We start from the raw sequence: 72089 nt of genomic DNA, 5'->3' as shown, positions 1-72089 counted from the left end.
GCGGCAGGGAGGACGACCAGGTACCTCGAGACGAGGCTCCAGGTGGCCGAAGAGCGGGTACTCGGCTTCGCCGCCCTCGAGAGGCAACTGTTGGAGACTCAGGAGCAACTCAAGGTTGCCTCGGGTCTCGAAGGCGAGATCAGGAAGGCGGAGGAGCGGGCCGAAGAGCAGTCCCGGAAGGCTGCCGACTTCCGGGAGAGGTGGGAGAAGGCCCAGCAGTCAGCCGACAACGCCCGCAACCGAGCCCGATCTCTTGAAGCCAAGCTGGCCGAATTGGAATCGGCCTTGGAGGAGTCTCGCGCGAGCAACCAGGAGCTTCATTCGCGCCTGGAGGAGGCTGAGGCTGCTCGCGTTGCTGCCGAGGCGAAGCACATGGAGGCTCGGGCCGATCTGCTGAGGGTCTCCTCCGAGGCGGACGACCGGATTGTGGCGAAGGTCATGGAGGCGAAAGCTCAGATTACGGAGCGAGCGGAGGCGGCGCTGGCCGAGAAGAGCGCGGAAATCGGGCGTCAGGCGGTACAGGCCTATCGTCAGTCCGCCGAGTTCATCCGTGACATATCGGACGCGGGGTCCGACTCCTTTGTCTTAGGCTTCGATGAAGGCCTGGCGAGGGTGTCCGCTAGATACCCCGAAATTGACCTGAGTGGGGTCTCCCTCCTCGACTCCCCTTCGATGCCATTGCCTGCTGATTCTCCAACTGTCTCCCTACCCCTTGCGGGTGTGCTCGCCGTTCCCGACCCAGGGGTTCCTCCAAGCTGACCCTCTGTATTTTTCTTTGTTCTTTTCTTTGTATGTTGGCGTTTTGCCATGTTGTATGGGTCTCGGCCCTGGTGCAACGAAAGTTAATGCAAACAGAGTGTTTCCTCATTTCACTTTCATCCTTCCTCTTTTTAACTCTCGGTAGCGCCTCGCCGACTCCTGACTCTTGAAGTTCCTCCGGCGCTAGGCCAGGCATCCGAGGGTTAGGCCTCAGGAAATTCATCCGGCGCTAGGCCAGGCATCCGAGGGTTAGGCCTCAGGAAATTCATCCGGCGCTAGGCCAGGCATCCGAGAGTTAGGCCTCAGGAAATTCTTCCGGCGCTAGGCCAGGCATCCGAGGGTTAGGCCTCAGGAAATTCATCCGGCGCTAGGCCAGGCATCCGAGGGTTAGGCCTCAGGAAATTCTTCCGGCGCTAGGCCAGGCATCCGAGGGTTAGGCCTCAGGAAATTCTTCCGGCGCTAGGCCAGGCATCCGAGGGTTAGGCCTCAGGAAATTCTTCAGGCACTAGGTCAGGCATCCGAGGGTTAGGCCTCAGAAAATTCTTCCGGCGCTAGGCCAGGCATCCGAGGGTTAGGCCTCAGGAAATCCTTCCGGCGCTAGGCCAGGCATCCGAGGGTTAGGCCTCAGGAAATTCTTCCGGCGCTAGGCCAGGCATCCGAGGGTTAGGCCTCAGGAAGTTCTTCCGGCGCTAAGCCAGGCATCCGAGGGTTAGGCCCCAGGAACTTCTTCCGGCGCTAGGCCAGGCATCCGAGGGTTAGGCCCCAGGAAATTCATCCGGCGCTAGGCCAGGCATCCGAGGGTTAGGCCTCAGGAAATTCATCCGGCGCTAGGCCAGGCATCCGAGGGTTAGGCCTCAGGAAATTCTTCCGGCGCTAGGCCAGGCATCCGAGGGTTAGGCCTCAGGAAATTCATCCGGCGCTAGGCCAGGCATCCGAGGGTTAGGCCTCAGGAAATTCATCCGGCGCTAGGCCAGGCATCCGAGGGTTAGGCCTCAGAAAATTCTTCCGGCGCTAGGCCAGGCATCCGAGGGTTAGGCCTCAGGAAATTCATCCGGCGCTAGGCCAGGCATCCGAGGGTTAGGCCTCAGGAAATTCTTCCGGCGCTAGGCCAGGCATCCGAGGGTTAGGCCTCAGGAAATTCTTCCGGCGCTAGGCCAGGCATCCGAGGACTGAGCCTTGGAGAATTCCGCTCGTTGGTCGGCCAAGGCTGGCGCAAGCCGAGGCGACCGGTCGGGGCTTCAGGCTAGTCTGCTCCCGGGATGATCATCGGGTTAGCCTGGCATCCGAGGGCCGAGCCTTGGGAAATTCCGCTCGTTGGTCGGCCAAGGCTGGCGCAAGCCGAGGCGACCGGTCGGGGCTTCAGGCTAGTCTGCTCTCGGGATGATCATCGGGTTAGCCTGGCATCCGAGGGCCGAGTCTCGGGGAATTCCGCTCGTTGGTCGGCCAAGGCTGGCGCAAGCCGAGGCGACCGGTCGGGGCTTCAGGCTAGTCTGCTCCCGGGATGATCATCGGGTTAGCCTGGCATCCGAGGGCCGAGCCTCGGGGAATTCCGCTCGTTGGTCGCGCGCCTATCACTTGCCGCTCGACGGGGTTTCTCCGTGGCCAGCTGCGATCGTATTTCTCCTCCTCTCGACACGTCGCCTGGGGAACACCAGAAGGCTATTAAATGCTAATTGAGGCGTTACCTGGGAAATCGGATCGGCCAGTTGCTGCTTGCGAGGAGTGCCAGTTAAGCGGCCGCGATACGTGCGTTCTTCGAGGCGGATGCGGCCTGGGCGCGTGCGGAGATACGTGTGCCGTGGGATACACGCCGCCCGGAGTGTCCTGCATAAAGAATGCAATTAAGGAGAACGACGCTTAGGAGGTCGTGGGAGGATACGCCTCGAGAGCCGGAACGGCTCCGGATTCGATGCGCCCGCATTTATTGGAGCCACCCGCATCGGAACGACCGGGGGGCCACAGTTTGGCTATAAATATAAGCGCAGGTGCGGTGGAGCCTGCCAAGCCGGAGCTGTTCAGGTTGCCATGGATCGTGGACCTCCTCTCCGGTGCGTGGCTGGGAAGCCCCTGCCGGAAGAACGGGAGGTGCGCCCCTCGCGACTTCCGCCAACTAGCCGTTTCATCTGGGATCAACGGAGAGGTTCTCCCCGGTGGAACTCCGCCCTAGGCGTTTCATCCGGGATCACACCCCCCCTCTTTTCCGTCCCACCTCCCGATTGAGCTTTGCGCCAGACGCTTCATCCGGGATCGCGCCTCCTCGCGCTCTTCTCCCTTGTATTCCTTCCCTCCCCTTCTCTTGGGGAGGGCCGGAATATCCTTTGGAGGTGGCGTTCCTCTAGGAGCAGTGTGAACTCCTTCTTCGTCCACTTCTTCTTCGTCTGCGCCGGCTCTTCGTCTTTTGCGTGAGGCGTCGATGGCGCCTCCGGGGAGAAGCACCCACGCCCGGTGGGATTGCAGCTGCTTCGATGGGTTCGGGATCCCAGATCTTCAGCTCCACGGAGTCTCCACCTCTTTCTTGTTTTCTTTACTCCCCAATTCCCCTCTGGGAATTCTTTGTAATCACACGAACACACCGTTGTAACCAAGAATTATTGAAATGAAAAGAATTGTACATTTTTCGAACTGTCTTCCTGGCTTTGTCGTTCTACTGGTAATACGCCCGCAGGTTAGCGGAATTCCAGCTCCTCGGAATTTCTCGACCATCTAGGGCCTCCAACTGGTAGGAGCCAGGTCGGTTTACCCAGCGAACCCTATACGGGCCTTCCCAATTTGGCGCCAGCTTTCCACCTTCCACGGGTTGAGATGCTTTGGCTCGCCTTAGCACCAGATCTCCGATTCTGAAAAGTTTCGGTCGGACCTTGGAGTTATAATATCGGGCCACCCTCCGCTGATACATCGCCATCCGAACCTGTACCATTTCTCTTGCTTCTTCCAAGAGGTCCAGGTTCCCTCGGAGTTGCTCCGAATTGGCCTCGGGTCGGTGCGCGGCCACCCGGGGCGAGGGGAGTCCGAGCTCCACGGGAACAACCGCTTCCGTGCCATAGGTTAGGCTGAAAGGTGTCTCCCCGGTAGGGGTCCGATGCGTGGTCCGATACGCCCAAAGGACATTCTTGAGTTCTTCGACCCAAGCTTGCCCCGTCCGACCGATTCGCGCCTTAATTCCTTGGAGGATTGTCCGATTTGTGACCTCGGCCTCACCGTTGGTTTGGGGATGCGACACAGATGTGAACCGATGCTCGATTCCGAACTCCTCGCAGAAATCACGGAAATGCTGGTTGTCGAACTGTCGACCATTATCCGAGATGAGGACTCGAAGTACCCCAAATCGGACAATGATGTTTTTCTTCACGAACTTCCGGACTTGCGCCTCCGTGATAGTGGCCAGCGGCTCTGCCTCCACCCACTTGGTGAAGTAGTCGATTGCAACAATCAAGAATTTCCGCTGGGCTGAAGCGACGGGGAATGGTCCGAGGATATCCATTCCCCACTGTGCGAAGGGCCAGGGTGCGGTGATTGGTGCCAAGGGGACAGAAGGGACTCTCTGGACGTTGGCGTGGCGCTGGCAGGCGTCGCATTTCCGTACATGATCCTTTGAGTCCTCCAACAAGGTAGGCCAATAATAGCCTTGCCTCATGATCTTGTGCGCCAAGGACCTAGTCCCCAAGTGCGATCCGCAAACGCCCTCGTGGACTTCGCCGAGGACGTAGGCCGCCTCCGAGGGGCGGAGGCACCTTAAGAGGGGGGCGGTAAACGAGGTCCGATACAGCCTCCCTTCATAGAGTACGTAGTCGGCGGACTTCTTGACAAGTCGCCGAGCCTGATCTTCGTCTTCAGGGAGGATCCCTTCGGCGAGGTAGGCGACGAGCGGGTCCATCCAAGACGGCTCCGGATCAATCGCCATCACCGCTCCAGCCTCGCCGATGCTCGGGGCCTCCAGGGTCTCCAGGTAGATTGCCCTCGACAAGTTGTGCGCCTCTGCGCTCACCAAGCGGGACAACCTGTCGGCCCTAGCATTTTCGCTTCTGGGGACCTGCTGGATGTCGACACTGCCGAGATCGGGAATGAGTGCTTGCACCTTCCGGACGTAGTTCTGCATGGTCGGGCTCCGGGCCTCGAACTCCCCACGGACCTGCCCGACCACCAGCTGGGAGTCGGTGAAGACCTTCAAACGCCGGATGTCGAGCTCCCTGGTGAGTTTGAGTCCCGTGACTAGGGCCTCGTACTCCGCCTCGTTGTTGGTCACTGAAAATCCAAATCTCAAGGCATACTCGGCTATCACTCCATCAGGACTGGTAAGGACCAGCCCGGCTCCTCCACCCTCGGGGTTCGACGACCCATCGATGTGAAGCGTCCAGGTCGGGAGGTCGAGGCTGGGCGTTTCTGGCGGTCTAGGTTCCGCCTCCTGCACCGTGCACTCAGCGAGGAAATCCGCGAGCACCTGGGCCTTGATGGCGGGTCGAGGCTGGTAGCGGATGTCGAACTCACCGAGTTCTATTGCCCACTTCACCAGCCGTCCCGCATTCCCGGGGTTGCTGAGGATCTGTCGTAGTGGTTGATCAGTTAAGAGGGTGACAGAATGGGCCTGGAAATAGGGGCGGAGTCTCCTGGTCGCGGTCAGCAGCGCGAAGGCGATCTTCTCAGCCTTCGTATACCGCGTCTCGGCATCCCGTAGGACCCGGCTGATGTAGTACACGGGCTTTTGGAGCTTTGCCTCTTTCCGAACCAGCACCGCACTGACCGCGGTTGGGGAGACCGCCAGATAGAGGTAGAGCATCTCCCCTTCTTGCGGCTTGGACAGTAGGGGAGGAGACGCCAGGTATTCCTTGAGCTGGTCAAATGCTGCTTGACATTCGGCCGTCCAGAGGAAGTCTTTCGGGCGTTTTAACACCTTGAAGAATGGTTGGCAGCGTTCGGCCGATTTTGCCACAAATCGTCCAAGCGCGGCGACCCTTCCAGCGAGCTCCTGAACCTCCTTTACTTTGGTCGGAGGGGACATACCTTGGATGGCCTTGATTTTGTCCGGGTTGGCTTCGATACCCCGCTGGTTGACAATGAAACCGAGGAACCTCCCGGCCGAAGCGCCGAAGGCGCACTTCGCTGGGTTCAGCTTCATGCGAAACTTCCGCAAAGTGGTGAAAGTCTCCTCCAAATCCGCGATGTGCTGGTCTGCATGGCGGCTCTTCACCAGCATATCGTCCACGTACACCTCCATGTTCCGGCCGATTTGCTCTTTGAAGATTTTGTTGACGAGGCGCTGGTAAGTGGCGCCAGCATTCTTCAGACCGAAGGGCATTACCTTGTAGCAGTACAGCCCCCGGTCTGTTATAAAGGCAGTTTTCTCCTCGTCCTGTGGGGCCATCATTATCTGGTTGTAACCGGAGAAGGCGTCCATGAAAGACAGCAGCTGATATCCGGAAGTCGCGTCGACCAGTTGGTCTATTCGCGGAAGCGGAAAGCTATCCTTAGGGCACGCCTTGTTCAGGTCGGTATAGTCGACGCACATCCTCCACTTCCCGCTCGCCTTCCGGACAAGTACAACATTTGCCAGCCACTCGGGGTAGCTTACCTCCCTTATGAATCCTGCCTCCAAGAGCTTGTCTACCTCCTGGTCGACCACCCGGATCCGATCCGGGGCACAGTGTCTCTTCTTCTGCTTTATTGGTCGGTGGGTCGGGGCGACGTTGAGGGCGTGAGAAATGACCTCCGGGTCGATCCCAGGTACATCGGCCGCTGACCAGGCAAATACATCGGTATTGGCTCGGAGGAACTCCACCAACCGGGCCCGAGCTCCCGGATCGAGATTGGGGCCGACCCGGACCGCCCGGTCGGGGCGGCCTTCCTCGAGGGGGACTTCGACCACACCCTCGGCCGGCTCCCCCTGCCGCAAGGCCACCTCGTCTCTGGCATCAAGGGACTCGACGCTTAGGGCTTCCACGGGCTTCTTCCCTTTGAGGGTTGCTAGAAAACATTGCCGTGCGGTCGGTTGGTCACCTCGGACCTCTCCGATCCCGACCGCCGTGGGGAACCGCATGAGCAAGTGGTACGTGGAGACCACCGCGCGAAGGGCGTTCAGCCCGGGTCGCCCGAGGATAGCGTTGTAGACCGAGGGAACACGGACGACCAAGAACCCGAGTCGCACCGTGGCTTCTACGGGTGCGACGCCCGCAGTCACAGGCAGCTCAACGACACCTTCCGTCGGGACAGCGTCACCGGTGAATCCTACGAGGGGGTGGACATTTTGTGCAACAACTGTCTGGACAAGCTCATCTTTTGGAAGGCCTCGTAAAACAAAATATCAGCTGAGCTTCCACTATCCACAAGAACACGCCTTACATCATAGTTTGCCATAGTGAGGGAGATCACCATGGCGTCATCGTGGAGAGTCTGAACCCCCTTTACATCCTCATCAGAAAAGGTGATTACATTGCCGACCCTCTGCCTCTTTACGACGGCCGTCCCTGACGCTTCCGTCGAGCCCCCTGCGTTCCTCACGGGCCGAGAGCAGCCCCCAGTGATAGTGTGGATCACGCCCGCAACGGGTCGATTCTGCTCCCGAGGCTCCGGAGGAGCCGGGTCGGCCGGACGTGGGTCTGCGGGGGGACGTCGGTCGCTCACATATCGACCGAGACGCCCCCGACGGATAAGAGCCTCGATCTCGTCCCGAAGCTGGAAGCAGTCCTCTGTGTCGTGGCCGTGGTCTCGGTGGTACTCACAGTACGCCCGGGAGGGCCTCTTTCCAGGGATCCTTCGTATCTGTCTCGGGGCCGGGAGGTCCTCCCGCCCCTTGATCTCCATAAGGATCTGGGCCCGGGGAGTCAGGAGAGGGTTGTACCGGTTGAAACGTCGGGGCGGAGAACGAGGGCGCGGGGCGCCGTGGTTCTTCGCCGGCGACGGGCTTCTGCGCCGACGCTGGGGCGTCGGGCTCCTCCTCTGGCGTGCCTCTTTCCGCCTTTTCTTCCCAAGCTTTGGAGGGATCTCGGCAGCCTCCTTGCTCCGGTGGGCGGCCGCCTCCTCGGCGTCCGCATACTGGTTCGCCCGGGACAACAGCTCTGGGAAGCTCCGCGGCAGGCGTTTGTCCAGGGAGAAGGTGAGCCTGCCCTTCCGGAAGCCACGCTTCAGGGCTGAAAGAGCTACCTCCTGACTCAGGTTCCGGACCTCCAGCGTAGCCCTGTTGAAGCGGGTAAGATAATCCCGCAGGCTTTCTCCCTCGTTTTGCCGGACGTCAAAGAGGGAGTCGGAGACCAGTCGCCGCCGGCTACTGACGGCGAAATGAGTGATGAAGAGGCGAGTGAACTGGTCGAAAGACCGGATTGAGTCAGCCTCCAGCCCGGCGAACCACGCCCTCGCCGGGCCACGGAGGGTTGCCGGGAAGGCCTTGCAAAGAAAGGGATCTGATGCTCCGTGGAGGAGCATAAGGGTCCTGAAACTCTCGACGTGATCCCGCGGGTCTGCCGCCCCGTCATAGGGCTCGATCGCCGGCATTTTGAACCCCGGGGGATTCGGGGTCCGCAGGATCCTCGAGGCAAGCGCCGGCTGGGAGGAGATCTCTAAGTCGGCGAAGGGATCTTTGGAATGACCCTTCAGGACCTGGAGTTGTCGGTGGAGATCGTCCACCGCCGGTCCAGGGAGCGCGACCGGTGGGTGGGAGACAAGGAGCGGCGAGTGGGGGACCGACTGGAGCGCGGGTTCCTCGAGAACTGGGGGGTCTGGGAACGCGCCCGGGCCCGCCTCTCGTACCCCGCGCAGCTCCGATGGGAAGGTCCCGGCAGAATAGACCGTGCTCGAGAATCCTCCTCGCGCCGGCGCTCCTCCCCATGGGAGAGGAAGGAGCGCGGGTTGAGGAGGACAGGCGAGCGCTCAGGGAGCAGTGGCTCCTGAGCCCGCTGCGGCGCCCGGGACATCGCACCCTGTAGATTCTGCACCGCCTCCGCGAGGGTGCGAACCTGCTGGGCTAGCTGGTCGAACTGGGCGGCTTCGACCGTCTGAATGGGCGGTGGGGTGGTGGAGTGTTGCTGAGAGTGTGTTGGAGATGCAGCGGCCTCCCGGCCGGAGGCGCGAGAGGCCCCGCGACCAGAAGCATTGGAAGCTCCACGACCACCTCGCCGTGCCATTACGATCGCTCTGAGATCCGGCCCTTCCTCTAGCGCCAACTGTTGCTGGTAGTCCAAACCGAGAACGATTGGCACAGCGGTGTGAACGGGGTTCCCTTTGAGTTGCTTTGGTTGCGCTCCGCCCTCGTCGTGAAACCTGCAAGCAAGCCTCGCACCACCACCGGGGTAGTGGGGGCCCTCCGACGATCAAGTCAGAGGAGATCGAAGGAGAAGGTAGCAGGTGAGATGATACTCTGGAAGATATATCTTACCCTCCCCCTTCCCCCCCAGCCTCATATATATCAGGCTGGGGGGTTTTTCCGGAGATTCGTCATCGTGTGGCACGATGGGGCTGCCACTGACATGGCCGTTACAGGGCGTCGTGGGGCAGCGCTGGGTACAGCCATGGCAGGGCATAGTGGAGCTCCGCTTTGTACGGCTGTTACAGGGGATCGTGGGGCAGCGCCGGATACGGCCGTTGCAGGAAGTAGTGGAGCAGGGGGCCGCGGCGTGCCTCAGAGGAACAGTCTGTTGTTGTCGAGAGATTGTCGACTCGGGGTCGGATTGCTGGATCAAGGGGCAGCCGACTCGGGGTCGGGCTGCGGAGCCGAAGATATCCGACCCGAGGTCGGATTGCTGGATCAAGGGGCAGCCGACTCGGGGTCGGGCTGCGGAGCCGAAGATATCCGACCCGAGGTCGGATTGCTGGATCAAGGGGCAGCCGACTCGGGGTCGGGCTGCGGAGCCGAAGATATCCGACCCGAGGTCGGATTGCTGGATCAAGGGGCAGCCGTAGTCTTCCTGGGCGCGCGTGCCAGTCACGTGGGGCATGGTGGCTAAGTTCCCCCGTAACAGAAACCTAACTTGTTATGTCATCACATGAGTTGCTGATTATGTAAAACATGATTCTAAACCTTTGTAAACTCATTAACGATGCAATAGAATCATCAACTTAAACATATAAAAATCAGCATGCAAAAATCAGCAATCCTGAAAAATTCTGCATGCTAAAAATTTCAGCATACATAACCTTTTAAATTTCAGATCTAACATACCTGTTTATAATTAATTCTAACCTTAATCTACGAAGCCTAAGCTCTGATACCACTATTGGAAATCCACCCATGCCGCAGAAAATTAAAAAAAATTTCAGATGCAGCGGAAGTCGCATGCGCGAGATTGACGTTCATCACATGAACATTATTCAAAAACCGTTCGAAGATAGATTAGAATTAAAAATTTTAAAAACAAATATGAAGATTAGATCTTCACCTTGTGTGGGTAGATGATCACCACAAATTGTTGATCGTGGTTTAGGATGAAGGTTTGCTTGAAGATGCACAAGCGTCCGGCCTCTACAGGTATCCACACGACGTAGAGATCCGATCAAAGCTTCCTTGTCTCCCCGGGGTGTTAGCTCCCTTGCAGAGACTACTTTAGATGGCTAATGTCCTCCCTTTGAATCAACCCTTGATTGTACTTGGGAGGAGGAAGAAGATGGAACAACCAAGGAAGAAGATCACCTAACTTTGCAGCCTTTTTTTTTTTCCCTACGTTGGAACCTAAGAAGAGAGGAAGAAAGGGAGCACGCCTCTCTTCTTTTTCTTGGTGGCTTGCGGCTGAAAACCAAGGGGAGAGGAGAGGGGGGGTGTACGGCACAAGGAGAAGGGCTTCCAATGCCCTAGGTGCCGCCCCCCTTCTTCTTCTTTTAAAGCATGTAGGGCTCCTACAAGTTAGGAGCCCTTGATTTATTTCCAAGAGGGGCGCCGGCCCCTCTTGTGTTGCCGCACCAAGGAGGAAAAGGAGGAGGGGCGCAAGCCCCTCCCTCATGGTTAACCCTAATCCTCCTCTAAGGAGGATTGGGATGCCCTAATGTGGCTAAGCCCTAATCTAATTAGGCTTAGTCCAAGGGTGAACCAATTTTGGGTTTGATCCATGCAATGTCCTAATCCAATTAGAACACAATGAATCATGACTCGATTGAACCCTTCAATCCTAATCTAATTAGGAGTCATCTTGATTTATTATATTAATAATTAATTGGAACTTAAGAAATCCTAATCCTATTAGGACTTATTTAATTTTAGTCCTAATCCAATTAGGACTCTAATTTGAATCCGAAGTCCTAATCCAATTAGGACTTTTAGGAATCCTATTCTAAGTAGGAATCCCAATTGAATTCAAAATCCTAATTCAATTAGGATTATAGGAATCCTATTCTAAGTAGAACTCCCAATCCTACTCCAAATAGGACTTCCAGTCCTAATCTAATTAGGACTGCAGGAATCCTACTCTAAGTAGGATTTGTATTTAAGTCCAATTAATTAATTTTTTTTGTTCCTTCTTCTACTAATTATCAATCGAATTGATTACTCGTGATTCATAATCACTTTTCAACCATCGGATCGGTCAATACTTCTAGTGTGTGTGACCCCATAGGTTCTATTCTGACTGGTAGTGAGATATATTGCGATCTCTATCACAATATCATTGAAAACTCCTTTCAATGGGTTAGAACGATTCCAATTCTACTTATTAGGGTTTATCGATAATCGAGATAATCCCTGTGAGTCTCACCATCCACCAGTAATACCTAGCAGCATGTAGTGACCATCCAGCAGAATGGAATGATGAACCTCTAGGTACAGTTATAGTATGATACAGTCCTTCTATCGTAGATCCCTACAGGACGGAGGTCATGGACAACTCGTCAAACCCCATCGTCTGTCATATGTCAAGATTTATTCGACTTAAGTTCGAGAGTGGAAAACTCTTTCTCCACTATGCATACTTCTCCGGCCGAGATCTTACGAACTCGGTCTTATAAATCACATAGGATCTCTCCTTATCTATCAAGGTCGATATATTCCTTGTAGGTGCATACCCTACTCCTACAGTGAACTTACTGCAGCCAATCTACACTGCATGGACCCATATGTCTAGAGACCTTATATACGTACAGTCAAACTACAATAACCTCACTGTGAGTAGCCGAAGCACTGCAGATCAAAGGACCAGTCACACTACTGCAACATCAAGCAAGTCACTGACAAGTAGATAGACATCCAAGTAACTTCTTGTCTTGGTCACGCTCAGTACCCTTGTTCTCTAATAAGCACCTACACTATCACTTCAGTGTCCCTACACTATGGACTCGAGTCTTGTCCATCCATAAGGAAAGCGATGTGTGCACTGATCAGATCGATCACCGTCCTCGTGATGATCCATCGATCAGGAGCATTTAGAACTTAATCACCAATGATGCATGGCTCAAATTCTTAACTCTTAAGAATATGCATCATCATCTTATTAATTCTTGGACGACTCATAGACACATAAACAATATAAATGAAAAAAATGCATTTTATTTATTCAATAATAAATAGTCAAGTACAAAATTATGTCCTAGAATTAACAGCGTGTCAGTCAGATTGGCTTCTAGGGCATACATCTAACAGTCGGATCTTACGTGGGTCGAATCGGATCCGGTCACAGATCGATCCGACCCATTTGCAGCCCTAGCTACTACTATGCTTCGCCCTAACTATCGTTTAGTTTCTTTTTTTTGTCTATTGTTGCAGGATATTTTCAAGATTTATTAATGGTGACAATGAATAGTAAGTTCTTTTATATGTTTGTACGATGTACTAGTATTCTATTTCTCAATATTGCTATTATAAATTTTTCTGCATGTATCAAAGCCATAGATACTAGAAATAGGAACCTTGCAAATAATAATTTTAGCGAAACATATGATTGAATTTTGAAACAAAATATTGAGTTGTGTTTGTTGATGAAATGCTGAAACAATTTAGGGCTTTTATTCTTCTCATCAAGATGAGTTCATGGGACAAGAATCATGAAAAACAAATTTGTAGAACTCGAGAAATCAAGTTTCGAGGGAACGTCGTTGGCCCCACCAACCCTGAGTCCTATGCGCATGGCGGCTTGGCCTCGCCAGCCCCAAGTCCCATGTGCACATCAGCCCCAAGTTGTATACATATACTTTTACACATATATTTTCTGTAATTTTGCGGTGCTAGAAATATTCATTATGAATTTTAGATATATCAGCACAAATTGTGATGCACTTTTTTGTTTTCTTTAAGGCATGTTACTAGAAATTAATTTTATGCACCATAAATAATTTGGCACTGTGTACCCTCTTTGTTTGCGCATGTATTTTATATAATCTCGGTATGAACATTATAAGCATAAATCTAAATAATTTTTTTGTAAAATTTGCGTATATACAAAAATTTAGATTCTTAGTGATCAAAATTTTAGTCACAAAATTTTTTAGTTGTATTATTTTAACATTAATGTATAAGATTTTAGTGACAACATAATGTATCAGTACTAAAGACATAGATTTTTAATAACTACTCTATCGTATCATCAATAATGGTATAGACCTATAGTGACTATTTTAAAATTTTCATTAGTATGCTGACCAATATTAATTTTAGTTCCAAAAATTATGATGATATGCTATATTATCACTAAAGATAGAGTTTTCATGATTAATTTATTAGCTCGTCATTGAAAAGATATATACCTACAGTGACTATTTTAAAATATCATCACTAAAGATATATGTTTTTTAGTGATGAATTATAAAATTGTTAATAGTGATTTGATATTAAAATTATGATGACATAATATATCGTCACTAAAAGTGTAGACTTTTAATGACCACTGTATAAGTTTATCATTAATGGTATATATCTATAGTGATCGTGTTAAAATATCATTTCTAAAAACATAAGTTTTAGTGAGAAATCATAAAATCATCAATAGTGAGTTCACCAAAATTGATTTTGGCACCAAGATTTATTTTTCCACCTTAAAAAATCTCTATTTAATGATGATTTTTTGGTGAGAAAATGAAAATAGTCACAAAAGATATATATATTGTGACGGCATCTAATTGTGACATTGACGATGCTGACCAAAATAGTTTGGTGTGGCTGTTTTTTATTTTCATCACTAAATATGGAGCTTTTAGTAACTAAACTTGTGTTTCATTACTAAAAGTCTATCACTAAAGTTTTGAATTCTTATAGTGTTATATATGATGAAATTTTGTTATTTTTGTCTTAATTAATAAAGAATATAACTGCACAAAAAATTGTGGGCGGATTTATGCTTTAATTTTGGTACTAATTTATTGATTAATTATTTATTAATTAATGGTGAGCATAAACTTATATAGACGTACGATCCTGCCAAACTGGGCCTCTATAGAGATTTATGGGAGTCATTCTTGTTGCTGGAAATTGGACCTGGGGGTGGCCGTCGGTTGGGAAGGTGGAGCTCCGGCGAGGGTCGGTGAGTGGCGTTTCGTCTGCGGGCGACGTCCTCCGTGGGGCCTGCAAAAAGCTGATGGTCGGGGTTTCCAGCGCCGGCCCTCCAATGCCTAAGTCAGAGGGGAAAAGATATATCGAAGAAAAATGTGTCCAGAGTTTCGGTCCCCAGCCCCATTCAAGGTAGAGGGGTTTTCCTTTTAAAGAGGGGCGCTGGGTTACCTGTGATGCGACGGGACTAGGTTGCCGTACGACTGAGCACGTCGCATGAATTAGTGTACGATCATGTGAATTAATGCCTCGCCGTAGGAGATGAGGTCGGAATCAGAAAGTTGTCACGACTAACTGAACGCAGCCGAGCTGACTTGCCGTGGAGGACTGAAGATCCGTAGACAATAGGAGCCATGCGCATTAATTGTTGAATAAGCTGGAGGTCAGCAGAGTCCATGCACATTAATTGTTGAGTAAGCCGGAGATCTGCAGAGACCATGCACATTAATTGTTGAGTAAGTCGGAGGTCTGCAGAGACCATGCGCATTAATTGTTGAGTAAGCCGCTTAAGGCGTGGTCCCAAATCGGGCCGTAGGAGGATGTGACCGCAGCAGGCAGTCGGCGAGGTCTGACTTTCGGGATCAGATGCCTTCCGAAATTGGGTGCTTTCTAGGTCGGGCGTTTTGAGGTCGAGAGCTCCTAGGTCGGACGCCTGGTCGAGCGTCAGGTCGGGCATCCGAGGTCGGACGCCAGGTCGGTCGTCCGAGGTCGGCGCCAGGTCGGTCGTCCGAGGTCGGGCGCCAGGTCGGTCGTCCGAGGTCGGGCGCCAGGTCGGTCGTCTGAGGTCGGGCGCCAGGTCGGTCGTCCGAGGTCGGGTGCTTCCAATCACGTGTTTTGGGGGGGCTTGTATTTTTCTCAACACTACCCCCCGACTTTCGAGTCCGAGCTGCTTGCGAGCTCGGACGTGGGAAGTAATTGCTTTTATTGCAGTGGTGGGGGCTAGGGAGACATAAATTATGCCGGCGCTCTGCGCGCTTCGGGGTGTTTTTAATGAAGGGAGAGGGGGCGACGCCCTTTCGTCCTTCGAGGTCGTTTCGTGTAGTGGGCTCATGATGGGGCTCCGAGATCCGACGAGACGGCGCCTCGATTCTGTATTCGAGGCTCCCGCCTAGAATAAATGCGCCACTTCGGCTTTCGAAGCCGACACATGGCGCAATCCGGACGGTAGGTGGGTTTTAGCCCTGCCAATCTGGACCGTCGGGTGGGTCTATATAAATTCCTGACTTCGCCCTAGAAAGGTCTTGCCTGTTTGTCATTGCTGCCATCCTTTCTCTTTCTTTTTGGTTGCAACTGAGCTCTCCCGGCGGCGTTCAGAGGCGATTTCCGGCAGTGTTTAGAGGCGATTTTCGGTGACCCCATAGTAGGTCGTTTTTCTGCATTGGCTCAAAAGTCCTTTTTTTTTTCTTTAAATACCTGCTTTCTTCCCCTTCTTCGTTTTCGTTCTCGCTTTTTCCTTCATTTTCCTCTTTTTTCTTTTGGGATGGGTCTTGGTCCCGGTGAGGTTGGGTCTACTTTGACCGAGGAGGAACTTGAATTGGTCCGTTCTTAGTTTTTCTTCCGATCCAGATTTCGTCTCAAGCTTGCAGGGTCGGAAGACCGGGTAACTAGACCTCCGCCAGGTCAGATTGGGGTGTATATCGATGCGCTCTGGGCCGGCCTGCAGTTCCTCCTTCATGAGTTCGTGAATGACTTGCTGGTGGAGTACCAACTCGCCCTAGCACAGTTCACTCCGAACTCATAGAGGACCATTGTCGGGTTCGCGTCCCTCTGCCTTGCGCATGGGATCCCGACCTCGGTGAGCGTCTTCCACTGGTGTTTCATGTTAAAGACGAACCCGACGGATGTAGAGTGGCTGTATTTTGCCTGGAGGAGCGGTATGTCGCACTTTCGAAAAGCCCCTTCCTCGATTCATGAGTGAAAGGGGAGATTTTTCTTTCTTTCTTCCGAGCTCTCATGGGGGTTCGATCCGAGGTGGGGGCGTTCCGGGCTGAAGGCCCTGAATAGGCTTAGTGGTCTTTCGGTGGGTGAGCAGAGGGCTTTTGATGCTCTGCGAGGTCTCGGCAGGGACATCCTTCTGACCGAGTTTCTGACCGAGGAAGCTCTGGTGAACATCGGCCTGAGCTCGGCGCGCTCCGAGGGTAAGGGCAGTTGTACTGCTCCTTCATTTTTCAGTTTTTTGCCTTATCTGTTCCTTTCCTTTGTTCTTTTGATGTTGGTCTGATACTTAGCAAAATTTCTTCCTTTCTTTGTTTCAGACATTCCCCACATGCCGACCAGCAATGCATCTCTCTTCGCTCGACTGAAGAGGAGGGCGGCCGAGGCCGGTGGGGCTCTCGCGAAGCCCCGAAAGAAGGCTAAGCTGGCTACTACTTCTGCCCCTGCTGAGGCGAGGGACTCGGGGGCCGGAGCTTTAGGGTCTTCCCGGGGGAGAGCTCCAGTTACCGAGTGCGCAAGCTCGGGTTCCGGGGGAGCGTCGGGCTCGGCTTCTCCGACCTGCCTCGCTCCCATTCCCCAGCAGGAGGGCCGGCCAGTTATCCGTCTGCGGTGCTCAGGGCCAGAGCCAAGCAGGGGCCCCGGGGTCCCGAGTGCATCCTACCCCGTCGCCACGACCTCGAGGGGGGGGCCAAGTTCTTCGGGGGCCGAAGGGAGGGCGTCGGCCGAGCCGGAGTCCCCGATACGCGAGGGTAGCTCAGCCTTCCGAGATGGTGATGTTGCGCGCAAAGTATTCCGCCGCGCAATGCTCCCAACGGACCGGGCCGAGTTCAGAACCCTCTCATTGGAGGAAGTTGTCGATCAGACCTACCGTAATACTGTTCGGGTAAGTCACCTTTTCATTTTGCCCTTAGTCGTCGGTATTTTCTTCATTTTTACTTATCGTTGCTTTCTCTGCAACACATCCACAAAGTCGATACCCTGGTATTCATTGCCTTAGAATGCCAGGAGGAGTTCCGGCGGCTCTATAGGCAACTGGTGCCGGCCAAGAAGAGGGTTGCCGAGCTGGAGGCCGCGTTGGCAGAAGCCGTAGCGCGGAGGGAGGCCACCGAGGCGGGTCGGCAAGCTATTGTCGACGAACTCGAAGAGGAGAGGGCCGCGCACTCTTTGGCGAGATCAGCGTTGCGCGCCCCCGAGGCGCGTCTTGCTGAGGCCCGCTCTGAAGCCGCCGGCCATAAGTACGAGGGCGGGGTCCTCCGCCTGAAGGTCGAGCAGCTCGAGGCCCGAGAGAAGAAGGCACTCGAGCGAGCTGAAAATGCCATGGAGCTCTTCAAGGAGTCGGAAGAGTTCCGCGACATGCTGGAGGAGGAGACCGTGGACGGGTTCCTCCGGGGCTTCGAGAATTTTCGAAGGCAGATGGCTCAATACTGCCCCCAGCTCGACCTTTCGAGGATCCGTCCGAGGATGGGGATAGGCGCTGAGACCGAGGCCGACGTCCCTGCAATTTTTGCGGCCGAGGAGGAGCTTGCCGAGGCCGAAGCTGGTATGGTCGATCAGGCGATGTCGGAGGCTCCTCCCGAGGAGGTTGCCGAGGGCGCTCCCGAGGCCTCTAGCGAGGCCCCGGCTAAGGCCGCCGCGGAGGGTTCCGAGCCAGCGCCCGCCGAAGGCCCTCAGGTTATTGCTATAGATGACCCTAAAAGTGATACTGGTGCAGCCAATGCTCCCTAGGACTTAGCTTTTCTTTTTGTTTTCCCCTTTGTAAGTGAGATCGGCCTTCAAACTTGTTGTATGGCCGATCTTTGATTTTGTATTTCAGCCTTCGGGTTTTTATTAATAAAAGAACTTTCTTTATAAATTCATGTCTACTTTTCTCTTCTTTGCGTAACGGATAGGCCTTTACTTTAACTGTTCGAGTTGATTCCCTCCTGGTGAATTCCCCTAAGTGCTGGAGCTCGGCTAAACTCATGGACTTAGGTTCGGATTATGTTTGCCAAACTATCAAGCTTAGGTCCGATAAAGAACTTTTAGGCGCCGGGCTCAAACCTTAGGAAGATTCACTAAGTCTTTGAGCTCGGCCAGGGTCGTAGACTTGGATTCCGTAGACTTAGGTTTCAATTGCGTTTTCTAGGGAAGGCTCCGAGCTCAGGCTCTAGGAGAGTTCACCAAGTCTTCGAGCTCGGATTCGAAGTTTGCCAGGCCCTTGAGCCTGGCTCCCGAATTTCTAAGGCACCGAGCTCGGGCCTCGGACCCCAAAGGGGTTTTGCTAGGCTTCCAGATTCATCTTCTGGAATAATTGGCCAAGTTTTTGAGCTCTGCTTTTTCGGACGTGGGTTTACGAAAAGTTCTGGGGTCGGTCTCCGAGGAGACCGTGAACCAAAATTAAGTTGCCATTGGGGCCTTTGCGGCTGTTGGCCTTGGGCTTGGTCGAGGTTCCGACGAATAGAATCGGATCCTGCGGTGAGTGCCTTGGCCCTTTCGAGCCTGATCAGAGTATCAACGGTCGAGGTCGTCACTGCGGACTGGCGTCGACTTTTCGATGTTCGGGCTTGGCCGAGTCCTCATTTGGAGGGGTCTGTATAGGCTAAAATGGCGATCACGAATGGGGAGAGCGTGCATGGGGTTGACAGGCCCTTGGCCTATGGAAAACTCAGAAGAGTGTTCCGACCTTGGTCGGGGGAAATCCTGAGCCTAATCAGGGTTTTGTCGGCGATATAAGTAAATAGATGTAATGGAGCAGATGCTAAACGGGGTGTATCTCTTGCTTTGTTGGGGTTAGGTGCCTCGTGCCGAAGCAAGCCACTTCGTTCTTTGGCCAGCTTTCGGAGGCGTTCTTTGGCCTGTGGTCCGCTTCGGGGACACCGGCATATTGGGAGATATCGCCGTCGTTGGAGATTTGCGTGGGTGTTATTCCGTTGTCGTCGTCGAGCGTCATAGAGGGCCACAAAGGTACTATCCCATTCTCCCGGGGTCGAGGGAGCTTGGGCTCGCCGTCGATCTCGTGATGCCTTCCGAGATCGAGGGAGTTTGGGACTCTACGGTCGACACGTGGGGCATCCCGACCTTGGTCGAGATATGGAGCACGAGGTCGACGGAGCTTGGGCTCGCTATCGACCTGGTGACGCTTTCCAAGATCGAGGGAGTTTGGAACTCTACGGTCGACACACGGGGCATCCCGACCTTAGTCGAGAGATCGTGCGTAAGATCGAGGGGTTTGAAAATGCACTGTCGACCTGCGACGCTTTCCGAGGTCGAGGGAGTTTGAGACTTTACGGTTGACACACGGGGCATCCCGACCTTAGTCGAGGGATCGTGCGCAAGGTCGAGGGGTCTGGGAATGCACGGTCGACCTGCGACGCTTTCCGAGGTCGAGAGAGTTTGAGACACTACGGTCGACACACGGGGCATCCCGACCTTAGTCGAGAGATCGTGCGCAAGTTCGAGGGGTCTGGAAACGCAATGTCGACCTGCGACGCTTTCCGAGGTCGAGAAAGTTTGAGACTCTAAGGTCGACACACGGGGCATCCCGACCTTAGTCAAGGGATCGTGCGCAAGGTCGAGGAGTTTGGGAACGCACTGTCGACCTGTGATGCTTTCCGAGGTCGAGGGAGTTTGAGACTCTACGGTCGACACACGGGGCATCCCGAATTTAGTCGAGGTCTTTAAGGAAGATCGAGACCGAGCTCGATATCGACGCGGCGGGGCGTTCCAGGCTCTGCTGGGGCATTCGAACTTGGTCGGACATCCGAGCTTGGTCGGGTTTCCTGAGATTCATGGACGTCCCGTTATCAGGAAGAGTATCAAATAATTAATGGAGAACCGTAAGTGAATTATCATAAGTGGAGGGTGAGAGTTGTATTCCCATTTGTCGGCGACCCCCGAGGGGTTTATTGGTAGTACATCCGAAGATTCTCGAAGTTCCAGCTTCGAGGGATGAAAGTTTCCTCAAGAGACTCCAATTTGTACGCTCCGGGCCGCTGGACTCGCGCGACCCGGTAAGGTCCTTCCCAGTTTGGGGCTAGCTTCCCTTGCTCGGTTGGCTGAGAGGCTTCAGCTCTTCTGAGGACGAGATCCCCCACTTTGAAAAGCTTGGGCTTGACTTTGGAGTTGTAGTATTGGGCCATTTTCTGCTGGTATCTCGCCATGCGGACTCGGGCAGCTTCTCTTGTCTCTTCGACGAGGTCCAAGTTGTTCCTGAGCCGAGAAGAGTTGGAGTCGGCGTCATAATGCTCCACTCTCGAGGAGGGGAGACCGATTTCCAATGGGATGATAGTCACCGTTTCGTATGCCAGGTTGAAAGGGGTTTCGCCTGTGGATAGTCAGAACATAGTCCGGTAGGCCCAGAGAACGTTGTACAAGTCCTCGACCTACTGTCCTTTGGACCGATCGAGCCTGGCCTTGAGCTCATGCAAAATGGTGCGATTTGTTACTACGATTTCTCTATTTGTTTGGAGATGGGCGACCGAGGTGAATCGGTGGTCGATGCTGAGTTCAGAGCAAAATTCTCTAAAACAAATGTTGTCGAATTGGCAGCCGTTGTCAGATATGAGGATGCGAGGGAGTCCAAATCTACAGATGATCGACTTCCACACAAAGTTCCGCATTTTCTGCTCGGTGATCCAGGCTACTGGTTCAGCTTTGACCTACTTAGTAAAGTAGTCGATGGAGACAACCAGAAATTTTTTCTGCCCGGTTGCCAGGAAAAATGGTCCCAGGATGTCGATTCTCTACTGGGCGAATGGCCAGGAGGCACTAATCGAAGTTAGCGGGGCCGAAGGTCGGCACTGGATATTGGCGTTCCGCTGGCATCGGTCGCACCTTCGTACAAAGTCCGTTGCGTCCTTTTGGAGTGTGGGCCAAAAGTACCCTTGGCGCAAGATTTTATGAGCTAGTGCTCGGCCTCCCAGATGATTCCCGCATATCCCTTCATGGACCTCTCGCATAGCAAAGTCTGTCTCCGACGGGCGGAGGCATCTGAGGAGAGGAGAGGTGAAGGATTTTCGGTAGAGCTTGCCTTCATACAATATGAATCAAGAGGCTAGACGCCTGATTCGGCGAGCCTCGAGCTCATCATTGGGGAGGATTTCACTTTGTAGATAATTGACGAGCTCGTCCATCCAACTTGGCTCGGTGTCTACGCACATGGCCGGCTCAGGCTCTTCTATGCTGGATGTTTGGAGATATTCAAGCACCGTCGCCTGGGGGAGCTCGCTCATGCGGGAGGTCGCCAGCTTCGACAGTTGATCAGCTCTGAGGTTTTCCGTTTTGGAGATATGGTGAATGTTGAAGGAGCCTAGGGCGGATGTGAGGTCTCGCACCTTTTGGAGATATTTCTGCATTGACGGCTCCTTTGCTTCAAAATCTTCCAAAACCTAGCTCACGACCAGTTAGGAGTCACTGAAGACCTTCAGATTTCCGACTTTTAGCTCCTTCGCCAATTTGAGCTTGGCAATAAGCGCCTCATACTCCGCCTCATTGTTCGAAGTCGGAAACTCAAGGCGTAGGGCCTGCTCTGCCACCACCCCATCTGGGCTTGTAAGGATAAGACCGGCTCCGCTACCCCCCGAGGTCGAGGAGCCGTCCACATATAGGACTCATGATTGCCCCGGGGTCTCCTTTGTTGGCATGAGTGGGAGCTCGGGGTCGTCCGGCAAAATGCACTCCACGATGAAATCGGCGAGCGCCTGGGCTTTGATTGCCGGCCTTGGACGGTATTCGAGGTCAAACTCTCCGAGCTCGACTGCCCATTTGGCAATCCTCTTGGCGCGGTCCGACCTCTGCAAGATTTGCTTCATAGGCTGGTCAGTCAGTACGGCCACAGTGTGGGCCTGAAAGTAGGGCCGGAGTCTCCGAGCTGAAGTGATCAGGGTGAAGATTGTTTTCTTCAATTTAGAATATCGGTTCTCAGCATCCCTGAGGACCCGGCTGGTATAGTAGATAGGCTTCTGGAGCTTGTCCTCTTTCCGGACCAGGACCGAGCTTACTGCAACCGGGGAGACGACTAGGTACAAATAAAGAACTTCGCCTTGCTGAGGCTTGGTGAGTAGCGGAGGGGAGGCAAGAAGGCACCTAAGCTCTTCAAAGGCTCGCTGGCATTCCTCCGACCATTAGAAGTCCTTTGGTCGTTTGAAGATTTTGAAGAATGGGAGGCAGCGCTCGGCCGACCTGGAGACAAAACTCCCCAAAGCCGCGACCCGCCCGATAAGCCTCTGCACTTCCTTGACCGTCTTTGGAGGTACCATCTCTTGCAGCACTCGGATCTTCTCGAGATTAGCTTCGACTCCATGCTAGGTTACTACGAAGCCCAGGAATTTGTCCGAGGTGACTCCGAACACGCACTTTGCAGGATTGAGCTTCATTTGGTACTTTCTGAGCTTGGAGAATGTTTTATCGAGGTCAGCCACATGGTGCTCTGCTGTTCGGCTTTTCACTAGCATGTCATCCACGTAGACCTCCATATTTTGGCCTATCAGATCTTTGAAAATTTGGCTAACCAGTCTTTGGTATGTAGCTCCTGCATTCTTCAATCCGAACGGCATCACCTTGTAACAATAAGTGCCCTTGTCGGTGATGAAAGCCGTCTTCTCCTCATCTTCTGGCGCCATTCGGATTTGATTGTATCCCGAGAAGGCATCCATGAAGGTCAACAGCTGATGTCCCGAAGTAGAGTCGACGAGCTAGTCGATGCTGGGGAGGAAAAAACTATCCTTCGGGCAGGCTTTATTTAGGTCGGTGTAGTCCACACACATACGCCACTTTCCATTAGCTTTCTTCACGAGGACCACGTTGGCGAGCCAGTCTGGATAGGAGACCTCCCGGATAAAGCCGGCCTCGAGGAGTCTGTCTACCTCCTCGGTCGCCGCCCGTTGTCGTTCCGGGGCAGAGCCCCGTTTCTTTTGCCTCACGGGTCTGCAGGTCGGTTTCACCTGTAGTCGGTGAACCGTGACCTCGGGGTCGATTCTCGGCATGTTGGCGGGCGACCAGGCGAAGACATCCATGTTGGCCTGGAGGAATTCGATCAAGCGCTCCCTTTCGCCGGAGCTCAAGCCGGAGCCGACCTGCATGGTTAGCTCAGGGCAATTTTCTGTAAAGGGATTTGGGTAAGAAGCTCATCAGGCTCTACCCGCTTCTTCCAGAGGTCGTTCCACACGTTTAAGGTTTCAATGGGCAGCATGCGATCCATTGCTTGAGTTGGCGCCTCGGCTGATAGCTCCTGTGGGTTTGACGCTTCAGCCGGTGGTTTTGCTTTGTAGGTCGCCATGTAGCACTGCTTGGCCACCGTCTTGTCTCCCCAAGCTTCGCCTATCCCCTGATCGGTGGGGAACCGCACAACCAAGTGGTAGGTTGAGACCACAGCCCGGAGGGCATTAAGTCCCGGTCTTCCCAGAATGGCATTGTAGGCCGAAGGCAGGCGGACCACAAGGAAGTCCATCCTCACAGTGCTTTCTCGAGGGACGAGCCCGATCGTGACAAGAAGGTTGACCTCGCCCTCGACCGGGACCGAGTTTCCGGTGAATCCGACAAGTGGAGCATTCATCCTCCGAAGCTGGTTTTCTGTCAACCTCATTTTTTGATAGGTATGGTAGTACAAAATATTTGCCGAGCTTCCATTATCAATCAGGACGCGCTTTACATCAAATTTATTTACAATCATAGAGATGACCACAGCATCATCATGAGGAGTTTCAACTCCTTCCAAGTCCTTGTCCGAGAAGGAAATGGCTTCAGAAGTGCGCAGGTGCTTTGGGGGAACTCCTTCTTCGGCTGGCTCTTCAGCCGAGTTTCCTCCTCTAATGACGTTGATGGTGCCGGCGATAGGCCTGTTGTCATTTGGATTTTCAGGTGGTGCGGCATTTTCTGCGGGCATTCTTTCCTCGCGTCGGTTCCGCACAAACCGGTTTAGTACTCCGCGGCGGATGAGTGCCTCGATCTCGTCCTAGAGTTGGAAGCAATCCTCCGTGTCATGGCCATGGTCCCGGTGGAAGCGGCAATACTTCCTTGGATTGCGCCGAACTCCGGTGTCCCGCATTGGGAGGGGAGGTCGGAAGTAATCCCGACCTTCTATCTCCATAAGGACCTCTGCTCAGGGGGCGTTCAGCGGGGTGTAACTCTCATACCTCCCCGAGGACATTCGTGGCCGCGATGGAGATCTCGGTCGAGGCGGGGACCTTGATCGATGCCGTCCTTGCGGTTGGGGCGGGCTCCTTAGTCGAGGCAGGTTCTTGTCTCGGCGTGGAGACCGACTTCTCAAGCGGCCGCGCTCTTCGTTGCGCTTCCTCTGCTTTTTCGACGCCTGCTCGGTTGCGCCTTTTTCTAGAGGCGACGGCCTTCTCGGCCTTCGCGTACTTCCATGCTCGGGCTAGCATTTCGGTGAAATCAGCGGAAAAACTCTTCTCAATAGAGAAGAGGAATCTGTAGGAGCGGGCTCCAGTCTTTAGCGCCGACATGGCAATCGACTGGTCGAGCTCACGGACCTCCCAGGTCGCAGCGGTGAAGCAGTCAAGATATTCTTTGAAGGATTCCCCCTCCTTTTGTTTGACGTAGGAAATCCGATGTCCGCCGCTGGCGTCGGCTGGCAGCGAAGTTGGTGGCAAACTGCTGGCCGAACTGCTCGAAAGAAGATACCGAGCTTGGCTTCAGTCCAGAGAACCAAAGCCGAGCGGTCCCCCGAAGGGTAGCTGGGAAGGCCTTGCAGAGCACAGCCTTCGAGGACCCCTTGCAATGCCATGAGGGCTCGGTAGCTCTCCAAGTGGTCGAGGGGGTCGGCAGTTCCGTCGTAGTGCTCCACTTGGGGCATTTTGAACCTCGGTGGGACCGGCTCGCCCTCGATCTGGGAGAAGGGGGACTTAGTGGTAAACTCAAAGTCACCCTCGCGTTCCTGCTATGAAGCGCTTCAATCTGGTGCTCCAAGTTCTCAACCTTCCTGTCGAGCTCCCTAGCCTGAGGGATTATCACAGTAGTCTGCTCCGGCTCGTGGCGGTCTGGAGCCGACTCAGCTTCCGAAGGCTGCAGCCTTCGGTCTATGCTCCTCCCCGGCATTTTTCTCCAGGGAGACGTCCGGGCCGAGCCTTGATGTCGGCACCGTTCTTCATTATTAGCCCCTGAGGAGCCGTGGAGATTCTGGCCCTGGGGCACCGGCCCGTTTGGAGGGTGCACTGGCTGAGCCTGGGCCTGCAAAGGCGGTCCAGGCGTGGCTCCCCCATGTTGCAGGCCTTGGACGGCTGCGGCCAAAGCCTGGACCTGCTGCACCAGGATGTTAAACTGTTCTGGCTGAACTTGGGGAACCGGGTCAGCCGGAGGTGGCGAGTTCTGGACGGAGTGTCTAGGACTTGGTGGAAGATACCGGAAAGCATTGGAGGCTCCTTTACTTCTCAACTTCATGGCTGCGACTCGGTCCCTTTCTCTAGCGCCAACTATTGCTGGAAATTGGACTCGGGGGTGGCCGTCGGTTGGGAAGGTGGAGCTCCGGCGAGGGTCGGTGAGTGGCGTTCCGTCGGCAGGCGGCGTCCTCCATGGGGCCTACAAAAAGCCGGTGGCCGGGATTTCCGGCGCCGGCCCTCCGATGCCTAAGTCAAAGGGAAAAAGTTATATCGAAGAAAAATGTGTCCAGAGTTTCGGTCCCCAGCCCCATTCAAGGTAGAGGGGTTTTCCTTTTATAGAGGGGCGCTGGGTTAACTGTGATGCGACGGGACCAGGTTGCCGTACGACTGAGCACGTCGCATGAATTGGTGTACGATCATGTGAATTAATGCCTCGCCGTAGGGGATGAGGTCGGAATCAGGGAGTTGTCACGGCTGACTGGACACAGCCAAGCTGACTTATCGTGGAGGATTGAAGATCCGTAGACAGCAGGAGCCATGCGCATTAATTGTTGAGTAAGCCGGAGGTCTACAGAGTCCATGCACTTTAATTGTTGAGTAAGCCGGAGGTCTGCAGAGACCATGCGCATTAATTATTGAGTAAGCCGCTCAAGGCATGGTCCCAAATCGGGCCGTAGGAGGATGTGACCGCAGCGGGCAGTCGGCGAGGTCCGACTTCCGGGATCGGATGCCTTTCGAGATTGGGTGCTTTCTAAGTCGGGCGTTTTGAGGTCGAGAGCTCCTAGGTTGGACGCCTGATCGGACGTCAGGTCGGTCGTCCGAGGTCGGGCACCAGGTCGGTAGTCCGAGGTCGGGTGCTTCCAATCACGTGTTTTGGGGGGACTTGTATTTCCCTCAACAATTCTCATTGTTTTACTTGAGCAGGAGCTTCACAATGTATGCCGTATATTATGCCCAAAAGGAAATACTTTGAACTCCCATGAGCATATTGCTAGAATATTGTTATAAGTTCTTGATTTTACTATCTACATCATCAGGATTCAATTAAATTGTGTTTATTTTCAGTTAGCAGGCTACAAAATAGAGAGCTACAAAATAAAAGGCTTATTATCAGAAGTGAGAGAGAGCCAATAGGTTGAGCATATAGATTATGACAAAATCTATATCGGAGTCCTTTGAAAGCAGTGTGTCAACTGCAAAAATATTGCTAACCATCTACAAATTCCTTGATGCCATAGGACAGTAATTCCAGAAATTTGAAAAGGCTGAAACTGCAGAACTAGTGCAATAGTCGTATAAGATGAGGTGTGGTAGAGTTAGTGAAGCTAGAGCCTTCATTCTACAAATGCAAAATATTGCTAACCATCTCGTTAACCTTGAAGTAACGCCAACAGTGAACTATTAAGGATCGCATCCCGCGCATATTCTACATTATAGCCTGCAACTAATTCAGCTTCCGCTTCTGGGAGATCAGACGGAGCTCGATTAGTTTCTGCTAGACGAGTCCATTGCTGACCCAATTCATGTTCACCAAATCTTGAATTCCCTTCCTGCCTCTTTCAATAGCCTTAAAAACATTTACAATGCTCTAAAAGATACATAGACTATCAACTAACTAATCTTAGTATGTGCTCAGGAGTAGGGCCGGCTCAACCCTTAGGCTCCGGCCTAAAAAAGGCTCCTATTTAATTTTTCAAGTTTTTTTTTTATAAGCAATCAATGCTAGAAATTAATGTAAGTTTATTTTTCCAACTACCATCCGCATGATAGGGAAGGCCTCAAAGAAATATATTACAAATAATTTATCCTCTATTCCCAGTTCCCACACATGGAAGCCTTAAAAGTTATTTAGTTTCTCTATTTTCCACGCTAGAAAGCTTCAAAAATTGATTAGATTCTCTTTTTCCCACATCAGAAGGCCCCATAATCCAAATCCCTATATTTTAGATGCTACTCCAATTTATTAGGATTCAACTATGCTTTTAACATTCATAGAATTTCAATATTAGGGAATACGTTTAAATAAAAAAAAAGTCAAAAATAACCGTCGGGAGCAAAATATTGCTCCTAAAAAGACTCCACAAAATTTTACCCATCAAGAGGCCTAATTTAGATAGGATTCTAAATTCAACGGTATCATAAAATAGAAATATTATAAATAAATGTGAATTGTTTTATAGAAACTATCTTACAAAAAAATCTCGTGCCATAAAAGATAGATTTTGGGAGGAAAAAAAAGGTATCTTCTCTCCCCTCTTTCAAAGTGTCGTTAGGAGCAAGAAAAAAAACACTCTTCTCTCCTCTGAAAGTGTCATGCAAGCTTAAGGGAAGAAAAAAAACACTCTTTCCTCTCTTCTATGAAAGGGTCGTGCAACTGTCAAGAAAAAAATCACCCTTCTTCTTTTTCTTCGTGCAAGCTTCAAGGAAGAAGAAATCAACACTGGTTACACTCTTACAAGAAAAAAAAAAGAAACATTGACTGTTGACAAAAGGATTCAAGATCAGGTTTTATCATTTTCAACTCTTTTATATTTTGCCAATTTGGTTTGTTTGTGGTGATTGTCTTAATTGCTTTGTTTGATAATATTATTTTTAGTTTCAAATATCTAATAGAAAATATAAATGCGGGTATAAAAAAAAATCGAAAATTCATTCAATCTCAAAACAGAGCATATATTGTTACAGGATATTGCTAAAAATACCTGTAACAGTTGCTTCTGCTGAAAGAAGTTTTGCAAAATTAAAGTTGATAAAATCTTATTTGCGGTCAACTATATCATAAGAAAAATTAAATGAATTAGCTATATTATTGATTGAAAATATTATTTTAATGAATCTTGAGTATAAAAGTTTGATTAGTAATTTTGCATCTCAAAAAGCAAGATGAATTATTTTTAAATAAAATTTTTAAAGTATTTTGCACTTATTAAAAAATTTTCATCATTTTTTCTAAAAAAGACCCCCTTAGTGAGTTCGCCTTAGGCCCCCAAATATACTGAGCCACTCCTGCTCAGGAGGAGGAGAGCATGAAAAAGGAGAAAGGTAAGAGTGTAAATAGGGTACATCAGCCACATCCTAGTAAAGGTTATACTGATAAGGGTTCCTCATACCACCACAAGAAAACTAGGTTTAATAGAAATAATTGAAATCAAAATAATCAAAGAAAACAAGGTCAGCTTAACAATCAAGGGATTTCAAACCTAACAATAAAAGAGATAATGATCGTTGGTTCTGTGTTGGACATACTCTGCCCTGTGTGAGCCATACCTTGTGGGATCCCTGAGCTGCATGAGGGGGGGGGGTCACTGAGTTAGCATGTCCTGCTGCCTGCCAGCGGTGATGGCCTGGTTAGTAGGTGGGTTATACCTAGATGGAGTCCCTGAACCCATGGCTTGGTGTCGCCCAGTAGCCGACTCAAAGCACTGGTTGGGGCAGTTTAAGAAAATAAAGTAGCGCTTTCACTATCAACAGTCGCTTTTGGTGTAATGGTCAGCACTTGATCCTGACAATTGGTATCAAAGCCAGAGGTCTCGAGTTCGAAACCTAGGCATCGCACTGGGGGAGAGATGTTGGACATACTCTGCCCTGTGCGGGCCATACCTTGCAGGGTCTTTGAGCAGCATGAGGGGGTCACTGAGTCAGCATGTTCTGCCGCTTACCAGCGGCGATGGCTTGGTTAGTAAGTGGGTTATACCCTAGGTGGGGTCCCTGAATCCATGTCTTGGTGTCGCCCAGGAAACGACTCGAGGTGTTGGCTGGTGCAGTTTAAGGAAATAAAGTAGCGCCTTCACTATCAGCGGTCGCTTCTGGCCAACAATCGGCCGACGGCCGACAATGCTAGAACTAGCAAAAACAGGGGTTCCGACCCTCCCCTTTAGCCTATAGAACAGAGGCATCACAACTATAGGGACTCCGGTCATGGGTTCCAAGGGAAGGCTCTAGCGACAAGCGCTGGCAGTGGAGGTAGCCGAAATTGGAAGAAACACGGTTGGTTTTCCGAAAAAAGAGAAAAATAGGGCATCACCCTTTTTCGGCAAAAATCCGACGATCACTGGTCTGATCGGGGCTCTCAACAACCTCAAAAGAAGGAGAGAAAGAGTTAGCTCAATGCAGGCCGGGTCCTTACCCAATTTCTAGTGACGAATGGCAGCGGCAGCTGTGCCAACGACAACCGAGCTTCGAAGAGGGATTTGAAGAAATCTCCGGCGAAGAGCTCCGATTGGGGCTAGGTTTTCGGTGGGGGAGGATGGGGAGGAGCTCTTATAGAGCTCGACCGTGACTGGAATCCAACTCGGAGTCGGATTCTGTCCGACCATCCTTGGGAGTCTTCTTCTCTCCAGACATGTGCGCGGCACGTGCCATTTCTTTTTCTTCTTTTTTTCTTTCTTCTTTTGGGCCAAAGCAATTGGGCCAAAGTAGACTTTTGGGCTAGTCAAATGGACCTGGCCCAGTTTGGTTCAAGGCTTTAAAAGGCCTGGGTATTACATAATCTATCTTGAATTTTTCTCCTCTTGTAGCTCTTCTTTCAACTAGCTCTCCAAAGATCCTCCAATCAATGCAGAAGTGCCCAAATTTCTTGTTTTATTTTGCTTTGATTCACTTCTTTCCTTTAAAAACTAAAAACCTGAGATTCTAAGAGCAATTTCTTGATTTCTTCCTTTTTCTTAATTTTGAGCTTTTCGTTTGAATTTTGAGCGTGATTTTCATTAGTTTATTGTTGGGGAGAATCGTTCTTAGAGTATCAATCAAAATCATGGAGATGAATAGTCAAGATGATAGATATACTCCCAAAATTAATGAAGGCTGTGGGGGCACACTGGTGGAAACCCTAACTTTTTGTAAGAGAATCCCTCAACAATAGTAGTAGTATGTGGACTAAAATTCATTGCGGTTAACTAGTTGTTTATCATTGTTAAACAATATGTAGTTCAACCATGAGCTAGAGAATCCTTAAACAAAAATTCACCTACAAATCCCTCACCAATTCACTATTCCCTAGATATTTGCTAGTATGTTGGTGGAGCTGATTATATGCTTGCTCCTTAAAAACAATCATTCTCCTGCCATCGTAGATAGAGTTGCAGGTGTGCTAGATTGGATTGGGGATCGACATACCCAAAATCTAATCTACATTTAAATTAGTCAAAAAGATTTAATATAAATCTATCATTTTTGTTTAGGTTGAATCGGCTAGGAATCGAATTTATTTTATTAATCCACTTTTCAGTCAAAGAGATGAATACATATGGATATGGATGTTAGTCGGATGCAAAAATTCATATCTATATTTATTTTAAATGGATATGGATATAAATCTGTTGGGGGGAATAAGATTTTTCCCCCAAATGACACAAATGCCCCTAAGAAGCCGCATAACCTCCGACCCTGGACGGCCGAAGTCGGCATCCGACCTCGGAACGCCCGACCTCAAGACAACTGACCTCGAGACCTCCGATCTAAGAAAAACCCCGATGTTCGAGGTCTACTCTTGTCAACCACCTACTACGGCCGTGCACCTCTGAGGTCCGGCCGAGGACCATACCCTGACGCCCCTCTGGCATTTATTGCGCATGGCCGCTGTAACCCTCCGGCTTACCCCACAATAAATGCGGATCTCCGGCTTACTCCACAATAAATGCGGATCTCCGGCTTACTCCACAATAAATGCGGATCTCCGGCTTACTCCACAATAAATGCGGATCTCCGGCTTACTCCACAATTAATGCGCATGGCTCCTGTCATCTACGGACTCTCAGCTCCCCCCGGCAAATTAGCCCAGCAGAGTCTAGTCGACTATGATAAGTCTCTGATCTCGGCCATACCTCCGACACCAATGCAATAATTCGCCTGGTAGCGTGCTAGTTCGGGTTGTACGACGCCCTCACCGCCGACATCAGTGCAATAATTCGCCTGACCGTGCGCCGACCTGAACAACGTGCCGAGCCGTACTACGGCTTCGCCCTGTTACATCGCAGGTAAACCGACCCCCGCCTATAAAAGGGAGCCTTCGCCTCTCAGGAGGGGGTTGGAAGATGGTTGCACTCTACAGACACTGTTTATCTCTCTTTTTACACTATTTGCCCCCTCCCTGACTTGAGCGTCGGAGGGCCGGCGCCGGAAAACCCGGCCACCGGTTCGTGTGCAGGCACCCAGACGGAGGACGCCGTCAGCTGACGGATCGCCGCCGCGCCACGAGGACCAGCTACTCCCTCTCTCCGGCCACACCAGATAGAGGATGCCGCCCGCCGACCGGTCGCCGCCCCACCGTGGTGACCCGCTGCTCCCTCTCCCTCGACCGAAGATTACCCCCGGGTCCAATTTCCAGCAACAGTTGGCGCTAGAGGAAGGGCCCGAGTAGCAGTCATGAAGTTGAGAAGTAAGGGAGCCTCTAACATCTCCCGGCGTCCCCCGCAAAGCCCTGGACACTCTGTCCAGAATTCTCCAACTCCGGCTGACCCAGTTCCTCAGGTCCAGCCGGAACAGTTCGACGCCCTGGTACAGCAAGTCCAGGCCCTGGCCGCCGCCGTTCAGGGTCTGCGGCGTGAGGAAGCTTTACCTGCGCTCCCCCCACGGACTCAGGCCCCGCCGGAGTGTCTCCCCAACGGCCCGGTTTTCCCAAGCCAAAACTTGCATGGCTCCTCCAGAGCCAACAACGAAGAACGAGCTTCTCCCCGGAGGGAGTTACCGGGAGAAGGTTTCGACCGGAGACCCCAACTTTCTGAGGCAGAGTCAGCCCCAGACCACCGTGAGCCGGCGCAAACCACAGCGACAATTCCACGGGTGGGGGAGCTCGACCGGAAAGTTGAGCATCTGGAGCGCCAGATTGCGGCACTCCACAGCAGGAAGGCAAGACAAGAGGGAGACTTTGAGTTCACTACCAAGTCCCCCTTCTCCCGCGGGATCGAGGATGAGCCGGTTCTCGCGAGGTTCAAAATGCCTCAAGTGGAACCCTACAGCGGGACGACCGACCCTCTCGACCACCTGGAGAGCTATCGGGCCCTCATGGCCCTACAAGGGTCTTCGGAGGCCATACTCTGCAAGGCCTTCCCAGCAACCCTCCGAGGGACCGCTCGGCTTTGGTTTTCTGGACTGAAGCCGAATACGGTGTCCTCTTTTGAGCAACTCGGCAGGCAGTTCGTCACCAACTTCGCTGCCAGCCGGCGCCAGCGACGGACGTCAGACTCCCTCCTCGACATCAAACAGAAAGAGGGAGAGTCCCTCAAGGAATACCTGGACCGCTTCACCGCCGCCACATGGGAGGTTCGCGAGCTAGACCAGTCGATAGCCATGTCAGCTCTGAAGACTGGAGTTCGCTCCTACCGATTCCTCTTCTCCATCGAGAAGAGCTTCCCGGCCGACTTCACCGAAATGTTGGCCCGGGCCCGGAAGTATGCCAAGGCCGAGGAGGCAGTTGCCTCTAGGCGGGGAGCAATTGAGCCCGCCTCTAAGAAGCAGAAGAAGCGCCGCGAGGAGTGCGGCCGACAAAGGAGCCGATCCCCCCGTCGAGAGAAGAATCTCCCCAGACTGAGGAGCCCGCCCCGTCAGCAGGGGCGACCTCAGCAGAGGACCCCTCCTCGACCGAGGTCCCCACCACGGCCTCGGACGTACCCGGGGAGATACGAGAACTATACACCCGTCAACGCCCCCCGGGCCGAGATCCTGATGGAAATCGAGGGCCGGGACTTCTTCCGACCCCCGCCGCCTATGCGAGACACGGGATTCTCCCGTAATCCCAAGAAGTACTGCCGCTTCCACCGAGATCGTGGGCACGACACGGAGGACTGCTTCCAGCTCCGGGACGAAATAGAAGCACTCATCCGTCGAGAAGTACTCAACCGGTTCGTGAGGAACCGACATGAAGAAAGGAGGCCGGCGGAGAATACCATACCATCCGAGAATCCGGACGATAACAGGCCCATTGCCGGCACCATCAACATGATTGGGAGGGCCTCGGCAGGAGCAGCCGCCCAGGGAGCATCCCCGAAGCGCCCACGCACCGATGAAGTCATCTCGTTCTCGGACGAGGACTTAGAAGGGGTCGAGACCCCCCACGATGACGCTGTGGTCATCTCAATGATTGTAAATAGGTTTGATGTAAAGCGTGTCCTAGTTGACAATGGAAGCTCAGCCAACATTTTGTACTACCATGCCTACCAAAAAATGGGGCTGCCAGAAGGACATCTCCGGAGAATTAATGCCCCGCTGGTCGGGTTCACCGGAGATTCGGTCCCGGTTGAAGGCGAGGCCAGCTTCCTTGTTACGGTTGGCCTCGCCCCCCGGGAGAGCACTGTGAGGACGGACTTCCTGGTGGTCCGTCTGCCCTCGGTCTACAACGCCATCCTTGGGTGGCCAGGGCTAAACGCCCTTCGAGCCGTGGTTTCAACCCGCCATCTGCTCATGCGGTTCCCCACCGGCCAAGGAGTAGGCGAGGTCCGCGGAGACCAGCTGGTCGCCAAACAATGCTACATGGCGGCCCAAGGAGCAAAGCAACCAGCCGAGGCGACGATTCAGCCTACGGGCCCCTCATTGCCCATAGAAACCCTCGATGCGAGGGACACCCTTTGGAAGAAGCAAGTAGAGCCCGGTGAGCTCCTTATTCAAGTTCCACTACAAGAAAATTTTTCCGAGCTAACCGTGCAAGTCGGCTCCGGCCTCGGCGCCCACGAGAGGGATCGCCTCGTCAGCTTCCTGCGGGACAACGCTGACGTCTTCGCCTGGTCGCCCGCGGACGTGCCAGGAATTGACCCTGAGGTCATGGTCCACCGACTCCAGGTGAGGCCAACCAGCAGGCCTGTAAAGCAGAAGAAAAGAGGCTCCGCCCCGGAACGACAACGAGCTGCGGCTGAGGAGGTGGACAAACTCCTCGGGGCCGGCTTCATCCGGGAGGTCTCCTACCCGGATTGGCTCGCCAACGTAGTCCTCGTAAAGAAGGCCAACGGGAAGTGGCGTATGTGCGTGGACTACACCGACCTAAACAAGGCCTGCCCGAAAGACAGCTTCTCCCTCCCGAGCATCGACCAGCTCGTCGACTCCACTTCAGGACACCAAATGCTAACTTTTATGGACGCCTTTTCAGGGTACAATCAAATCCGAATGGCGCCAGAAGACGAGGAGAAGACGGCCTTCATCACCGACAAGGGCACCTACTGCTACAAGGTGATGCCCTTTGGCCTGAAAAATGCTGGGGCCACCTATCAGAGACTGGTCAGCCAAATTTTTAAAGACCAGATCGGCCGGAACATGGAAGTCTATGTGGACGACATGCTGGTAAAGAGCCGAGCGGCGGAACGCCATATAGCCGATCTCAACGAGACATTCGCCAAGCTCAGGAGATACCAAATGAAGCTCAACCTGGCGAAGTGCGCGTTCGGGGTCACCTCGGACAAGTTCTTGGGTTTCATAGTGACCCAGCGCGGAATTGAAGCCAACCCGGAGAAAATCCGGGCACTGCAAGAGATGTCGCCTCCAAAGACAGCTAAGGAGGTGCAGCGGCTCGCGGGGCGGGTTGCCGCCCTGGGAAGGTTCGTCTCTCGGTCAGCCGAGCGCTGCCTCCCCTTCTTCAAGAGCCTCAAACGGCCGAAAGACTTCCGGTGGACAGAAGAATGCCAGCATGCCTTTGAAGAGCTTCGGAGCCTTCTGGCCTCTCCCCCGCTGCTCACCAAGCCCCAGAAAGGCGAGGTCCTTTACTTATATCTGGCCGTCTCCCCAGCTGCAGTAAGCTCAGTCCTCGTCCGGAAAGAGGACAAGCTCCAAAAGCCGGTCTATTACACCAGCCGGGTTCTCAGAGATGCTGAGACCCGATATTCTAAACTTGAGAAGACCATCTTCGCTCTCATCATCTCGGCTCGGAGACTCAGGCCTTACTTCCAAGCCCACACGATAGCTATATTGACCGACCAGCCTATGAAGCAAATATTGCAGAGGTCGGATCGTGCGGGGAGGATCGCCAAATGGGCGGTCGAGCTCGGAGAATTCGACCTCGAATATCGGCCCAGGCCGGCTATCAAAGCTCAGATACTCGCCGACTTCATCGTGGAGTGCACCCTTCCGGACGATCCCGAGCTGCCACCCGAATCCGTGGAGGAGGCCCCGAGGCAGCCATGGGTCTTGCACTCGGACGGGTCTTCGACCTCGGGGGGCAGCGGGGTCGGACTTATCCTCACCAGTCTAGACGGAGTGGTGGCCGAGCAAGCTTTGCGCCTCGAATTCCCGGCCTCGAACAATGAGGCCGAGTATGAGGCTCTTATCGCCGGGCTCAAGCTGGCGAAAGAACTAAAAGTGGAAGACCTGACGGCCTTCAGCGACTCCCAGCTGGTAGTGAACCAGATCCAAGGAGATTTTGGAGCTAAAGAGCCATCCATGCAAAGGTATCTCCAAAAGGTGCGGGAACTCATATCTGCCCTGAATTCTTTCAATATTCAGTATATTCCCAGAGCGGAAAACCTCAGGGCAGACCAGCTATCCAAATTGGCAACCTCCCGCATGAGCGAGCTTCCCAAGGGAACAGCGCTCGAGTATCTTCAGATCCCCAGCACGGAGGAACCCGAGCCCACCATGTGCATCGACTCCGAGCCAAGCTGGATCGATGGGCTCGTCTGCTACCTTCAGGACGGAACTCTACCTCATGACGAGACGGAGGCTCGCCGAATCAAGCGCCAGGCCCCCGGTATGTCTTGTACGAGAACAGACTCTATCGGCGATCATTTACTTCTTCCCTTCTCAGATGCCTCCGCCCCTCCGAGGCGGACTATGCCCTCCGAGAGGTCCACGAAGGGATCTGCGGAAATCACCTGGGGGGTCGGGCATTAGCCCATAAGGTCCTGCGACAAGGATATTACTGGCCCACACTCCAGAAGGATGCAACGGATTTCGTCCGGAAGTGCGATCGGTGCCAACGAAACGCCAATATCCAGCGCCGACCTTCAGCTCTGCTGACCTCCATCATCGCCCCCTGGCCGTTTGCCCAATGGGGGATCGACATCCTGGGGCCCTTTTCCCTGGCCACCGGACAGAGAAAGTTCCTGGTCGTCTCCATCGACTACTTCACCGAATGGGTCGAGGCCGAACCCGTCGCCCGGATCACCGAGCAAAAGATGCGGGACTTCGTGTGGAAGTCCATAATCTGCAGATTCGGACTACCCCGTATCCTTATATCTGACAATGGTCGACAATTTAACAATGTTCATTTCAGAGAATTTTGCTCTGAGCTCGGCATTGATCACCGTTTCACCTCGGTCGCTCACCCCCAGACAAACGGAGAAACTGAGATAACTAACCGCACTATTTTGCAGGGACTCAAGGCTAGGCTTGATCGGTCCAAAGGACAGTGGGTCGAGGACTTGTACAATGTCCTTTGGGCGTACCGGACCACGTTCCGACTGCCCACGGGAGAGACCCCCTTCAACCTAGCATACGGCACTGAGGCCGTCATCCCGTTGGAGATCGGCCTGCCTTCTCCAAGGGTGGAGCATTACGACCCCGACGCCAATTCCTCCCAGCTCAGGAGCAACTTGGACCTCGTCGAAGAGACAAGAGAGGTTGCCCGGGTCGGCATGGCGAGATACCAACAGCGAACGGCCCAATACTACAACTCTAAAGTCAAGCCCAAGCTCTTCAAAGTGGGGGACCTCGTCCTCAGGAGAGCCGAGGCTTCTCAACCGACCGAGCAAGGAAAGCTCGCCCCAAATTAGGAAGGGCCGTATCAGATCGCCTGGGTACAACGACCAGGGGCATATAAATTAAAGTCCCTAGAGGGGACCCTGATCCCGCGAAGCTGGAAATCCGAGAATCTACGAATGTACTGCCAGTAAAACCCCTGGGGGTTCAAGACAATCAGGACAATGGACTCAGCTTCCTTTTCGCAAATAATTCTCTTATCTTGATGGCTGTAATTCTCTTCTAATGTTGGGTCGTCTGTGATCCTCAGATTCTCCGGCCAAAATCGGGATGCCTCGAGGCTCGACCGTAGAGAACCAGACTCCCTCGACCTCGGGAAGAAGCCGTGAGGGGTGGAAAGGGTGGCTCCACCCGGGGCGCCACAAAGTGGACCCCCGGGAGCGGTCGACGATCCCCGATCCCCGAAGCGAGCGTTCCCTCGACTAAGGTCGGGATGCCCCGAGGGTCGACCGTAGAGAACCAGACTCTCTCGACCTCGGAAAGAAGCCGTGAGGGGTGGAAAGGGTGGTTCCACCCGGGGCGCCACAAAGTGGACCCCCGGGAGCGGTCGACGATCTCCGATCCCCGAAGCGGACAATACTTTCCCTCGATTAAGGTCGGGATGCCCCGAGGGTCGACCGTAGAGAACCAGACTCCCTCGACCTCGGGAAGAAGCCGTGAGGGGTGGAAAGGGTGGTTCCACCCGGGGCGCCACAAAGTGGACCCCCAGGAGCGGTCGACGATCCCCGATCCCCGAAGCGGACAATACTTTCCCTCGACTAAGGTCGGGATGCCCCGAGGGTCGACCGTAGAGAACCAGACTCCCTCGACCTCGGGAAGAAGCCGTGAGGGGTGGAAAGGGTGGTTCCACCCGGGGCGCCACAAAGTGGACCCCCGGGAGTGGTCGACGATCCCCGATCCCCTGACGAACGGTTTCTCGACTAAGGTCGGGATGCCCCGAGTGTCGACCGTAGAGAACCAGACTCCCTCGACCTCGGGAAGAAGCCGTGAGGGGTGGAAAGGGTGGTTCCACCCGGGGCGCCACAAAGTGGACCCCCGGGAGCGGTCGACGATCCCCGATCCCCTGACGAACGGTTCCTCGACTAAGGTCGGGATGCCCCGAGTGTCGACCGTAAAGAACCAGACTCCCTCGACCTCGGGAAGCGTCGCAGGTCGGTAGAGCGTGCCCAAACCCACCGACCTGACGAATGATCCCTCGACTAAGGTCGGGATGCCCCGAGGGTCGACCGTAGAGAACCAGACTCCCTCGACCTCGGGAAGAAGCCGTGAGGGGTGGAAAGGGTGGTTCCACCCGGGGCACCACAAAGTGGACCCCCGGGAGCGGTCGACGATCCCCGATCCCCTGACGAACGGTTCTTCGACTAAGGTCGGGATGCCCCGAGTGTCGACCGTAGAGAACCAAACTCCCTCGACCTCGGAAAGCGTCGCAGGTCGGTAGAGCGTGCCCAGACCCACCGACCTGACGAATGATCCCTCGACTAAGGTCGGGAGGCCCCGAGAATCGACCGAAGAGTCCCAAGCTCCCTCGACCTCGGGATGCCCCAAGAATCGACCGTAGAGTCCCAAACTCCCTCGATCTCGGGATGCATCACAGGTCAGCAAAGCGTCTTCAAGCCCGCCGACCTGACACAAGGCTCCTCGACCAAGGTTGGGACGCCCTGAGGTCCGACCATAGGGTCTCAAGCTCCCTTGACCTCGCAAAGAGCTACAAATCAATAAAACCTCCCCAAATCCTCTCAACCTCGACGGGCGCCGTTGGGTCCGTGAGAAGCCCGAGCCCCCTTAAAGTCAAGAATGACTCCGGAGGTCGACGAGGAAGGGAGGCAACCTACTCCACCATGCGAAGCATAACTCTGAGAATGCAAGAGGTACATCTGACTAGACGCCCTCTTTGTCAAATTTTATCTACATATTGCTGAGCGGAATCTCGTCCAACGTGGGAGTCTTATCTCGCCCCAAAGCCGGGCTTCTCCAATAGGTCGGCTTAAGACCGACCTCCTAACTACATTATGCGTGCTCCGTCCGTCAAGTCTCCACAATTTGTACAAAGTCTTCATAAATTAGGGCCCAACTCGGCTCCCCTACGTAAACTCCGATGTTCAGCTGAGGAAGTGGTCCCGGCCACGAGTGCACCAGCCAAACACAGATACCAAGGCAATCTTTGAAAATCCCAGCCTTGCTTACCGAAATCTCGACAGAGTCCGAGAACGATAACTATGAAAACCTTCGGCAATAACTTGTTTATTAGCCCGCGCTCCCTACGAGGGGTTCGGAATTGAGTTCGGAAACCCGACTAAACTCCCCGAATAGCAGCACGCACAGACCTAGTCCAGTCTTACTTGAAGGGCTAAGGCCCGATCTCAATGCCTTGGGATTTCCCTAAAGGCCGAACGTGACGACTTTCGCGATTCTAAGATCCGAGTTATAGGACTTAGAAAAATTTTCTGGAAACCTAAGTTCGGAGCTCCCTTTGGTCGGAATGACTGAAATCCGAGAAGGTCAAGACATAATTCAGGAAAAAGGGCAACTTCGTTAAGCAGCCCGAAAACTAAAATACATAGTTATAGGTCGTCAAGGCGGTTAGCTAAGGCTCTAGCCACATTCATGACAAGAAAGGGAAAGACGAGCACAGAATGATAAAAGTATTCTTCACTGACAAAGGGCCGGAAGGCCAATTACAGAATTGGAGGTCGACCATTCAAAAGCCGACCTCGGATACAATGAAAAAGAAAAAAAAAAATATACGCTAAGTCCTATGCGGCGGGAGCAACATCCGGGGGGTCGTCTGGCACAGTGATGACCTCAGGACCTTCAGCCGGTATGAGCTCAGGGTCGGGGGCAGGGGCCTCGGGTGCCGCCCCCGGGGCGCCGTCAGTATCGGCCGCCGGTGCCACCTCCGGGACGCCGTCCGTCTCGGCCGCCGTCGCCGCCTCCGGGACGCCATCCGTCTCGACCGCCGTCGTTGCGGGCTCGGCAGGGTCCTGTTCGTATAATCCTGCCTCGGATGTCAAAATGGCAGGAAGGCCTTCCGCGTCGGACCCCCAACCCAGGTCCTGCCTCGGACGGACCGTCGAAAGGTCGTACTGGGGGCAGTACCGGCGCATCTGCAGTCGGAAGTTCTCGAAGCCCCGGAGGAACCCGTCCACCGTCTCCTCCTCCAACATGTCGCGGAACTCCTGCGACCCCTTGAAGAGCTCCACGGCGTGATCAGCCCGCTCAAGTGCCCTCCTCTCTCGGGCCTCAAGCTGCTCGATTCGGAGGCGGGAAACCCCGTCCTCATACTTAAGGGCCGCGACCTCGGCCTGGACCTCCCCCAAGCGCGCCTCCGCACCGCGCAAGGCCGACCTGGTTAGGGCGTGAGCGGCCTTCTCCTCCTTGAGCCCCTCCGCCATAGCGAGGCGCTCGGCCTCGGTGGCCGCCCTCCGAGCCTCGGCCTCGGCCAGTGCCGCCTCCAGCTCGACGATCCTTTTCTTGGCCGGCTCCAGCTGCTGGCCGAGCTGTCGGGCTTCCTCCTGACACCCATGGGCGATGAACGCCAAGGTGTCGAGTTCGTGAATATGCTGAAAAGAAGGAAGCGAAGACATCGTGAGTTGAAAAGCACACAAGTTCGCTAGTAACTCAAGAAAATTAAGAAGGAAGCTTACCCGGGCGGTGTTGCAGTAAGCACTGTCAACGACCTCCTCCAGCGAAATGTTCCGGAACTCGGCCCAGTCCGCTGGAAGCATCGCGCGCCGCAACACGGAGCATGCGACCTCGGCATCATAGATGGCCGAGCCCCCCTCGGGAATAGGGGAGCCCGGCTCGGCTGACTCCTCCCGGAAGACCCGGGAAGGGCCCGGCATGCCCGAGCCCGAAGTCCCGGAGCCGCTCGCTTCGGGGCCCCGAGTCGGCTCAGGTCCTGGGCGCTGCAGCCGGATCGTAGACGGCCCCTCCCGCTGAGCAATAGGGGCGGGACAAGGAGGGGCCGATGGACCCGCCTCGATGACGACCCGCGCCCGCCTCGGGTCAGCTGTAGAGACCCCCGCCTCGGGGCCACTCGTCCCGGCCGACGTCGAAGCGCCGTCCAACCTCGCCCTCTTCCGAGGTTGGGGCATGGCCCCCCCGGCCTCGGCCTCTCGCCTTCTCAGGCGAGAAAAAAGCGACGTGTTGCTGGTCGGCATATGGGGAATATCTGAAATCAAAAATTTCGTTAAGTGTCAGACCAATGGCAGTAAAAGCAAAGGACAAGGAAAGAAAATAACGCAACCACCCTTACCCTCGGGGCGCGCCGAGCTCAGACCCACGCTTGCTAGGGCGTCCTCCCGCAGGAGCTCGGTCAGGTCGTTGCCCCTCCCGAGGGCTCGCAAAGAGTCCAGGGTCCTCAGCTCCCTCCTTGAGGGCTCGGAGAGCTTGTTGAGGGCCTTCAACCGAGGGTGCCCCCACGTCGGGTCAAACCCCCAAGGCGCCTCGGACGCCAGGAAGAAAAACTTCCCCTTCCACTCATGAATCGAGGAAGGGGCGCCCTGAAAAAGTGACATACCGCCCCGAAAGGCGAAGTATAGCCACCCTGCGTCCGCCGGATTCTTCTTCAACAGAAAACACCGGCGGAAAAGACCTACTGAGATCGGGATCCCGTGCCCGAGGCACAGGGACAAGAACTCGACTATCGTCCTCCACGAGTTCGGAGCCAACTGCACCGGGACAAGCTGGTACTCGGCCAGCAGGTTGTTCACGAACTCGTGAACGGGAAACCGCAGGCCAGCCCTGAGCGTCTCGCGGTAGACCGCGATCCGACCTGGGGGCGGCTGCGTCACCCTGTCCTCCGGCCCCGCGGTTTCAAGGCGAAACCCGGGCTGGAAGAAAAAACGGGAGCGGATCAACTCCAGCTCCTCCTCTGACAGACTCGACCCTACCTCCTCGGGACCCAAACCCATTCTTACAGAAAAATAAAGGGGAACTGAAGCTAGGGGAGGAAGAAAGGAAGGAAACCCTAGATAAAACAGGGTGAAAACCTACTGGACATCGCCGGAAATCGCTCCGGGCACCAACGGCAAGGTTCGGTTGAGGAAGGAAGTAAGGGAGAAAGACAATAAAAATAAGAGGCAGCCAAATAAAACCTTTAGGGCAACCTCGAGGGGTTTATATAGACCCTCCTGACGGCCCAGATCAACAGGGTCGGTTCCCATCCCCCGACCGGGTTGCGCCACGTGTCGACCTCGGAGGCCGAGGCACCGTATTCACTCCGGATTAATAAATCGGGTACGAAATCGAAGCGTTGTCCCATCGGATCTCGGGGCCTCATCATGGGTCCGCAGAATCAAATTGTCTTGAGGAACGAGCGGACGCCACCCCCGCTCCCCTCATTTAATAAGGCCCTGAGACACGTGGAGCCCCGACATAGCCTCCAACTCACCAGATTCATGATCCGGTAGCACGAGGTCGGAAACGTCCGACCTCAGATCATGCCGCGTGTCCATTTTGAAACGTAAAACGGCACACTCATTAATGAACGGGGAGCCTCGACCACAGGATCGAGGCGCCGTCTCGTCGAGCTCGAGGACCCTCATCATGGATCCGCCGCACAAAGCGACCTTGGCGATCCAAGAGACGCCACCCCCGCTTCAAGAAGCGTAATGATGCGAGCTTCATCATAAGTTCGCTGAATAAAGCAGCCTCGAGACGTCAAAGGGCGCAGGTTTCACCATGAAAACTCCGAGAAGCGCAAGGGTGCGGACGAGACTCGCCCCCCAACTTTAGCAATAGACTTTACTTCCCACGTCCGAGCCCACAAGCCGCTCGAACTCGGAAGTCGGGGGGTAGTGTTGGGGGGAATAAGATTTTTTCCCCCAAATGACACAATTGCCCCTAAGAAGCCGCATAACCTCCAACCCTGGACGGCCGAAGTCGGCATCCGACCTCGGAACGCCCGACCTCAAGACGACTGACCTCGAGACCTCCGATCTAAGAAAAACCCCGATGTTCGAGGTCTACTCTTGTCAACCACCTACTACGGCCGTGCACCTCTGAGGTCCGGCCGAGGACCATACCCTGACGCCCCTCTGGCATTTATTGCGCATGGCCGCTGTAACCCTTCGGCTTACTCCACAATAAATGCGGATCTCCGGCTTACTCCACAATAAATGCGGATCTCCGGCTTACTCCACAATAAATGCGGATCTCCGGCTTACTCCACAATAAATGCGGATCTCCGGCTTACTCCACAATAAATGCGGATCTCCGGCTTACTCCACAATTAATGCGCATGGCTCCTGTCATCTACGGACTCTCAGCTCCCCCCGGCAAATTAGCCCAGCAGAGTCTAGTCGACTATGATAAGTCTCTGATCTCGGCCATACCTCCGACACCAATGCAATAATTCGCCTGGTAGCGTGCTAGTTCGGGTTGTACGACGCCCTCACCGCCGACATCAGTGCAATAATTCGCCTGACCGTGCGCCGACCTGAACAACGTGCCGAGCCGTACTACGGCTTCGCCCTGTTACATCGCAGGTAAACCGACCCCCGCCTATAAAAGGGAGCCTTCGCCTCTCAGGAGGGGGTTGGAAGATGGTTGCACTCTACAGACACTGTTTATCTCTCTTTTTACACTATTTGCCCCCTCCCTGACTTGAGCGTCGGAGGGCCGGCGCTGGCCACCGGTTCGTGTGCAGGCACCCAGACGGAGGACGCCGTCAGCTGACGGATCGCCGCCGCGCCACGAGGACCAGCTGCTCCCTCTCTCCGGCCACACCAGACAGAGGACGCCGCCCGCCGACCGGTCGCCGCCCCGCCGTGGTGACCCGCTGCTCCCTCTCCCTCGACCGAAGATTGCCCCCGGGTCCAATTTCCAGCAACAAAATCAAATACCAAAAGTATGGATATAAATATCTATATAAATTAGATAATTAAACTTTATGACCACAGAATCAAAATTATTACTAAGTGGATGATAAATCGAGTTAATAGTAAGTTAATGTGGTTATTTATTTTTCTTAAAAGTTTATAAGTGATGTATAAAATTATATAGGATTACAAATGGAATTGGATATTCGTATACGGATCGGATAGTTGTCTATCCCTATCCATATTCATAACTATTTTTTTTTTGACGAATATTAATACAAATATAGATATTAGTCGGATGTTCAAATTTCTATCCATATTCGAAAAGATTTAGATACAAAAGTTGATGCGGACGGATATTATTCAATCCACTTTCATCCATAATCAAGAATACCTCAAATGCAAACTATAAAGAAATATAAAACGATGTGTCATTATCTCATCAGATAAATTATAACAATTAAACATGTAAAATATTATAAACAACTGATGATCCATTTACCCTATGATTTAACTGACAATCACATACAAATTATGAACAATACAAATTATTTTGTACGATATACAAGATTCTAGTTACGGATTGGTTTCAAATTGATTAGGTTCAGTTTCAGATGCCTGATGGAGTTAATCCTTTTTTTTATTTCTCCTGGTAGGAAAATTTAGTCCATTTTCAACCGAAACCTAATTTAAGAAATATATCCTCCTATGGAAGAATTAGAAGTGGATCCTCATCCACGGCATCGAAGTTTCGAGATCCATCTACGGGCTTTTCGGTCATTCCATATCTTGGGCGCTTAAATTAAAGCTCAGAAAAAACCCTCACTAGAGTTGCTCCGCCCTTCTCCGACCAACTCTTCGTCCACAGAGAAAGAAATGCCGTCATTTTGATCTCCGGATCCATCTGAACCCACCCTCCTTTCACGTCCCTTCTTCCGATCGGTGCTCCAACGATCCTCGAATCAACGCAGAAGCGCCCGAATCTCTCTTTGGTTTCGCCTCTATTCGCTCCTCCTCTCCTCAAGGCGAAAAACCCTAGATTTTGATTGCAGGTTCTTGATTTCTTTTTTTCGTTGTTTTCTTGGATTTTATTTTGATTTTGGAATACGATTTAGTTCGTTTATCGGGTGGGAGAATCGGTGCTTGAAGAACCGATCGAAATCGTGGAGATGAACTATCGAGGTGGTAGATATCCTCCCGGAATTGGCAACGGCCGCGGAGGGAACGTGGGCGGAAACCCTAACATTTATGCGAGAAACCCGCAGCAACAGCAGCAATATGTGCAGCGGAATCCAGTGCAGGGCCAGCATAACCAGCAGCAGCAGTGGTTGAGAAGGCATCAGTTGGGAAACGATTCTGGAACCAGCGAAGTAATGAAATCAGTTCAGTCCGCTAGCATCGATTCCAGGTAAAACGAAGAAGATTTAAAGGAAAAAAAATTGTCTTTTGCTATTTAGCTTATATGTCCTCATCTATTTTGCTGCTACGTTAAGAACCAAATGACACAAATTATTGTTTTTTTTCCATACGCTGATATCCAGCTATAAACAAAAGTGCTTCTTCTAGTTAGGGTTCTCGTAGCCAATATTGTTTCACTAGATGCCAGAACACATACAAATGAAACCCGATGCTTTTCTTTATCAAGTATGCAATGTAAATCTTCATCATCCTGGAATTAGAAGGTGTTGTCATACTGGACTTAGATTTTTTTTTCCTGTCTGCTGGCGGAAGTCAGGTCTGCTGGCGGAAGTTAGGGCTGCTGGCACAACGCGTGAAGATTTTCATTATGTTGACAGCTGGTCAGATAATTCTGTCTAATTCCTTTTGGAAAACTTCCTAGGTCTGGGAGGCAGTTATAAAAGCTGATGGTGGTCGTGATGTGTATGTAGTTGGTCATGAAAATTGGAACCTGCACCATATGCTTAATCTATGGCATGTTAATCCTTGCCACCTACCTATTTTAAATCTCTCAGCTAGTCTATATGATAAGTGGACATATTGATCTTGAGGAGGAAATTGAAAGCAGAAATATATAATCAGATTTGATGCTTGCTTAGAAAAAGAGAGAGAAAAAAAAGGGAAGGGCCCTGCCATGATCAATGACATTTGAGTGCCTAATTCACTTAATATATACCAAGACTCTTCTTCATAATGACTGGCCATTTTTTGCGCATCTGTAAAACCATTCTAAGCGACTTATACCAGACTGAGTCGTTAGGCTAATTATCCTCTAGTGGCATTCTTTTGGGTCTCTTATACATTTTTGTAGAATTCGTACCTTAATATTATTCATTTTCATTGCTTTTAGTCCACTATGCACTAAAGCTTGTGTAGTGGTGTTTCTTATGTCAAGAAATTCTCTTCATTTCTTCTCAGTTTTTCATCTAGAACTGCTATAAAAAAAGGGTAATATCGTTTCCTTGGTTTAATGGTTGGAGATCCGAATGGCATCGCAATCAAGTAAGAGCCTAAGAAATGCTTTTATTGACATGCTTTGAAAGTGAAGGATGGAAAATGTGAAACTAAGTGAATGCATTCCATTTATGGGTACAAAACTGCTATGCTGATAAATATATATAATCAGATTTGGTAAGAAATAGGGTAAGTATGTAAAGTGACGTGAGATTTGGTATTCATTACTTAAGGTGTTGAATCCATAATTTATGTGTATCGTCGAGCTGAAAATTCACCATGTTATATGGAGATTAACATCTAAAGCTCTAATTCTCTCGGCATGACAATTCTCTTGTGTTATGTAGTTATGGGATTGACAAGCCCTCCATTTTATATTCATTCCAATTGAACTTCAATTTGGATGGCTTCTCAAAGCCAGGTGATGTGGGTTCCATCACTTGAGTAATGAAAGAAAATATAGAAACACTTTTATGGGGTCATCCGCCACTCAATGTTCTGCCCACCTGACAGATCACAATAGTTAGCCCGCAAATGCTCCTAAGACATAATATCTTGTTGCCTACCCATCTACTCCATATAAAATTTCAGTAGACATTGTATCTTCCTGATTTATTGTTGCTATCCCTTCTTGGTTTCGAAGTGATGTGGGCCTTTACAAAAATCACTAGACATGAATAAGTCTTTGTATCAATGGTCGATGAAACTATGCCGAACCGCCTGGTTCAGGGCGTTCTAAGTTGTATCGGCGGCGGACCAAGACGACTTCGGCAACCAAAACGAGAAATCGACGACGGAGAGGGAGAAGTAGAAGAAAAGAGAGAAAAATATAGAGAGAGAGCGGGGGAGAGAAAGAGGAAGGGAGAGAGAGGGAGGGTGGCGGCCATGATATGTCATACCATACGGAACGTACCGTACTGTACTGGTTCGGTATTGGTACCGGTACGGATGGTGTACTGACTCTTGCTACGCCAAAAAAATTCGTATCTATCGTACCGACACTATGCTAGTGTGGCACCGATACGGATTTGGTACCGGTACGGCGAACCTTGATGGCGGCCGGCTGGCAGAGGGCAGAAAGTTGCCCAAAGGGGTGGAGGAGGGGCTCCGCCTCCGATTTTTCTGTTGTGTTTGAAATAGTGATCTCCTTGCTGACTTCATTTAAAAATTTTGAAAATAAAAAGGGTCCCCCTCCAGGACCCCAGTTTCGAACAAAATAGAAAAACTGGAGGCGGAGCTCCTTTTCCCCCTCGTGCGGCTCCTTAGCCCTTTACCGACCTTCTTCACCCTCTTTCTCTCTCGCTCCCTCTTTTCCCCTTCTCTCTCTCTTCCTTTCTCTTCGTTTTCCCTCTTCCCCACCTCCTACTATGTTGGTACGGCCCGGCACGGAACGATATGGAAGCGTATCGACCCGTGCCATCAGGCAACCAGTCCAGGCCTCGGTTCCGGCACTACAATCCTTGAGCTAACATTGTTCATGACCAAATATATTAAAGAGGAGTTTTGTTAGATCTAAATATAGAAAAAAATATTTTCTTATGTCTGTTTGTAATATCATCTTGTATTAATCATCTGCATTACGTTTCTTCTAAATATAGTATAGCCATATATAAAAGAGGTTTAGGGCATCTTTGGTTGGGAGAAAGTGCAAAAAGTATGGGAACAACTACTTTCTAAAGTCGTTTGATGAATCTTGAGTCCAACACAAGTGTTCTGTAGGGTGAAAGTTTGGTCAACATCTATCATTTGTTTCAATTAAGAAGTCTGAAGTCAAAAGGTTGATTGGGATAGGTTGGCAAGCATGGAAATAATTCTCACCTACCAACTTCTTGGAACTTGACTTTGGCTCACCTTTAAAGAAAATGAAAAAGAGAATCGACAGTTGGAAAAGCAAATTGTTGTCCTCCGGAGGTCGACCAAAGCAAGACCCTTTTAGTGGAGTTAGCAACACCCTTTAAGTGAAGTCAGAACTTGATAACTTGATTATCATACCAAGTGGCAGGCTTTGTTGAAACAAACAAAATGTCATTGGCACTTCCAGGGGAATCCTAGTTCAGACCCGTGACATACGTCAAACCAAACATGTCCTTGGTGGAGGCTTTTGTTATGTATTCATGGTTTGGAAGGTATGGACGACTAAGGAAGGTAGAGAATCTTAATCCTGAATTTTAAAAAGGTCTAAGACCGAATTTACTAGGGCTACACGTTATTACAGTTTTTGAAGTTCTGCAAAATAAAGAGAAATTCACGATAAATAAAATTTTAGGAAAATTTGCAGGTCTTTGTGAATAATTTGCAAAGGTTTTTTTTGTTCATGTTATATCCCTTCTCCCTTTTTGTTGACTGGTTATGTTCCTCCCTTTATATTTACTGGTTATATTGTACATGCTCTTGCATGTGTACTCAAGAAATAAAAGGATTTATAAATTAACAATATAATATATATAAGTCATATTAAATGAAAATCAAGAAATTTTCTTTCTTTAAGAAATTTTAGTGAGAAATCATATTAGATGATTTTATTAATGCCACTTTCGAATGGCTTGGAGTTGTTGAGATGGAGTTAGAGATGGGGTAAGAGTCTTGGCTATATTCAAGTTTTTCTAGGAAAGTTTTCTTAACCCATGATCAAAATCCTTATATCTCATTTTAAGAAGGGTTATCATATGCATAGGTAGCATAAAAGAGAGTATGCAATGATTATTATATGAATGGCCCATCATAAATTGTCCTAGATGTTTAAGTTGATGATGGGGCCTGTTCTCATGCAGCTTAATTTAAGCAAATCCAAGATTATGAATACTTATTTGCCAAAGAGCTGATCCATGTTGGTTAGGAAGCCCATGGGATGGGAATATGGATTTTGAGGAAGGGGAAGATTAGGTTGGATGGTTCATATACCAGATTGAGATGGGATAGAGTTACAGATAGGGTGGAAATCTTGGCTTTCTGCAAGTTCTTATGTGAGAGTTTTCTTAAGCTGAGATTAAACTTGGTGTATCTTGCTTTAATGAAATTATTAAACTATTTTTAAGAATAGGGGTACTTTTGGAATAAAAGTATAAAAGTTCAGAAATTATTTCCACCTTTATATAGTTCTTAGAATAGATTTCTTTAATTGTTTGCTGTATTTTCAGCTGTATATATAATTATAGCAATTAGTAAATTTATTTCTAACATCTTTCAGCGGTATTTTAAAATTATAGTAAGTCTTCAGTTTGCCAAAAATGTTATACAAAATGTTTCAATTGAGACAAGATTGGCCTAATAATTTCCTTCATCGTACCATTCATATACCTCTTATGATCTTGGAAACATAAGAGGTTTTGGTATTTTTTATATCTCATTGGTATGGTGCTTCCACAGAGACCACCCAACACCATTCCCTCCCTCCCCATTTCCCTCTCCTCCCACATCCTCCTTCCCCCCACTCAATCTCATTTACTTTAGGAGGCCTATTGTCAAACTGACTTCAAATTGTTAATAGTTGTAGATGACACAAATGGTTGGAAAAGATTAAAAAATTTGGTTTCTGTTATTTTAATAGCAAATATTCCATTTTGTTGTGCTTTTCTCTTTGTTGCTACCTTTTTGCCCCAACTCTTTTGGATCTCTTGGCTGATATTTATTGGCAAGAGGTCTATTTTGATGTGTAGGAGGAAATAAAAGGGCATTTAGGTAATCAAGGTCATTTGCCTAGTTACTAGGCTCCTTATAAATCCAAGGAGATTTAACTTCATAATACACTGGCATAATTCACTTAGGCAATGCGATGCCTGTGTGTGCTATTCAAGATGCTTGTGTGTGCTATTCAAGATACCACGGCTTCAACATTATATTTCTACAGAAAATTTCTAGGCTATACCGTTGATTATTAGCCTTTATTTGTTTAGGAGTCTCCAGCTTAATAGTTATGCTTTGTATCTCAAACATTTTGTGAGATGATTTAGGAAATCAAAATTTGATAGGAGTTTTCAGCTTTATAGTTATGTGTTGTATCTCAAACCTTTTGTGGGTTGATTTGTGATTTCCTAAATCTTTTAAGTCAGAGTCTACTAGATCCTTCCATAACCCTTTCCCCCCTACTATTCTCAAATTGTCATTTAGAAAGCAGGCAGCCCCAAAATGTTATTAGCACGAGCGCACATCCAAATACCCCTTTGAGTTGGAGATAAGCTATAAGTCATCATGCTATGCATTTGTATTAGAGCCGTGATTAAACTTATCACATTTGAATTTTAAGCAACTCATCTCAAACTAAGTTGGTGTTTTAAGATGTTCAGATCTGTGGGCTGCTCATTTAAGATGTTGGACCTACAACTTGGTGTGGATCTTCATGCTTAAATCCATACCAGGTTAAATAAAACGTGAAAGTTGACCGCTAAGAATCGAAAATGACATCTTAATTTTTTGTAACCATGGTCCAGAAATCTGATTTTTCATATCTTTTTTTACTCTGGCCAAGTGTATCTTGTTCCTTTAATATTTTAGGAGAAATGTTTCAATTTTTAGATCCTTTCCTACAGTAACAAAATACATGTTACATGAGTGATTTAGGCTCATCTCCGAAGACGAGCAGAAAGCTCCAAGGAACATCTAAGGGATTGCTAGCAACCTACATTATTACAGATTACCACAACTAACTCAGTAGTGTCCCTAATATAGGTATATGACCTTCTTTCCATTAATTTCTTCTTCCAGACCTTTTCTCCTTAATTATTGCACCTCTGCTTGTCTTTAAGTGTTTTGGTACTTTCAGATTGAAGTTGATAAGCATGCTCTTTTAAAGCAAGATATGTTTATTCAGCACTTCTTACAGCAGAAAATAATGAGATGCAATAATTTCCTGAAAGACCTGAAATACTAGAAGTATGTTGTCTGCCCTGCCTTAAATATTGATTACAACAATGTCTATTTTTCTCAAGATTTTTGCAAATGTAAAAAGTTGCTTAATGAGTATTACGAGTGTGATGACACAATGAATATAGTCCGAGCATGGAAGGCAAATTTAATGCATTACTATATGGAAAAATATCAGTAATAAGTATAAGAAATATAATAATGCATTAACAGCATTAAAAGCTATACTATTCTTGCATTCTACAAGTAATGGCAACATTGTCATGAAGCATGGCTTATAATTTTGGTATTGAATGGGTTGACACATTCAGAATATCCTTTTTTTTGGATGATTCTTTGTCGGAGTGGATAGAAGCTAGAGAAGTAACAATTTAAAATCAAAACATTTACAAGGGAAAGATAACCAAAGCATGGTGAACCATGTTGAATGTTAATTTGGTAATCCCTATGAAAGTCAAGGGCTTTTGATTGACTTTGAAATCAACTAGACAATGATTTCATGCAGGCAATTTGTAAAAATATTTGGGAGAAGAGTGGGTATCATATAAAGTATTGCATGAAGTTATATGATAGGTGTTAAAGAAAATGAGTATAGGTCATTGCATTAATTAGTTATTACTACTATAGTTGGGGAGGGGGTGCGTGGAAAAAAGGCTGTGCAAATGATTTGCTGCATGAGCAAGTGATCTTTAATCTATGTAAGCATCAAGTGATATTTTTATAGGACTTACACATACAGATATATGTGTGTATATATGTATGTATTTATTATTATTCTGGGCATATCATGGACCATATTAGAATAGGGATTGAGTTATTGAGGATAAACATTGGAAAATGAGAGAAAATTAATTAATCTAAAGTTCAAATGGAAGTCCGATAGTTGGAAATGAGGCACCAAGTGATTGACAAGTATTACTAAATAACGATCACCTTCTTTGTTGTGGACCTATTATATGAAAATGGGTACATAAATGTTTTTTTAAGTATAATTACGTTAGGATGTAATGATGGATGAACTTGAGACACCCTAAAGGCCTGCTGTATGGTTTAACGTATTTTTTGTGAGATAAAAACATATTTATATTTCAGATAAATTAAATAAAATCTTGGCCTCAGAATAATTTCACCCCTAAAAAGAAAAGAATGTCGGTAGAATTCATAACAGGGTTTATGTCAAGTTATTATCTGGTAGGAAAATGCTTACCTCATGTTGAACTTTCTTGAGAGTTGTGCTTCATAGGCAGGAATGTATGTTACTCATATAGGCCGAATGCTGTTGTCATTCTTTTCTTTGTTGTTATTTTAAGAATTTGTATTTTGCGTGAATATATAAAATAATGATAGTTATGCAATTATATCATGATTACTTTGTTTGCCAAATGGTGAGACCTTGCTGGAAGATGAGACAAATTAGACCTGATGGGTATATGAGTTCTGCAGTTAAGAGCATAATTTTGAATTTGTCATTCATCAGATCACTTGATTCTTCATTATATAAGTTAGGTCCATTATTCATATTTTGAAAGAAATTTGTTTTTATGACTGAAACACACACATAACCATGTGTTTCTGATAAAGCTTTGTTGATTTATGCAAAATGTCCCATAGGGGCTGAAATAGGTAAACTTGTTTAAACTTCTTGTTTGTTTTTGTTGGGCAAAAAATTGAAATACATCTGGCAAGGCAACAATTCAGATACAAACAAGGTTTCCGTCTTATCCTAGATCTTCGCTAAAATCCTAGTTGGAACGGGTATTCGTCCCTATCAATATGGTCTATATAAAATCTAGGCCAATTTATTTTGAGATATTGACCTATATGTTATCAATTTTCTAGTCACTTTTGTACTATATTACATAGAATTTTTGGTTAATAAATTACAAATCAATGGCTAAAGATGGTTATTAGTCCAGGTTTTTACCATATTGGCTGAAGTTTTAATGTCTTGGTTTCTATACCTTGGCTAAGATCTTGGAAAGTCTCAGTTCTTTCCAAAAGTTTCCCATCTTCTATCTCAGCTGAGATAATATGAGATCTCTGTCCATCCTGGGATTGGTCTTCCGCAGAGATGATAAATATCTCAGATTTTAAAACCATTGGTTATGAGCCATGCCATGTGGAGAATTTCACGCCTTGACTTCATTTGAAACTTCCTTGAGATCACAAAAATTTTACAATAGTCCATGCCAGACAAATAATTTGGTTGTATACTTGGTCCTTAGTTATGGTTGTAGCAGTTAAAACGAAAACATGTACATTGCTACTGAATGCAAAGGCCTAATGCAGCCTTTTCTACTAATTATTATAGAAATATCTAGCATATCCCTGGAAGCTGTGTATTGTTTAGTAAAAACAGTGAGCTTCTTTAAACTTTTGGGTCAATCTATTAACTTACCTAAACTGAGGCCTAAATAATGTTCAATAATTGCCCTTGACAATTTACTTTGCATTTCTAGTTGCATTTGTTGTTCTTGATTTATGAAACTTGCCCATGAATTTAATGTCTTCATGTACTTGCTCCTAATGATTTTAAATAAGGGTTAAGAGGTTCTTTATTGTGAAAGAAACTTTTTTGTGGTGATCTGGAGATTGTTGGATTGTGGTGGTCCTTTTTTGGGCTTCTCCACTAATGAACCCATATGCTCATGTTTTTTGTAAACATTTGAAAGTATCACTTCTAATGCCTTAAATATCTATTATGCAGCCATGATGACTGCAGAATCATGCTTTTTTGCAGTGTGTTTGTATCTGCTAATCATCATTAATCTTTTTCCATTTAAAACAAAATCTTGCATTTAAACTTCCATATACTCTGTTTAATGTTACTTGATTGTCTTGATCCTGCTTTTCTACTTTAAGATTGAGCTTTCCATCTTTTTCAGATGAGATTATATTCTCTATTATGCTTATATCAGGACATTAAATTTTTCCCTGTAATTCAATGTCCTATATTGTGAAGTACACGCAATCAGAAGGTTTTTGATGTGTATGATTCTCTTCCACTATGGATTCTTCCGTATGATATTTGCCTCAAATAATGACATTCTCACACTGGTATATAATGATGTTCTAACCAGTGACCCCTCCTTGGCATAATGTAGTGCTTCACGTAATTCGACATTTTTATACGTAGTAGCTTTGATGTTGCCACTACAGTAAACTGGGAAACCTTATGCTAAATTTCTTTGGCATGGCAGTATTAAACTATAGTTTCAAATCTGAAATTCCATTATTTTTTAGTTGTTTATATCAGTAAAATGAGGATGCTTACCTTAAGTTGGAACTAGTAAAGATATTTTCGCAATCTGTCATTTAGTCACGATAGGTAGAAAAAGAATTACCTCATTATTTTACCTAATATGCTTCTGATTGTCCGAATTGATTTGTTGGTTTGTTGGTGATCCACCTGGCACATGCTAATCATTTGCTAAAACTTTTGAAGATAGTTCATTTTTTTAGCAATACTTGATATCATAGTACGTCGTATTGGCTCGAATCAGGTGGTATGGGGTGTACCGTACCGTATTGGTTCAAAATCGGTGCCCGGTATGGGTGGTGTACCGAGTATTGGTATGCTCGGTATGCCAAAAAAACTCCGTACCATACTGTTTTGACACATGCTAGTATGGCACCGGTACAGGGTCCGGTACCGAGATGGCGAATCTTGCTTAATATGTTGATGAACTTATAGGTTATGAATGTTCACGACTATTCTTCCGTCTATTATGTAATGGCTGGTGTTGTGCAGTTTTTGATTTGAAAAATGGTAATTTGAACTATTTTCTTTATTTTCATTTTTTTTTTTTGAGGGGGGGTGGCAGGGTGTATTGCATATGTTATTGCACACACAAGCAAACACATGCAAGCACGTGCATGCACATGGTGTATGACACTTCAATTTATGCACAGCATCTGCGAGCTGAATCATCCGAAATATGCCAAATAACTATGTTGGTATGAGATGTGCCGATTTTTATTTTTTTAAAATAAGTATCATTCAGAAATCTATTGTGGATTTTTTTTTCAGTAAGAAATAGTCAAATCCTTTATCCACACTTCTGACTTTTTTCACCTCATGTTTCAGTTCTCAAGATTGGAAGGCACAGTTGAATGTCCCACCTCCTGATACGCGCTACAAGACAGAGGTAAATTCCATTTGCATACATACATTTCTCTTGGGGGAATATTGCTAACTTTAGTATATTTGTCATTATTAAATTGTTTTAATAAGTGATCCTCCTTTTTCTAAATCTTCAGTTGCCATCCATGACGGGAATTTATATATATATATATATATATTATCTGATTGCGATGTTTGAAACACTTTTCTCCTAAATTTGTGACAGGTGTTTGCAAGGTTGCTCGATTTTAAGCATTTTCTTATGCTTATTTCTTATATAATACTTCTAAAGCTTCATTTAGTGCGCCCAATGTGGGTCTTATCTGTAGCTTCAGGTTTAGGTTTATCTGGAAGAATAAGTAAGCAATTGATTTTGACTTAGTGTTTGCTCAGAAGTCTTTTCCTGTAACTAATATTTACTTACTAATTTTAGTTGTCCACTTACGGTTGATCATTTTGATTTTTTCCCTCTTCCGATTCTAGTCTCTTCTGGTAGATAATTTCCAGTTTTCCTTAATATGTCATTTCTAATCTGGGATGAAGTTGGTTTCCTAGAACTTGCCTAACATGAAGGAATTCAATCTTATTGATGCATTAGACAGTTTAATACTTATAGATCCTTGAAGATATGCAAAGGTATTTCTGAGATTAAAATGTCATTATAATCCTTGGGATTCATCATATGATCCCAACCGGCATTCGGCATGTGGGGGGCATGCAACTGATTTTAAAAAGAAGGAAATCCTCACATATGGATGTGGTATCTGGAGAGGATAAAACTGTGGAGGTAGTGAATCATGCCTGCCTTTAGAAAGAGGGGATTGTATCCTTTAATGGGTAGATCGCATCCAGTCTGTGACATCGCACCGGTTTCTGTTTGATGCGAGTGATTAATGCTAGAAGAAGTAATTTTTGATGTATGGCTTTATCTCACTGAAGGATGAAAAGATTTGAAAGAGATGGAGGAAACACAGTGTGATACCTGTTTCTGTGAAGAGGATAAAGCATAAGATGGGTGGGCTTTGGACCAGTGGCATAAATTTTATTCTATTGTCTTTTGAGATGCTGTGATTGTGAAGATGGATGACCAAAGAGGTAATCTTCTATGTATAATATATTTGTATAAGAAATCCTAGTTGGCCTGATCTCTTCAGTCAGCTAATGCTCTTAGTTCTGATTCTTCCTCTTTTTGTTGCATCTTTTTGATCCTACTCTTTCTGTCTTAGGGTTGCTTTTGATCTTGGATTTCCAGGTGCATTATCTCAACAATTTATGCTTGTAACATATCTTCCTTTCATACTTCAGATTTTTATATGTTTCCTTGGGAATCCTGTCCATCCTTCATTTCTTATTGCATCTATTCAGTACCTATTGGCATGATGTAGACATGCTACTGCAAGTGGCCATTTGAATGTGCAAGTAACATGAGTCTTCTTGATATGCTCCAGGTTCCTCATAAGTTTATGTTGTCCCATCATTCTTAAATTAAATTATTAAGAGGCAGATAGGGGTTGAAAGGTAAACACCCTCATCTATGTTGGGGCCATTGTAGATGTAGTTGACTCAAGGACAAGTTGGAAAAAAAAAAATCAAATATATAAGAATTTTGCTGGTTGGCATTAGGATCTCTAATACCAATTTATGTGGCGTTATGTCTCTCAAACCATATAACCTGGCTACAATATTTATGTGATAGTGATAATCTGGTCCCTTTCAACTACTTTTGAGGACTAGCTCAACCTAGAATCCTGGTCGCATAGTTTGGATTTATGATTTATTTGGGAAGATAGTTTTTTGTAATCTGTCAAATGTTAGACAATTCAAGGAAGTTTGTAGATTTATGAAGAGAATTAGAATGGAGAACAGGTTATCAACCATACTCGTAGTGATCGGGCCTTATCCCACCTATTTTGGATCGGTTTCATACATCCATCTATCCATGCCCTATGTGTCCTCCTTCCTATTTTTTGCATAAATTCTAATTTCTTTGATCTTCTTTCCACTTCCACTATTATGTTAGTCAGTTCTCCAGTTTGTCTTTAAATGCTGCAATTTTTCAGCCAAAGAATATAAGGTTATGGTTAGAAAAAAGGAGGAAAAAATTGGCATATCATTTAAAATATTTTGAGCAAACAATAATCATCTCTGAAGATATCAGAAGCTTCATAATAACTCAGAGTGTATTCTATGTATCCTTGTAATAAATCTGGGGAAATTAACTGTAGATGATAAAATCTAAATAATTTTGACAATTTTTTTTTGTTATCTAGGTAATTAATATCATAAGGCTTAGTAATGCATCCTCTGGTGTGTTGTGAGCCTTGGATGGAAGGTGTGGTTGCATCATTTATAATTTTGTTCATTTCATTTATGGGACTCTTGCCTTCTATTCCTGGGTTTTTTTAATGATTATCCAATACTGTGCCATATGCATCTCCTTTGTCCACCTCCTGTCCTTTGATGTTTCCCTTTTTTTGGCATGATTTATTTATAATTGGAGATTTGGATCTATCTCAGAGATAGCTCTTGGCTATTGAGATCATTTCCTTGTCAACTAGATAACACTGCTTTTGGCCTCCTTCTCCACATCTTGAGTATTTCTCTTTAATTTCCTATACTGTTCGACCATATTTTGTTTTGCTACTTGATAGATATATGTTACATTATGTTAAAATGGGGCTATGACTCATTGTTTGGTCCAATAAAATATGTTGTAGGAGCTTTAGATGCAACTGTATGTGTGTGTATGAGAGAGAGAGAGAGAGAGAGAGTATCCTTCATGTCGTGCTTGGCTTGTGGCCTTTCCCGGAGTTGCATCAGATGTTGTTTCTCATCTATAAAGTCATATATTCAATTTCCAAATTTATTAATTTCCTCATGAGTGGATTCATAAAATAAACTCAAAATCCAATTTTAATGCTTTCTTGCTACTTTAAATCCATTGATGACATGACACCATCGACTTGTGTTAACTCCTGATGAAATTCATCTCATTTGTCATTGGATGCATTTAACTTCATATTCCACACCCAATACTCTCTTTTGTTTTGTTAATTTTTCTCTCTCTTGATTACTCCTCTATTTGCATGGTTCAATTATATGTGCATTCATTTCAACTTTTAGTGGTGCAAAGTGATGGCATGTGACAAATGTAGTCAAAGTCACTACTTTTTTAGTTTTACATTGACAAAGCCTTGTGAAGTCCATTTCCTTGATCGACTACTTTCTTCCATTACAATAACTACGTGAAATAAGTCTAGAAGGTGTTTTTGGTAATAAATAAAGAAAAATGTGAGAACACCCAAAAGCTTACTAACTTCGTTTATGATGACAACCTTCATACATCACTAGCTCTTATAAGAACCGACTACCAATATCTCTTCTGATGATAATTGCTTCATGATTAAATCTCTTTGCTTGTCTGTCACGAGAAATTCTATTTACACTTACTTCATAACTCTCTGGCAGCCATCCCTTTTTTCATATAAAATTTGTGGTTGTCCATGCTTTAAATAAAAAAACACAACTGCCCACCAAAGTTTCTAGCAAGATTCGCCATCTCGGTATGGCAAACCTTCATTCTTAGTGTGATTGGGTTTGAACATCAGCGGTTTAAGTTGAGAAAAAAAGAAGAAAATGTCAAGTTGCTGCAAACTTAATTGATTTATTGGGCTAGATACAGAATTAACTTATTGGTCTAATAGAACATTAATTGTTATTTTCTCCACTTCAATAACAATTCAGATTGTAGAGGTGCCTGCCAATTTTGCATGTAGTTCATTTTGTCTTAAAGTAATATTTTGGCCGTACTATGGTTATAGGATTTGCTAAGTTGTTTACTTTCATACTTTCTCTACTTTTTTTAATTGTACTGTTTTTATCTAGCTGTTATTTGCATGTAGGGTGCAATTTTGTAAAATTTAATAGTCTGGAACTGCTAAATGGTTTGGATATAGGTCATCTAGTATTGAGGGATCTGCCTTTTTCAGTCATCTGTTGGGGCAGCATTTGTTGCAAGGAGAGGATATTTGCATTTACTGTATGGGCCTTATTTGTTTTTTGGGAAACATTTTTTATGTGAGAAAATTTGAACTACAATTGCATTTCAGCAGTTGTCTACAACACAACCAACTATGTCTCTAACCATTTCCTTCAAATCAATTGAATGGTTGGTCCACATCGATGTTTATGCCATGAAAGGTAATTTGAATTTTGTGCAAAGTTGGAAGTTACAAATATTCAAAAAGCCGCTATTGCATCATGCTTTTTCCAAACTCAAGCTTCAGATCTGATATTATTTTCCAGTTTTATAATAAATTCATCCAGTATCAATCACAAATTACATCATATAATTGACTTAGTAGTTTTGATTATCAAGCTAGATTGGCATCACATTGGTATAAAGTATCTGATTTCAATTCCTGATGGGCACTTAATGAAAGGTTCAAATCTGTTAATTAGAACACATCACATGTGATTCATGGAGAGATGTCAGATGCAGTCATTAAAGTGGCTAAAGGACTCCAGCGGATGGGTTCCATAATGGAGATTAAACAAATGATGAACACGATCGATCTTCTGGTGTAAATTGAAATTCATGAGGAATGCATTTATAAATTTTTGTTTCTTAATTGAGGAGAAAAGAGAACAAGGCTTCTATAGTTGTTTAACTAAGCCTTTTGATTCGAGAAATTGCAAAGTTAGCATAATCAGCACTTAGGTGTGAGCACTTAAATGCTTGTTCGGAATCTAGATGTCTGCAGAAGGCTAATTTCATTAATTGCAAAACTGCATGCCTTTGATCTGCAATGAGGTTCCTGTTTTTGAAACATTAGAGTTTGTAGTTGGAATGGTTGAACAGACTGGGATCAGTCTGAAAGTTCTTTAAAACAAGTTCAATTTCCACTTTACACCAAGAAAAATGAGTTAGAGTTGGTAAAGGATCATGGAATGTAAAATTTTGTAAATATTCTTGACTGTATGGGGGCACAGCCAATTTCTTCTCTTCACAATTGACATCTATAGTTGAAGAACATAGTTGTTTGTTGGTGTGAAGTTGAAGAGCGCTCCATGCATGTGGGGAGCAAGAGTCAGCATGCAAATTTTAGATGTCAATAGGGTAAGATTGCTGCATGATGGAAAATATTTTGATAGGTAGATTGCTTGTTATAACTATTAACAACTGGGAGAAGAGAATGTGGGGGGAGAACCTTTGAATCATCTTAGATTTATGTGAAATATAATGTTCCAACTAATATATGAATTGGTGAATGCAGGACAAGATTTGAGCTGCGATAGTAATTTGAAACAGCAGATTGTAGAGGAAACCTTAATTTTTTTGGGAACGGACTGTAGAAGAAACTTACGGATTTGCTGTTTGGATTGTGATATGGTTACAATGGTGTTTGTTATTCTTATGCACAAGGATTCGAGTACCAGTGTCAATGGTGGTACCAGTTTCTTGTTGGACTGGTGTGGTATTGGTCCATCCTATTCCGACACATGGTACAGGGTTGCGTACAAGTATTGTATCGAGATGCAATTTTGAGTCCTTAATTTTTAATTTTTTGCTTATGTTATGTAATATAATATTAAAGTGATTTTGTTGTTTTTTTTATTTTCATTTTTTTAATGTTTTAGTGGTATTTGAAGGGGTGTATGATACTAGAGTATCATAATCAGTACTGACATTAAGTCAGCGTGGATTAAGAAACTTGCAACATGTACAAGTGTAAAATGGCAAATAATGTATTGTCATAGAAAAATGTATAATAGCTTACTTTAAAAGTTCAATCCTAGCTTGTGTTTATGGCCCTCATAGACGTTTGGGTCTTGTTTGTAATCTAGACGTTGAATCTGATATTAGCTTGGATGCTATACCCATTCGAGCTGATTATATGATGTTTGATACTGGTTTGATTGTGGCTCTATGTACATCTGGTAGTCGTAGGAGCCTATCATCCTTGCTTAGGGTAGTAAGAGGCAAGCCATACCCATGTCTTTAGGAGGTGTAATGTACGGTCATATCTCGCAGGATATGATGTATGGAATAGACATACAGATCCTATGTAGATGGAGCATACTATCCATTCTGACTATTCGATGCACTGGGAGATCCGCCTTCTGTATATGATGGAACGCTATAGCTATCTAGGGGGCGTTTGGTAACCCTAACAGGATCACCACGGTGATCTAAGATCTCCGGTGATCCAAATGCTGGGGTGATTTGATCTCCAGTGATCTAAGATTAATGTGTTTGGTAGACCATGGTCCAATGATTAAAAATTCTCGGATATCTATGAGTAACTTGTTTGGTATGGTATGGGGATCTAAGATCACCTACCACATAATACCACAATTACCCCTGATATATCTTAAATAGATTTTTTATGTATTTTAAATTCTCATAAATTAAAAATGTAAGTCAATATGCTAATTCCTATAATAGCTTCATAATTTTGTTGCATATTCTACTTTTAGTAGCCCTTATCATATATTTATTAATCATATAAAATAGATTTTTCAATACTAATAATTATTTTGATTAAATAAGTTAAATAGGGTAATATATTAAATATTTTCATTATATAAATATAAAATATAATAATATATTTCTACTATAATTAAAAATTATCCTTCAATAATAATATGGTAATAATATGATTAGTAATATATTATAATATAATATATATCATTAATATAATATATAATATCAACATAATATTATATATATATATAATATTGACATAATATATTGATGGTATATTGATATATCAATTTTTCTGCTAAATTGAGGGGTATTCTTGTCTTTAACTTTCAACCTAGGATCATTGCCCTGGGGTGATCTTGGATTTTCGACCTCAAGGACGGGTATTCCATCACCAGGTTGGGCAGTGATTTGAGAAGTGGAGGTGATGTAGAATCACCTCCACGTAGCATCACCATGGTGCAACCAAACACGGTGATCTCATCATCTCCACCCACATCACTCTTGATCCTGGGACGATCATCCCATACCAAACGCCCCCCTAATGCACTGATAGATGTCTCCAATGTGCACTCTCTCTAGTTAATGTAAAATCTCTCAGAGTTTTCCAGTGATACTGTTCATGTCCTTGCGACTTCCATTTAATTTTCTATTTTCTGAACTTTCAATTTTCCAGTTGTGTATATAATTCTCTTACCTTTGAACATAGTTTCTCGCATTTGATTCTCCAACCTCCTTATATGTATCAGCATCGTCTTGATTCTGTCTCTGTCCTGCGGCACTTTTGAAACATTTCCTTGTCATATTTGGATTTTTCTCTAGCCTTGTGTTTCCTTGTCAGCTGCCTCCACCAGATTGATTGCCTTTTTAACCTCTGACTTGCCTTTTTTCTGCCTCCAAGAGCACCAATCTGGTTCGATTGCGTTGCCTTGGTGCCCATTTTTACCCTTGCTGGTTGGCTGGACCCTCTACCATGACTGGCCATGTAGGCCTGTGAATTGTGCCCTAATCTGAAAATCTAGCGACCAAAGCACACTAATCAGAATCCTGTAACCTGTTCTATCACTCGCGATGGGTGAAATATTCTCTACCATCCATCTATCCACGTTGCGCACACCCACCTCCTTTGTGATGGTTCTAGATGGTTGTGGAGAATCCCTTGACCCATCATGGAAGATATTCATCTTTTTTAAAAGATTCTGTGCACTTGGTGAACAGCATTTCTTTGATCCCTATGTATACATGTCCATTGAATTGTGGCAAGTGGCAAATCTTCTGAATGGGAACTTGTTGATCAGCACAAGTTTTATATGCTCTGATGATTATTTGGCTTGATTAATTTGATTAGTGCATAGACCAAATCTTTGAAAGATTGGGTGCACAATGGTCTGTAGGATATAATGGTGGGCCAGTCCATCCTTTCCTCAAAAGAAAAATAAAATAAAAATGTTCCTCAAAAAAGAAAATTGTTCTGTAGGATACAAGGAATTAATGTAAATTGAACCTAAGATGATTCTTTTATATCTGGATGATGTGGACATTTGATTCTGTGTATGATTGTTTAACTTGAGGAAAAATTGTTAAATGATGCTGATGGAAAATGGCTGCAGCTATGTATTGCAACAAGGTGTAATATGATTAGGAAATATAATTTAAATTAAATGAATTTTTAAATATAATATCCACCCTTGTGGTACAGTATGATAGAGATCTTATTCTCCTTGGTGTGCTCAACTAGCCTTCTCAAGAACTGCTGATTATTTTTGGGGTGTAATGATGTAATATGTTGTCTTCATCCTTCGATATGAACACAATTAATTTTGAATATTTCACCTACCTTGCCAATTTATCTTCCACATTTTTTTTCCCAGGATGTCACTGCAACTAAAGGCAATGAATTTGAAGACTATTTTCTGAAGCGAGAGCTACTTATGGGGATATATGAGAAGGGATTTGAAAGGCCTTCGCCTATCCAAGAAGAAAGTATACCAATTGCACTGACTGGAAGTGATATTCTTGCTAGAGCTAAGAATGGAACCGGGAAGACAGCTGCATTTTGCATTCCTGCATTGGAAAAAATTGATCAAGATAACAATGTTATTCAAGGTTTCTTTTTATCCTTATTTATTATTTTAATTACCTAAATAGACATGGTTAATTATCTTTAAGGAATAAAGTAATGAGTTGGATCACTTGCAGTTGGTAGTCAGATGCATCTTATTTGCTTTTCTATGTATTTTCTAGGAGCAAAGATCATATTCAGGACAGCCTACTGACATTTGTTTTTGAATATGCATGACTTTTTTGTAAACATCTATCTGTTATGAGGTCTAACGACAAGAGAAATGTTTCTTTTTTAAGGGAAATAGCTCAATTATTAGATGGCATTCTAACATTTTGTTTTTCCATTTTTGGCTGAAGTGCACTATGTTTTTAGAAAGTGTGGAGCTCGAACTGTTAGAATTTGCATGTTACATCTTTTAGTTTTAAACTTGTTTGGATGTTTTTGATATTCAGTTGCCATATTGGTTCCTACAAGAGAATTAGCTCTCCAAACTTCACAAGTCTGTAAGGAGCTTGGAAAGCATTTAAGGATTCAAGTTATGGTCACTACTGGAGGAACCAGCTTGAAGGATGACATAATGCGTTTGTATCAACCAGTTCATTTGCTTGTTGCAACACCTGGCCGAGTACTTGATCTTGCAAAGAAAGGTGTCTGTATCCTGAAGGATTGTTCAATGCTTATTATGGATGAGGTACCATATATATTAAACTGATTCTACTATATCGTTTGAATGGTCAACCCAGTGACTATGTTTTGGTTAATGAAGAGTTGTTTCAAAATTTTCATCTGAAGTTAAATTTCCTTCTCTATATCTTTTTTTAAAATTCTAAGATTTTATTTATTGATATACTCTATTTGTAAAGTACTATATATTTTGCTTTATTATTGTCCAGTGTATACCTTTTTCTTATTGTTGGTCACATTGCCTGCCTTCTTAAATCGGACTCCTTCAAACTTTCAACTGTATCTCATCCATTTGTAATATTTTGCATGTCAGAATTTTATCTGTGAATGATCCCTGTGGTTGACCTCTTTATTTTGGTTCATTGCATTACTTCATTACATTACATATAACAAAAGAAAAAATGCACTTCATATTTCTTCCATGAGTTTAATTGCCGTTGCTTGATTCTTCAAATGCAAAGAGCCATAGTGAATGAATAGAGTTTAAGGTATATTTTGCTGAAGAAATAGAGATGGAATATTTGGCTGTAATAATCTATTCTGCCTTATTCCTGTTGTCTGATAGATGTTCCTCTTCCTACTTCCGCAGGCAGATAAGCTTCTTTCTCCTGAGTTTCAACCTTCAGTAGAGCAACTGATTCGTTTCCTTCCTGCAAATCGGCAAATTTTACTGTTTTCAGCAACATTCCCTGTAACAGTCAAGGATTTCAAAGATAGATACCTAGCAAAACCTTATGTAATTAATCTTATGGATGAACTCACCCTGAAGGGAATAACACAATACTATGCTTTCGTAGAAGAAAGGCAGAAGGTCCACTGCCTTAATACCCTTTTCTCAAAGGTTTGCACTTAACCATTATAATTTTTGCGCTATGCATAATGTTTGCGATTGCAAAAATAATGAATTTGTTGGCTGTGCTTTGACAGCTCCAAATTAACCAATCCATTATATTTTGCAACTCGGTTAACCGTGTGGAGTTATTGGCTAAGAAAATCACTGAGCTTGGCTATTCTTGCTTCTATATTCATGCTAAAATGTTGCAAGACCATCGGAATCGAGTCTTCCATGACTTCCGCAATGGTGCATGCAGGAATCTTGTTTGTACAGGTACAATTTTTATCTTTCAAGCTTCTATTTATTTGTCAGGAGTCAGGACTATTTCTGGTTTTTGGTCTAAAATCATTTATTAATATCATGTTAGAATACATTGCATTCATAGTCGATAATTATGTCTTTGTACTTCTGTCTAGCTTATTTAAAATAAATATTATCTTTTTCATTGGGTTGCTGTGATAATTCTTATAAAATTGTTGCTGGACATGGCTTGTGATGTGAGGCTGCTAGTTGTCTGAATAACCTACAATTGATGTCTTTATGATACCTATGCATATGCATATTCTTAGGCATGTAGCTTTGGAAATGAAGTGCATCTATTGATCTATGACTACTCTCATACCCAACCCCAACCTTTATATGAATAAATTTTTGAAAACTGTTTTCGTCTATATAATGGTTAGGTTTTTAAATACCTAGGACAGACTCTAGATTTGAGGTTCAATATTTGTTATTACCTTTTCTTACTTGAATTGCAGATCGTCAAACTATGTGATCAATAGTCATTATGAAGTTTTTTGTTTTAATAATACATACACATAAACGCATACATAATATATGAATAATTGATTACCAATTTTTCTAATTAAAAGTTACCTCTTACGTTGTTGTAATTTTTGCCAAAGCCTTCTTTAAGACCTGCATCCATGTTACTTTGGGTCTTCAAATTCACTTTCTAAATTCTTAGAAGTCTGATACTGGTATCTTTCCTCAATATATGCTCATATTATCTCAATCAGATCTTGATTCTTCATTGCCCTGTCCTTAGCTGATAGTGGTCCTACAATTTCTTCATTATACTTTATCATAACTTTATTTATCCTAGTTTTACTGTGCATCCATCTGAATATTTCTCATTTATTTTACCCTAATTTTATATTCATAAATCCTCTTAACAGCAGCTGTAGCAATAGGATATTGTTGGTTTTGACACATTTTATAGATTTTTTTTGTTGCTAAGGTATACGCTGGTTACTTAACATCCCATAAGCACTTCTTCATTAATTAATGCAGCTTTGATTTCATTACATGTCTTCATCTCTCTCAATTCTTTTATGTAGCACACCCTAGATAATGGAGCCATTCTGTGTTATATTTTGTTCAACAATCTTGAGTAGGGCCTTACTGCCATTTCCATTTTTGTTGGGATTACATTTCATAATCTCTACTACTTTTCAACTGGTATAAAAACCTTTATTTTATGGAGACTTTACTCCTGAAATCCACCTATCAATATTAATCAGTTTTAGTATCGATATCTGTCTTGTTTATGTTGCCCTCTCTGCCAGTCACTATTCCTGCTTTTGTATGATGTAAGTATACTTTATTATGTTTTACAAATGGCATGGTTTTAGGCTTTCAAGTAAAAGAGAGGGAGATTATATTTACACACTTCTGCACCATGTCTTGTTGTGAGTTTGTTGGGATATGTTTATAGTAAAATTTAGTATTAACATGGTCCCTGTAAGCTTGTTCTCGTCCATCTATTGTAGAATGGAAGCAGTCCTCTCCTTTTGGCATTATGCTATGGGAGAAGTATAGAATGTGGATGCATATTATGCTGCTCTAACATTTACAAAGATGGTGATACTTTTGGGCTTCATTTTTTGGGCTATGTAATATTTAGGAACTCACTCATCCTCTGGTTTTTGTTTATGGAAACCATAGTTCAAACATTATATATGCAACCTTTTGTCTTTATGATTTTTCAGGAAATTTATCAATCAATCTGATCCTTGGTGCTCTGTTTCTTGCTTTATTTGGTTCATATCTGCAAGTCTTTCTTTCCTATAAATATCACTCTCCCTATAAATATCATTTGCTTAAATTTATGTTTCGCCCAATGTCGATAAATATCATTTTACCTACACGAATTAGCTAGATTGCATATGTGGGGAGCTAAATATAAGTTAGAAGTAGGCCCAGGCATTATATCTATTCAAAACTATTTCTGGATTAGCATTGTGTTGGTTTAATTAGAAAACAGTTTCCTTTGGTCATTCAAATTGGTAGACATTTAGATCCTTTTGTGACTGTTGATCTTTTGTCTTTCCAGATCTGTTCACAAGGGGAATTGACATTCAAGCTGTTAACGTTGTAATCAATTTTGACTTTCCCAAGAACGCGGAAACATATCTGCACCGGGTATGGTTTTTATAAATATCTTAGCTGCATTGATATGTCTGCTACAATTCATATGTAAACTGTAACATCAGTCAGCCGTGTGATAACCAATGTGCACTGTCCATTGAGTTGCTTTTTTCTTGACATCCTACTTCAAAGGGACAAAAGTTGTTAAATTAAACAGACTGCTATGCATCATTTTTGGAGGTAAGGAGAGGGAATTGTTAGAAAGTCCATATTGAATCAGATCATATGGATCAGCCTATCTTAAGCCTGCTGGTTCATGTTTAGATTGTTTAAGTCAAATCTTCCTAGCAGCATTTTTTTTTGCATATTGCTAGGAAGCTGTTGCATTCTTGTTTTTGCTTGATACTTTCAGGTTGGTCGCTCGGGGAGATATGGTCACCTTGGTTTAGCAGTGAATTTGATCACCTATGAGGACCGCTTCAACCTGTATGCACTCTTTCCCTGTTATAGATATGCTCACAGGTTTTTTTTTTTCCCCTTCATATGAAGTTCTAAGATCTGGATATTTGTCTAATGATAGGTATAGGATTGAACAAGAACTTGGGACTGAAATTAAACAGATTCCTCCACAAATAGACCAAGCTGTATATTGCAGGTGATCTGTGATACTGATAAATGTGCATCCTCATCGGTGGTTAATAATTAGAAGACCTGCTGTAAATATTGGCTTATCAAGTACGTCCTGAACTTTATCACCTCGTTGGGTTCTTTTCTTTTGTTTTGTTTTATTTTATTTATTATTACTTGTTAGTGACTAATTCAGAATACCAATATGAATACAAATTAATGATGCTTGTGGGTTTTCTCCCCCGTTATTTTTACTGTTTTCATCTCCCCTGTGCTTGTTTTTATATGGACAAATACACAAATATTTTATAATTTTTAATTATTTGAATATGAAATTTGGCAAATTTCTAAATTTTTACAGAATTTCCAAATCATAGTGAAATTGTTCCTGAATGCTGAACTTGTAATTGTGTAGGAGGTTAACTCGAAATTGGTTCATTAGAGACTTATAGCCATGCTTAACCCATGTATTTTACCCTGTTCTAATTGAAAGGCCAGCATGGTTTGTATGAATTGGTAGTGAATACTGTTTAACCAAGTAGTTGGTCAAGTTTAAGTAGCAACCTCATATGAGGCAATCCTATGTCTTCTCTTAAACCTTCTGTGAGAGCTTACATGTAGCAGTAGCTAGTGTAGAAATTTTTGAATCAGTAATCTGCGTTCTAGGTTTTTATGTTTGTTTACCAAGATGAAATTCAAATTAATTTATTTTTCTGATCCCTTTACATCCTTCCTCTGTCTTGCCTTGTTGTACTTCGTTTCCTAAATGTGGCACTTTGCTTATCATATTCGCAAACCATTGTAGGTTTATTTGTGGTCTAGATGTTTTCTAAATGCTATGAAATTAATATCTTAAATAATTTTGCTCTATTCAGTCTCTTGGTTCTATTATTATTAGTTTATATCACTTACACTTTCTGTAAAGTTGACAATCTTTCTGTGGACTATTATCCAGGGTTTATTTTGTCACCTTGCCTAAGGTACCAGTGATGGCATCTTGTGAGGTGTTCGGTGAAACTGATAGTACAATCCGCTCATATTGTGGAACCTATATGGTGATACCTGTTTATGTGGTACTTTAAATCATTGTCATCTTCGGTGACCTGTAGGTTTTTATGTTGCTTCGTAGTGACCTCTTTTTAGCGCTAACAGGTTGCAGATCAAAGCTTTAATTGTTTGCAACTTCAGTCATTTGCCTCCCAAGTATTTGTGTCGGTGGTTCTGTTGAAGGGAGGTGGTTTTAATCTGAGAAACTGCAAGGTGTTTCATGGCTTTATCAAATGCTTACTGTCAAGGTCTAGGATTAGGGCTTGTAATGCTCAGGTGTCTGCTGAATCCATGCATTCAAATGCTGCATGTGTTATCAGATCCGAAGATTTAGATGATCTATCTGGTACCTTTTTTCTGAACAATTATCTGTTGCTCTTAGTGTGATTTGGTGAATATTGATTTGTCTTGTTTGGAGCTCTTTGTAATGATTTTTAAATTGCTTTTGAACGTTGTTCTGCCGGACTGAGCAGGGAGAACAAGGGATATACTGAATAATTTTCTGCATGGCGGCGGATGAAATATACTTCTGTTCTTCAGAAGGGATGTTGAATTCAAGACGGCAGACTTGTATGATTTGCCCATAATGGTTTTATTGGATGATTTATCAGGAGTCCAAATTTTGGTGTGCGAAGGATTCGTCAACATGCAGGTGGGTATTGCGCTAGTCAGTGAAATAGGTCTTGGATATCCCTACTGTGGCCTTGTATGTCATATACATCGTTTGGCATCGGTTTGCACTTCTAACTGGGCAAATATCCTGTGTCTGCTGCGAGGCAGTTAGATCACAGAATAGATTCTCTTTCTTTCTTTTTTTTGGTTAAAACATAGTATATATTTTGGGGATATGAAAATTGGATATGCTGCAATGATGATCCACTTGGATCTCCTAGATAGTTTTTTGGGGATATAAATAGTTTTTTGATTATATATATTTCAAAAATTACTGCTTAGGCACACTAGGTCCAAATACTTAGATATCTAAATCTTAAAAATCTTTCAGCATTATACGACGGCCAATCTATACTGTATACCCCATCAACTAGGCATCACACAACCAACAACGATACTAACAGTCTTGGTTTGTTTTGCACTTGCAAAGCTTCCTAATTATTATACCACTTAGACGAAATATAGAGGTAGCCATCCAACGTGGTCCCCTCTGGTTACGAAATGCTGTGCTGATGTTGGAATATGAGAGGATAACCTTTTTTTGGGTTAAATGTTGTCATTATCTATTTACAGCTCGGGTGGATTGGTATGATAAAAAGTGCGAGGTAGTGTGTTTAAGACTCGGTTGGACATGACGGTCGCCAAGGTTGGAACGTTTAGTTTAGGGGATTGGTTTTTTCCTAATTTGTTTATCCGGAGCAGTTATTCATCAATGTCTTAGGGAACTTGTTGCAATTATTCATCAATGTCTTAGGGAACTTGTGCTTGCATAAGTGCAGGCATGCGAAGGCTTTCTTAATAGTTTTCTTGCAGGCATGCTGGTCTGTTTCTTTCTATATGCATGTTTGGATACTGGAAAGGTAGAGATTGTTGACCTAAAGGGTTGATTTTGATGATGCAAAATAATTGAGTCAAAAAGTTGATTAATCAATTGCTTTGAGTTTAATTGATTAATTTTAAAAAGCAAAGACGAAAGTTTTTCAGTTACTATCAAGTGAAGATCATGTATCTGAAGCTTTATATCAAGAAACTAAACTTCAAAAAGATATGAAATTTTTTTTTAAAAGCTTACATATAAGTAGAAAAAAATTTATCTTGAGCAATTTCAAGAGTCGACTCCGGCACACCATCGTTGACTGATATACTTTTATGAGCTGATTCCAGCAGATTGCAATTCAACCTTAAAATAGTGACAAACAGAAAGCTAAGAAATTCATCATATTGATGAGTTGACCTATGAAGTACTTGAGCTGACTTTAGCTTAGCAAGAGTCGACCCTAGAAATAGTCCAGTCGACCTCAGAACAGCCATAGTGGAAAGATAGAAATTAGTGAAATTTTTTTGGTGAAGAGTCGACCTCTAAATTGAGAGAGCCGATTTCACAAGCGCCACAAAAGAAAGACGAAGCACATTCAAAACAAAATCAAGCTGAGATGACTCTTGAAGATCATGAGTTGACACCTGAAAATCTCGAGTTTACCTTTCTACGTCTGACAACTGTAATGGCCAGTTATTTTGTGAATTACAATGGTTGTTTTTATTTCACAATAGCTCTATTACCTGTCTCATGGCTAGGAAAGTGTTCCAACCATCTCCAAAAAGTATAAATGCATGGAAAAACTAAAAAATAAGTAGAGCTCAAGCATTACAAAGACAAATCTATTGAGACAAAAAAATTAGAAAAATAAAGTTTCAAAGATAATATCATTAAAGAGGCTTCATTGCAAGCTGAAAGATCGTATCTTCTATATTAGAGAGTTGATACAGCATCATCAAGAGCAATTAAGTCAACCAACAAAGTCAAGTTTCATTTATTACTTTTGCATTCATTGTTTAGGACCTATACTTTATTATGTTTAAATTTTTTCATACTTTGTTGTAATAAGCTTCAGAAATTCCTAGAAGGTGAAGTGGTAATTTAAAGTGCTCTGTGTGCTTTAATATCTTGGCCTTCG

General features: G+C 46.5%; 1 protein-coding gene across 2 annotated transcripts; it reads left to right on the top strand.

The window, feature by feature from the left end:
* Positions 1–44767: 44767 nt before the first annotated feature.
* Positions 44768–69912, top strand: LOC120110873 (DEAD-box ATP-dependent RNA helicase 8-like). 2 transcript variants are annotated; one of them, XM_039126794.1, is made up of 11 exons: positions 44768–45004; positions 45068–45360; positions 55312–55372; positions 63706–63940; positions 64352–64590; positions 65173–65424; positions 65511–65691; positions 67754–67842; positions 68201–68274; positions 68369–68523; positions 69371–69912. In XM_039126794.1, exons 2-10 carry the CDS (start codon positions 45122–45124, stop codon positions 68445–68447), a joined length of 1449 nt encoding a protein of 482 aa, XP_038982722.1. In that variant the 5' UTR covers positions 44768–45004; positions 45068–45121; the 3' UTR covers positions 68448–68523; positions 69371–69912. The 2 variants fall into 2 exon arrangements, with proteins under 2 accessions (XP_038982722.1, XP_038982723.1); XM_039126795.1 differs by having other exon boundaries at positions 44768–45360; positions 69371–69488; positions 69568–69912.
* The last annotated feature ends 2177 nt before the right edge of the window (positions 69913–72089 follow it).

Source organism: Phoenix dactylifera, chromosome 5, assembly GCF_009389715.1.
Source record: "Phoenix dactylifera cultivar Barhee BC4 chromosome 5, palm_55x_up_171113_PBpolish2nd_filt_p, whole genome shotgun sequence".
Classification (NCBI taxonomy): Eukaryota; Viridiplantae; Streptophyta; class Magnoliopsida; order Arecales; family Arecaceae; genus Phoenix; species Phoenix dactylifera.
Note: the sequence above shows the minus strand (reverse complement) of the source record. Positions and strands in the feature narration are given on the sequence as shown.

What these genes read in the sequence shown, in the direction of transcription:
- LOC120110873 (XM_039126794.1), top strand. Translation starts at nt 45,122, where the DNA reads ATGAACTATCGAGGTGGTAGATATCCTCCCGGAATTGGCAACGGCCGC. An exon ending in TTAATACCCTTTTCTCAAAG is followed by an intron (nt 65,425 to 65,510) that starts GTTTGCACTTAA and finishes GTGCTTTGACAG; the next exon opens with CTCCAAATTAACCAATCCAT. An exon ending in CAGGAATCTTGTTTGTACAG is followed by an intron (nt 65,692 to 67,753) that starts GTACAATTTTTA and finishes TTGTCTTTCCAG; the next exon opens with ATCTGTTCACAAGGGGAATT.